Source organism: Dendrobates tinctorius, unplaced genomic scaffold (assembly GCF_039654945.1).
Source record: "Dendrobates tinctorius isolate UK_male_01 unplaced genomic scaffold, ASM3965494v1 ptg000165l, whole genome shotgun sequence".
Lineage (NCBI taxonomy): Eukaryota > Metazoa > Chordata > Amphibia > Anura > Dendrobatidae > Dendrobates > Dendrobates tinctorius.
In genome coordinates, this window is record NW_027361832.1 from 3,183,523 (window position 1) to 3,255,611 (window position 72,089).

The 72,089-nt window shown below is 44.2% G+C and overlaps 1 protein-coding gene across 1 annotated transcript; it reads right to left on the minus strand.

Annotated features, from left to right (window-relative positions):
* Window positions 1-20,066: 20,066 nt before the first annotated feature.
* GDF6 (growth differentiation factor 6) lies at window positions 20,067-35,479 on the minus strand. Its single transcript, XM_073550382.1, has 2 exons — window positions 35,097-35,479; window positions 20,067-21,090 (listed from the first exon to the last, which is right to left on the minus strand). Exons 1-2 carry the CDS (start codon window positions 35,389-35,391, stop codon window positions 20,216-20,218), a joined length of 1,170 nt encoding a protein of 389 aa, XP_073406483.1. The 5' UTR covers window positions 35,392-35,479; the 3' UTR covers window positions 20,067-20,215.
* Window positions 35,480-72,089: the final 36,610 nt, after the last annotated feature.

Genomic DNA, 72,089 nt, shown 5'->3' on the forward strand with positions numbered 1-72,089 from the left:
CATTTTAATGTCCATATTACAGCTGCCACAACCGGACCCTCACAGCTCTTGTGTATTGCACTAGATCCTCATACAGTACAACACTATAGACATCCAAGTTTGTTTCAGTTGGGTCCATGTCTTGTTGCTGAAGTAATTTGTGCCTGTAAAATGGCTGTCTGAATGTAGCCTTAGGCCTGTTTCAGACATCAGTTTTTTCTGTCAGTCTAAATCCGCCAAAATAGCGGAAAACAGATCCGCAGGCGGACTGACAGAAACGGGGGTCAGCGGATTGGCGGATGTACGGATCCGCCGATGGTAAAAATTTAAAGGAACCGCGCCTGGGGAAAAAAGCAAAAAAATAAAAAATTAATACCGCCGGATGTAGTGGTATCCGGAAGAGCATCTGCGGTGAGCGATCATCTCACGGGATGTGGGTGATCGCGCGATGAGAGACAGACCATGAGGGAGGAGATCGCGCGATGAGAGACAGACCATGAGGGAGGAGATCGCGCGATGAGAGACAGACCATGAGGGAGGAGATCGCGCGATGAGAGACAGACCATGAGGGAGGAGATCGCGCGATGAGAGACAGACCATGAGGGAGGAGATCGCGTGATGAGAGACAGACCATGAGGGAGGAGATCGCGCGATGAGAGACAGACCATGAGGGCGGAGATCGCGCGATGAGAGACAGACCATGAGGGCGGAGATCGCGCGATGAGAGACAGACCATGAGGGCGGAGATCGCGCGATGAGAGACAGACCATGAGGGCGGAGATCGCGCGATGAGAGACAGACCATGAGGGCGGAGATCGCGCGATGAGAGACAGACCATGAGGGCGGAGATCGCGCGATGAGAGACAGACCATGAGGGCGGAGATCGCGCGATGAGAGACAGACCATGAGGGCGGAGATCGCGCGATGAGAGACAGACCATGAGGGCGGAGATCGCGCGATGAGAGACAGACCATGAGGGCGGAGATCGCGCGATGAGAGACAGACCATGAGGGCGGAGATCGCGCGATGAGAGACAGACCATGAGGGCGGAGATCGCGCGATGAGAGACAGACCATGAGGGCGGAGATCGCGCGATGAGAGACAGACCATGAGGGCGGAGATCGCGCGATGAGAGACAGACCATGAGGGAGGAGATCGCGCGATGAGAGACAGACCATGAGGGAGGAGATCGCGCGATGAGAGACGGTGTGAGAGATGTGGCTGGAGATCGGGCGACGGGTAGGCGGAGAGAGAGAGAATTCATCCAGCAGCCAGACAGAATTGTGGGTTAAACCTGTACACAAACACAAAATAGCGGATCCGGGTGCAGAAAAAACGTTGCAGGGTCCGTCCGATCAGGTCAGCGGACGCCAAAATGTTGACAGATCCGCAGACATGCGGATGCTATGGACGGCCATCAGTCAAAATCCGCCGATAATGAAAGTGAATGGGGAAAAAACGGATCCGCCAAGAAAAATAGTGGATCCGTTTTTTTTTCAAAACGGCGGATTTTGACTGATGGTGACAAACGGATGTGTGAAACAGGCCTTAGGCTACCTATGCTAATGATCCATATACAAGTTCTTTAAATATTTTTTTCTTAAGATAAATTGAAACAGATCATAGAAATCACAAGTAGGAGAAAAGACTTCTCAGACTTGCATCTATTGATTGCTAGCTACTCCTTGCTAAGTTTGTTTTACATACTCTGATGGGCAAAGACTGCAGGGATCAAAGGGAACAACTTAAAGAGGTTGTTCACTACTTTAACATTGATGACCTTTTCCTTAGATCGGTCATCAATGTCTGTGTTAGCGTGGCTGGTCTGGAGCCGGAATCTCCAGGAGAGGAGCCTCTGGGCCGTGGCACTGAGGGGCCCCGGGCGAGCTGCCAGGTGGAACCAACCCCTATACAGGGACCGTTAGGAGCAGGCCCAGGGGTTCGAGTACCACGGTAGCCGTTACCGAGAGGGGCAGCTCAGGATGGACTGGAGTAGGAGTGTGGGACTGAAGTGTAGATGACAGGACAGAGCTGGAACACAGGAGTCAGGAGTGGAGTAAGACTGTAGACTGGAACGTGGAGGGATGGTTGGAGCAGGAACACAGGAGACAGGATTGGAACAGGAACACCGGAGGCAGGACTGGAGTAGGATGGAAGGACTGGAGCAGGATGGAACAGGAACTCCGGAGGCAGGACTGGAGTAGGATGAAAGGACTGGAGCTGGATGGAACATGAACACCGGAGGCAGGACTGGAGTAGGACGGAAGGACTGGAGCAGGATGGAACAGGAACACTGGAGGCAGGACTGGAGTCAGACTGCGGAGTACAGCAGGGGACACGGATAGCAGGACTGCGAGGCTGCTGCAGGAAGCACACAAGAGCGGGACTGTAAGACTGCAGAGAGCACATGAAGAAGCAAGGCCCAGTGTGCTAGGAAACACAATGATCAGGCGCCTCCCTCAGGGGGAAGCAGCCTGATATGCCCCTGTCTGGTCTGCCATTGGTCAGGGGGTGCTTCCGGGTCAGGGCATAGCTGGAGCACAAGAAGCAGAAGGGAGACGCAGCTGCAGCCTATGGCGCATGGGCATTGCATGCAAAGACGCCGACAGCCGTGCGCCTGTCAGAGGTGACCGCCATGGCTGTCAGGTGGTGAGGGGCTGCGGCGTGGGAGCGATGGCCGGGTGAGTATGCAGAGACGGCGTGGGAACGGAGGCCAGGTGAGTATGTCGGAACGGCGTGGCAGTCTGATTGGTGGGGCTGTGACACCCATAACCCTCGCCGATCTGCCACAGCTGAAAACAGGAACATCTGCTTGCCGATCTGCCACAGCTGAAAACAGGAACATCTGAAACTACTCAGTTATGGAGCATCTAAGTCAACTGCATAGTGGCCACGGCCGGGTACTGCACATCTGCCCCCTATTCAAATCAATAGGGGGTGGATGTGCAGTACCCGACTTCGGCCACTCTAGAGTTGACAGAGCTGTGCTGTACAGCTCCGTAACGGAGCAGTTCTGGAGGCCGAGGTCACCAAGAACAGCTGATTAGCAGGGGTGCCCTGTGTCAATGACCTATCGTAAGGAGAGGCCATCAATGTTAAAGTAGTAGGCAATCTCTTTAAAGGTCTGCCAAAGTCTGGGTGCTAGAATCTTCTCAAGTTTAGACTGCTGATGAAGTCTCACTGTTCTGAACTCTGGGGGTTAGGCAAAATTTCTGGGTACTGAACATGTGGTAGAGTGTATAGCTGATGTGTTAGGCGTTGGGTTCCTATCGCTGCACAGCAGGAATCCCGAGCCTTGCATTGAGCAGTCTCCCATTCCTCTCCGGCCGCAGAGGAGGCTGCTCAGCAGACTCGTCGATCCCGGCGCTCTACTCAGACCAGCTCTGTGGGTTTGGTTGCTGCTGACACCTCTGGTCCAGCTATAGCAACGTATGCTGGTCAGCAGCGAGCTACTCCAGGGACTAAGTCCTCCATGCCCGTGGGATGATCTCTCATTGGAGATCGGAGGTCACATGCTGAGGTCCTTCTCTAGCTCGGATTGGACCATCAGGAAAGTCAGGAAGGTCCCGGAAGGACGCTGCTATAAAAGGTTTGCATGGCCACTCGGCCATGCGCTAATATAGAAAAAGAGTAGACCATGTGGAGTGAGTGTTGTAGGCATGTATGAATGTCTCTGGTGAGGGATTCATTATGAAACCCCTACCCTTGGTATGCATGTGTTGATTAGCCTAGCCTGCTAGCGTCCAGGTAGAGGCCGAGTCAGAGACTGCCATCAGCATTCACCTGTGACTTTGTCTGTTCACCACGGTGCACTTAGTCTGCACTCCTCGGTGGTCAGCGTCCATTAGAGGCATCCGCAGGTGCGATGCCGCATGCTCAGTAGGTCTAGAGGGACTCAGACCTCGTGTCCTTGGGGCTGAGTTCTGTGACCATTTACTGAGTGCTCTCTTGCCGAGTGCTGTATGTTTTAACAGGCTCCGGCATTAATGTTCCACGGTACTGCGGCTCTGTGACGTAGCAGAGTCTGCTCCAGTTCACATCGGGTGACGTTATCCCGCGTGTGACCTATTGTATACCGCTATATACATCCGCCATTGCTAAGCAACAGTTTACCACCTCTGCACAGTGGACCCCGGGCTGCGAACGCACCTTATTATTTTTATTATTTGGTGCGTTCCGCCAGCCCTAACATGATGAACTCTTGTTGTCTGGTAGAGTCCAAGGGTGCTGAATTCTGGGGGGTTTGATAAAGTCTCTGAATGTTGGACTTGGAGTTCTTGTAAAGTCTATGGGTGCTAAACTTTAGAGGTTTGATAAAATGAATGCTGGACTTGGAGATCTGGTGAAGTCTATTGCTGCTGAGCTCTAGGGATTTGATAACTATTTTGCTAAAATCTGGTAAAATCTCCAGGTGCTGAACACTGGGGGTCTGGTACAGTATGGTGCCTTAGGGTCTGGCATCTTAGGATTTGCAGCATGTATAAAAACAATATTGTCCAGATCTGTCAGAGCAAAAACATGTGTCATTTTCCCCATTACATCTCCCTAAAAAAAGAAAACTCAACTTTAGTTGACTATGAGTATGCATCAATGTCTCTTGAGAAATTCAGAGCTATGGCGTGTCCTTACAGTTTATATTCTTTGTTGTTTCTAGCAGGGCGGACTCTTCCTCCTTGAGTGACAGCTCTGGTGAATAGCAGAACTGAAGTATTAGTAGAGCTATGAAGCTCAGCAAAAGTTCTGCTGTGACAAACAATGGTTTGTTCTGGAATGACACTTTTATCAATGTATTTACACATGGAGATAACGGGCATTTGAACAAGCACACAGCTCAGGACAACAGGAGCAGAGATGGCAGACCTTCAGTGAAAGCTGCCAATCCGGGGATTTATAACAGTGTAGCTTTAAACTAGAACAATGTGGGAAGGGAAGCAAATGGCCAAAAAAGCCATACACCTGACAAATATTATTGAGAACTCTGCTATTAGAAGTGGAAAGGAAGAACAAAGACAAAAAAAATCTAAATAATAAAAATATTGAAATGAGAAACCAATCACAAACTAAAATGTTTCTGTACAAATGCACAAAGCATGGGCTAAAAACAAGGACAACTGGAACTACTAACTCCGGAAAAGAAATGATGTCATTGGAATCACTGAAACTTGGTGGGATGATACACATGATTGGAATACAAGGCTAGAAGGATACAACTTATTTGCGAGAAACAGACTTGATAAACGAAGAGGAGGTGTCACATTGTATGTTAGAAAAGCGTAAATCTGCACAGAAATCCAAGCTTCAGAGACTGGGAGTTCTGTGGAAACTGTTTGGGTAAGAATACAAGGAGAGAACAACAGAAAGGACACCATTGTAGGCATTTACTACAGGCCGCCTGTGTAAGCTGAAGATATGGATGAACTCCTTATGCATCAAATGGCCAAGTTCTCCAAAAAATATGACATAGTTATCATGGGAGATTTCAACTATCCAGACATTTGTTGGGAATCTCTCTCAGGCAAAACTAACAGGTCAAGGAAATTCTTATCCTCTCTTGCTGACAACTTTATCTTCCAAAAGGGGATCTGCTACCTTGGATCTAATCCTTATAAAGAAGGAGGATATGGTTGAGGAGGTAAGAGTGGATGGGACCCTAGGAGGTAGCGACCATGCTATTTTAGAATTTTGGATAACTAGAGGAGGAAGACCTGTGAAGACTCAAACTTCAAGGTTAACTTTCAGAAAGGCAGATTTTAAGGGACTTAAGGTACCGTCACACCTAGTGACGCTATAACGATCCCGACAGCGATACGACACGACAGGGATCGTTGCCGCATCGCTATGTGATCGCTATTGAGATGTCAGACAGTCCAATCTACCCAACGACGGAGCAACGATCTAGCGGGTCATAGCAACCTTTGTAACGATGTCGGTGGTCGTTGGGACCGCTAATCCACACCTTGTCTTGCTTCTGAGTCGCTAACAAGGTCGTTAGGCTAGGTGTTAAACGTGACGATACAAGCGGCTCAGCGGGACATGAGCGACCAAAAATATGTCCAGACATTTCGGGCACGATCAGCAATACCCGGCAGGGGGGCTGGTTGCTGGTCACTGTCAAACACAGCGATCTCGCTGGTAAGATCGCTATAACGTCACAGTTCTAGTGACTCAGCAGCGATCTCGCTAGCGATCTCGCTTAGTGTGACAGGGCCTTTAGAAAAAGAATTGGACGAATCCAAAGACTGGCTATCCTTAAGGACAAAAATGTCCAGGAAGGATGGGAAATTTTGAAAAATTAGATTCTCAAAACACAATCGTAAACAATTCCAAAAAGAGGGAAGAATAGGAAACATTTAAGGAAACCAGGATGGATGAACACAGTGCTAAAAAGAAAGAAAGAAGTGTTTATCATATGGAAAGAGGGAGGTATATCTAAAGAAGAATATAATGCTGTCTGCAGGACCTCCAGGGGACGCATCAGATTAGCAAAAGCTGACAATGAGTTAAGGCTTGCAAGAGACGTCAAAAGCAATAAAAAAGGATTTTGGGGATATGTCAAAAGTAAAAGAAAAGTCAAAGATGCTATAGGATTTTTACAAGATGAAATGATGAAATGGTAAGCAAGGATGTTGAGAAGGACGAACTTTTAAATTCCTATTTTGCATCTGTTTTCTCTCAGAAAGGAAATGTAACATCAACTGATCTTTACTGTCCTATTAAAGGAATATAAGAATCCAGGCTATCTGTAAACAGAAAGATAGTGAGAGAATACTTAGCTAACATAAATTAATTCAAGTCTCCAGGTCCAGATAAATTACACCAGAGTACTGAAGGAGATAGCAGAAGAAATTTTTGAACCACTCTCCATAATCTTTGAAAATTCTTGGAGATCAGGAGAAGTCTTAGAAGACTGGAGAAGAGCAAATGTTGTTCCTATCTTCAAAAAGGGGAAGAAGGTGGACCTAGGGAACTACTGTATAGGCCAGTGAGTCTGACCTCTATACCAGGAAAGATCTTTGAACAAATTATTAAACAACATGTATGTACGTACCTGGATAAGAATGAAGTGATTGACCAGAGTCAGCATGGGTTTATAACTAATGTCAGACTAACTTAATTTCCTTCTATGACAGAATCACTGACTGGGTGGATCAGGGAAATGCTGTAGATATAGTATATCTTGACTTCATTAAAGCATTTAACAAAGTATCTCACACCATCCTTACTGAAAAAATGACTAAGTATGGAATGGACAAGGCAACTGTTAGATGGATTCATAACTTAGTGATCTGACCCAAAGAGTGGTCATAAATGGCTGCACATTCAGTTGGAAGAATGTCTCAAGTGGGGTACCACAGGGCTCTGTCCTGGGCCCTGTATTGTTCAACATTTTTATCAATGATTTATATGAAGGAATTGAGGGTACACTGGTTAAATTTGCTGATGACACAAAGCTAGGAAAGATAGCTAATACTAGAGAAGAGAGAGAGAGAGGATTCAAAAAGATAGAAATAAACTGGAGCAGTAGCAGAATGGTTTTTAACAGGGTAAAATGCAAAGTACTACATCTGGGCAATAAAAATGAAAAAAGCATATACAAAATGGGAGGAATAGGGCTAAGCAACAGCATATGTGAAAAAGACTTGGGTATACTAATAGATCATAAACTAAACATGAGTCAACAGTGTGATGCAGCAGCAAAAATGTCAAATACAATTCTGGGATGTATTAACAGAAGCATACAGTCTAGATCACGTGAAGTCCTTATCCCCCTCTATTCCTCTTTGGTCAGACCTCATCTGGAACACTGTGTCCAGTTTTGGGCACCACATTTTAAAAAAGACATCAACAAACTGGAGCAAGTTCAGAAAAGAGCGACCAGAATGGTGACTGGTCTGCAAACTATGTCCTATGAGGAACAGTTACAGGATTTGGGAATGTTTAGCTTGCAAAAAAGAAGACTTAGAGGAGACTTAATAGCTGTCTACAAATATCTCAAGGGCTGCCACATTGTAGAAGGATCATCTTTATTCTCATTTGCACAAGGCAAGACTAGAAGCAACGGGATGAAACTGAATGGGAGAAGACACAGATTAGATATTAGAAAAAACTTTTCGACAGTGAGGGTGATCAATGAGTGGAATAGGCTGCCACGATAAGTGGTGAGTTCTCCTTCAATGGAAGTCTTCAAACAGAGGCTGGACAGACATCTGTCTGGGATGACTTAGTGAATCCTGCTTTGAGCAGGGGGTTGGACCAGATGACCCAGGAGGTCCCTTCCAACTCTACCATTCTATGCTCTTCAAAAGATGAAAGGGAAAGGATGGAGGTGAGCAGCTAACTGCTGTATAGTAATCAGTGGGCTGTAGAGGTGGTTGATATATTAGGAGTTAACCCTTCTCCTGAAATGTAACTACTGCCCACTCTCGGCAAGGGTCTGGGCAGGCACTAGAGGCCAGGCTCCATAGAAACAAGCTGTACACTATAAAAGACAAAATCTCTCATTGCAAAAGAATGACCGCAGATAGAAAAAGTAAGTCAATTGAAAATTTGCTTATTTTCATGCTGTCTAACTAATGAAACCAATTTAAGAACTTGAGAACACCCCTTTAATGTATTTATTTTCAAAGTCAGTTGTTGTTTTTTTTAAATCAAAATAAAAAACAAATGACCCACTCCATGCAGTAAAACAGCAGTACATTTATTAATATTCCAGCATTTATTATTCATCACTGGAGTAACGCTTCTAATCTTAGGTCATTGGCCATAGTCTTATACTTACCCACCAGTGTTTTTACCTTTTATCGGCGCCGCTCTGATCCCACGGTGCCATCTTGTGACTGCAACTTCTGACCGGCCAGAAGTCAGAGGTAACAGTCACAAGCGCTCAATGCAAGTCTATAAGAACCAGAACACAGCTGTCATAGACTTGTATTGAAAAGTCACCTCCGATTCGTCCAGCAAATACTGGAGCAATCAGTCAGGTCACAAACTGCTGAAGACCGACTGGATACAACGTCAAGAATTCGGCGGGTAAGTATAAGACTAGGGGTAGGGAACTTAGATTAGAAGCACAAATCCAGGGGTAGAATTAATAAAAGAATGAAATGCTGGAATGGTGTTTTAAGACTGCTCAATTATTACATCAATATTAAGGTCCCCTTATGTATTAATGTTAGCTGACCATCTAGTGTGCATAGGGGACCTATCTACACTCTCTTGACATGTGATGATTTTTGTCACCCCATCCTTTTGTTCCCATGGGAGACAAACTATCACCAGAGGGGTTTGACAGAGACATACTCTCCATGAGCATTAGTCCAAATGGGGGGTGGCTTGTGAAATATCTATTAGTTTGGTCACCTGCGAATGTGTATGCTCTTAACTTCGGGAGCTTTAGCTTACCACATACAGGAGACCATCCTTCCAGACCAGGGCAGATCTAAAAATCTCTTCCATCTGCTCCATCTTTATAGTAACATACATTTAATAAGTGAGCATGAGGTAGGAGACAAAAGTTAGGTAGTATAACAGCAGGTTCAGACTACCCAGGGCCTGATTGTAGTCTGTATCAATGGATACACATGGGTCTGCACAAGAGCTGGAGAATATTTGCAAAACTGCTTCACTTTTTATTTTAGAATTTTATACGTATTGGAACACGTAAAATAAAAAATGAAGTTTACATTTAGTCATTTAACCACTCGAGAAAAAAAGCATTCCTCGGGTTTGATACGCCTTCTTCATTATAGGAAACACATGAGGTGATCACATCTGATGGCTATGTGAAGTAGAAAAGACTCCAGAGGACAAAGATTGAGTCAAATAATCGAAAAACTCTTTTACATAAAAAAAAAGACTTTAATAATATGGTAATATTTTTGAGTAAATCCAGTAAAATGTATCGTAAAAATGGTTTTGAATATGACTTCACCTTGGAAAACCTTTCATCTTGAAGTTATACTTGACATACAGAATATTGAGGTAGACAGTTACACTTGAATCCCAAAGTGGCACAGGAAACATAAAAGTTATATTATTTACTGAAAACGTAACGCTAAGAAATAATGCTTAACCCTGTACAATTCAAATATAATTTTGCAAAAAAACAAACATATTACAAATTTTTTAACAGTTTGAGTGCATATTAATAATATCATTTAACCATTTATAACTATTATACATTTACAATAGCCCTTTAGCAGACATGGACCCTGTCGGGTTGAACAGAGGCCGTCACTATGGTATTTCTTACAATGGAACATCGTTGTTCATTTCCACTTTGCCTAAAGGAATTTAGTTAATTAAATAAAGAAATATTTACAGCTTTGTAAAGAACAACAGTGCATTAATAGAAAATATGTGCATTTACATTATTGCCTTTACCATTCTATTTTATAGCATATTTACCAACGTTTGCGACCAGGTTTTAATTGGCCGACAGTCATGACAGACATGTTAGTTGCCGGTTATGGGACAGTTGACCCTTCAGTTGACCGACAATCCTATTAATATTTGATATATAGACATGTGACCTGGCAAAACCGGGGAGAGAGCAGGATGGAACTTGGCTATGACATAGTAACAGGTGCTTCATGGATCCATTACCCCTTTCACCCTCAATAATGAAGACCATATATTTGTAGACAACAATGGTCAACGTATGGCCTCACAAATCCATTCTTCTAAATTCTTTTTTATTTTCTAGCTATATTTTAGGTTTTTTGCACTTATGGATAGTAATTTTTGTTAAAATATATATAAATTTCATGTTTACCTTTATTTGGCTGAATCTAACTAAATTGGTTTCGGCGGTCAACTAAACCATAATGTCTATAATCAGCTTTTTCTTTTTACAAGTGCACGTCATGGGGCATCAGGGAGGGTTACAGATCGAGCTGACAATATTTTATGGTTTATTAACTTAATTTTAATGAAAATTTAAGGGGAAAATGTCAACAATTATATCGCTCCTAAACTGCCCTAGAGCATAAAACCGGGATCACACATGCGAGGATTACGGACGAGTCTCGCATGTTAATACCCAGCACTGCCGCCAGCACTCGGATTAGAGCGTGCGGCCGTATAGCAATACATGCAGCTGCACGCTCCGCTCCTGAGTGTCGGCGGCAGTGCCGGGTATTAACATGCGAGACTCGTCTGTAATCCTCCCATGTGTGATCCCGCTCTAAAAGTAAAAATTTGGGAGCGCTAATTTTAAAGAGATAGGGCTTGTGCAGACGACAGTATGACTCGGACAAGTGTTATCCATCGTTTTGACGAATGGCCCTCATCCCCATGTTATTCTATTGTGCCGTGTGAATGTCCAATTTTTCCTTGGACCAACTGGTCTGAGGAAAAAAATTGCAACATACATGATAATCAAATGGCACTCGGCCATTTAAGTCTATGGGTCCGTGGAAAACATTGGACCGCACACGGAAGACATCTGAGTGTGGTCTGATTTTAATGGACAGACTGAATGAAGAAAGTAGAGAAACTTTTTGTTTTCTTTCTCTCCACCTCCTAGAAAATCAGATCACACTATGGTCACACTCTGATCAGAGTCTGATCAGAGTGTGATTAACATAACTGGACAAATTTTCTCACATGAGAGAAAAACGGTCCCGTGACCCTAGCCATACAGAGTAATCCTGAGCTCCTCTGGAGTCCTAGTATTACAACGTAGCTCCAGCTGCGATTGGTCCATCTTGCTTTACGGCATATGCCCTGGATGGCACTGCCTCCGAGTGCTAGGACTGTATGACTCCAGTGGAGACCAACACCACCCTCTCGAAACATTACAGGTAGCGGTAACTTTATAGTAACACTATTTCAGTGATTTAGGGAAAATATATTTGATGCCAAGTTTTGAATAAAGGAAGAAAAACCATCATACAAAGTATAATATTTTAAGCCTTGTACCATTAATTGTTCCTGGAGTGTTTCTTTATCTAATGTTTCGTTCCTGTGTATAAATTCATAAAGTGATCCTCCTAATTCCAAGTCAAGTTACTAACAATAGAAGCAACAATATCAAATAAATATATTATAGATGAAGGAGGTCCTACCACTATGGAGAAAGGCAGGATTGAAAGGTTAGCAGTATAGATATAACGTTTTTGACTTCCGAAGTCTCCAGACTTGGCAGATCTGTTCATAGCCACTGTCCTAACGTATTTAAAAAAAAAAAAAGGGAAAAAAAACATAAAAACTTTCTTTACTTTTGGTATGTGAACTTCGATGATCTAAGCCCCAATTGATCAGCTCTAATACTGATATACATGCCCTGCTATTGATCACATTCATTTGGATAAATATTTACAGGTCAAGCGTAACAAATGGCTGAAGAGTTGAATCAATCCAGCCCAATCAATCCAACCCCACAAGGTTCTCCCGGTTGGCCATAGCAAAGATTCGGCATGGCAGTCATGAAGTACTGCTGTTTGTTTATAAGAGATAATACCAGCTTAAAGGGGTTGTCCAAGACCTTAAAATTGATAGCTTATCATTAGGATCGGTCATCAATGTCTGATCGGTGAGGATGCGACACCCGGCATCCCTGCCGATCGGCTGTTCCCGATGTCGGACAGAACTGCTCAGTTATGGAGTTGCACAGTTCCGTCAACTGTACACTGACTGCGACCGGGTACTGCACATCCACCCTGTATACAAATCAATAGGGGGTAGATGTGCAGTACCAGACTTCTTCCACTTGTCCATCGACAAAGTTGTACTGTACAGCTCCATAGCTGAGAAAATCTGGACACTGCTTATACTGGAAACAGCCAATGAGTGGGGGTGCCGGGTGTCAGACCCTCACTGATCAGACATTGATGACCGGTCCTAAGGATAGGCCGTAAATGTTAACCACTTTAAGAAGGGCTTTAGAAAAACGTGCAGAAATATTCCATTGTGGGTCATGACAATTGCAATCAACCCACATATAGAAAAAAGAATCAAGATATGGAGAACTAGACCACTAGCATTCCATTCTAAGTTAATGTAGTGAGCAGAAGTCAGTTGAAGTCAAATTGATTGAATATATCAATGGAGTATTGGCTGGAACCAACAATCAAATCATCATAATGGGCTTCATTGATTTTTTTTTAGGCCTCATTCATGTGTTTGTTTTTCACACATCCATTAGAGTCTATGGGGCTTTTCACATGTTTGTGTTTTTTCGCCGACCAGAGACAAGTCATAGATCGAGATCACCCATACAAGTCTATGGGTCCATAAAAATCATGAACAGACTGGGGTGGGAAAGGCACGCCAGTAACATTGATTCTTGTGGTCCACTGTGCATTTACATGCAATAATAACTGGATCCTAGTACCCAAATTAACTTTTGCTCTACATAATTTTAATTTGCATAGCTTGATTAATGAATAATTAGATTATACCTTTTCTGCAAATTGTGAATCAAGTGTAATAGCACTCTTTCCTAGAGGCCTACCAGAGGATTCTCCGGTTCCCCTGTGGGCCAGTCCAAGCCTGAGTACACGTGTGCTAGGACTTTTTTTTTACATTGAAAGGGATAGAAGAAGTTTAGTATTTTTTGGTTTGATAATCACTGATGAAACAACGATGGTAAAAATTGACACACTGACCAAGCACTTCTGAAAATCGGATCCCAAACACTGATGAAAATCGGTCCATTTTGTACAGACAAATAAAAAATTCACTGTCGTCTGATCATGTCCTAAGCAGCTGCCAGGCCCATATTGCAGACAGACCACATCTCTCTTTGCTTTACGTAGATGCTACTCTGAAAAGAAATGTTCTGCGGTATTTACGGCTTAATCTATGTGATACATTGCTTTGTTTGAAGATTTTTTTTTTTAGACTAACACTTAGGATCTCGTTAACTGGTAATTACGATCTTCTCGGTGCCCAGGGCTGTTTCAGACTGATAATCTTACAGGAATGTTGGGAAAGCTACAGACTCATTTTATTATCCATAAGAAAACCTATTATGGTTCATCTCCCACCATTTTCTTTCTCACTTTAGCTTTGGTTTCTTTATTGCATCCTTCACCGTCTTTGGTCACACACTTCAGATCATGTTGGGAAGGGTCCAGATGGTTTTCTACTAATCCAGTCTCATTATGGAACAGATATTTGAAGTTCTCGTGGTATGGAATTATTTTATCCACATATGCATGTTCTCTTGGGGTCAGATGTGTGGTGGCTTATGGCCAATAATAGCCGTCTTATGTCTATGCCTGGATCAGTGGAGGCCACCAAAGACGTTAAGATCTGATGACTAGGATCTGATGATATGATTAGCATGAAAAGTGCTATAAACCTTGCCATTTATCCTAATGATAAAAAATAACATCTATGGCGGCAACATGTGTAGACCCTAATAATAACATGATAAAATGGAGTTCAAGGAATTACCAGACTTCTCATCTGACATGTCTGTTTTAGTACATTTCTGCATTCTCTCCAAAAAAAACAATTCTGGATTTATTTTTACATTGCTCCGTTCCCCTGTTATTCCTAGAAATTCATGAATAAATTGACAACAGGGTGTTAAGAGTTGGACATGTGTCCCCAACACAGCCTGACACCGTCCAATCAGTGCTGACGATGCCATACTGGGTTCATATCCAAATTGTCTCTTCAGAGAGGACGAGGACAAGAACTCTAGTGCCACCTACTGGAAATAGCAATCCTGAAAGTCAATATCGACCCTTTAATGAGCCTTTCCATATGACTTAGGATAAAAGTCAAACCAGAATCTCAATTTGCGGACACGCTTCGAGGTGTTTTCCCCCTCCTCAGTGCAAAACATGAGATCTAATTTGGCTGTACGAGAGGTTCTGACTGGGGTCTAAGTGATAACCTTTATCCTTTTAGAGAGTGACATGCCATTCCTGGCATTCCAGTGTGTGGAGGCTTATAAGCCCTTCAATGCTCCTCCTCAAGTTTCCTTTGAGATCCCAGTCAGAGTGTTCCATACAGCCAAATCAGATTTGATATTTTGCACTGAGGAGGGGCAGTACCCTGAAACATGTGTCTGCAAATTGAGATTCTTGCTTGGCTTTTATCCTGTCATATGGCAAGGCTCATTAAAGGGTTGTTATTGACTTTTAGGATTTCTACTTCCTATAAGTGGCGCTAGCGTTTTAGTCCTCTTCCTCTCTGAAAAGACAATTTGCATATTTAATTTCCCAGGGAGCATTGCACAGATTATAAGCCTCCTCCCACTGACATGCCAAGCCTGGAATGTCACTCTCCAGAAGAAGAAACGTCAACCCTTCTACTGTGTACAAACACATCACTTTCATAAGGCGAATGGTAACACCCAGTTGTCAATTTACTGATAAATATTCAGAAGAAATAAGAGGAATGCACAATGCAAAATGCTAAGAAAGGATGCGCCATAAGTTATATTTCGCAGGGAATACAGTCATTTCGTGTCAGGACTGGTGGTGACACGTCCTCTTTATAAATTTACACGTGATTGAAACATATGAGACGTATGAAACGTACAAAGAAATCTTTTTTTGAGAGAATTAGCTGAAATTGCAGCAAAAAATGATCTTGTAAAAGAAGACATGACGATAATTACAGGCTAGATGAAGATCTATAACAGATTAGAGGTGGTCTTCTTAGAGAGGTGATCTTTTTAGGGGGGATACATGGTAACCTGTCATTTGTGTATAGCTCACTAGGAGACACACGGAACCTACTGGGGAGGTTTTCTGCATGTGATGACATGAGCACAGAATGGTTCATGGAGTTCCACGCGAACAGGTAGATAGTGGAAACCTCATTTGAAATCCTTTCTGTTACTAGCACACCTGGTAAAGGTGAATTACACTAGCGAGGTTTTGAGCTGTATGTTTCCAGGAGTGTAGCTATAAGGGATTCAGGTTCAGCTGGAGTAGACCCCGAACATAATGTGCAGACAGAGACCCTGATTTCAGCGATGTGTCACTTACTGGGCTGTGAATTTGCTTCATTAAAATCAGTGTTTTCTCCACAGGAGATTATCACTGCAGGACTAGGCGCCTGGTGTCTTCTGATCCAACCACTGATTAGTAGCTCTTTGTCAAGATACAGTGTACACAGAAAGCAGCCAATCAGTGGTGTGGGCGGGGTTATGCAAAGCTTAGCATTCTGAGCTCTGCTAGTTTTGCAGCAGAGAAAACTGTTTCTATCATAACTGCTGCATCCTGTAAACTAAGTGATACATCACTGGTATCAGGGTCTCAGCCCCTTATCTTGCTGCTGTTAAGATTACATAGCAAAAATCTGCTCACAGATTCCCTTTAAGCAGCTCATACATTATGGCATCAGTTGTGATCCAGCGGAGCTGAATCAGGCTTAAAAAGCTAAGCTTGATAGAACTAATATATGTGAACCCATCTGTACAGATTTTCCATCAGAGAGCTTTACGTTACTCCATAGACGTAGCAATGTGCCATGTGGTGGCCAGGCACATAATGGTGGCCAAATATGATTGTTTCGCTAAGGCCTTGTGCACACGACTGCATCTGTCATATGTGAGCACACAATGTTTTTTTCAGAAACAAAGGCTAAATAACGCTAAAACGAGTGAGTATACAGTATATATTGCAATGAAAAATGACTTGCTGTGCTACATTCAGTCTCCTGAGCATTTAGATGCTTCAGATTTCCAAAGACACGAAGCTGTTAAAAAAAAACGTGACTTGACCATTCTTCAGGCGGCTTCTGCTCGGAGGACGCTAACTAGTTTTCTCATTACAAGTTTATAAAAAAGGTCCAGAGACCAAAGGTGTCGCAAAAAAAAAAAACCAAGCGAAAAAATGCTAAAAATGACTTCAGGACAAAAGACACAAAAGACTGAAAAACTTGCAGGGTTCCCACAGGTCTAAAATATTTTGGCCTCAATTCATCAACGCTGACTTTTTTCCCACTGGTCTCCATAAGGGGCATGCTGGAGCCAGACGCTCCTTATTAAGAGGCCCACTTTGTCGGAACTTGGCTAAAATGGCGTGAGAAGGCCAAAAGTCACAAAATTTGAACGCAGTCTCACATTACGCTCAAATTTTGTGACTTTTCAAAGCTTTTTACTCGTTTTTTTAAAAGCTTTGATCAATCGGACCAATTGTGTGAGCTTCTGGTGACTTTTTGACGTTGTGTATTTTTCCTGCTTCTTAAACGCAGCGTCTTATGGTTCCAGCAAAGTGGATGGGATCTATAGAAATCTCCTGACCGCTGCGCTTCTTTCTTAGGGTGTGTGCATACGTTGCGGATTCTGCTGCGAAATTTTCAGCGCGGATTTGTGTAAATCCACAGGTCAAAAGACCTGCAGTTTATCTGCGGATGTATTGCTGATTAGCCTGCGGTTTGACGCCTGTCATGGAGCAGGTGCCAAACCGCTGTGGAATCCCCACAAAGAATTGACATGCTATGGATTTAAATCCACAGCAAATCCGTGTGGAAAATTCCACACCGTGGGCACTGCGGTTTTCAATTTGCATTGACTTAAATTGTACTGTACAGCGCAGCAGAAATTGCTGCAGATCCGCAGGGCCAAATCCGCTGCGGATCCACAGCAGAATCCACAACGTGTGCACACACCATTACTCGGTGTAACCTGACCTGCAGTGCGGGTTTCACATTCGAAACATGTCAATTTCGCTTACTGGTATGCTGAGTTTTCCATGCAGATTCTCTTCATACACTTTCATTAGATGCAGAAAACCACAGGTAAAAAACACCCGTGCGTTTTAGGTGCATTCTACAGCGGAAACACATCAAAACCACGTAATCTGCAGCAGAAACACATTAAAAATGCATGTAATCCACAGCACAAAGACATAAAAATGCATGTAATCAGCAGCAGAAACACATCAAAAATGCATGTAATCCACAGCAGAAACACATAAAACATGAATGTAATCCACAGCAGAAACATATAGAAATGCATGTAACCTGCAGTAGAAACACATAAAAAATGCATGTAATCCACAGCAGAAACACATAAAACATGAATGTAATCCACAGCAGAAACATATAGAAATGCATGTAACCTGCAGTAGAAACACATAAAAAATGCATGTAATCCACAGCAGAAACATATCAAAAATGCATGTAATCCACAGCAGAAACATATAAAAAATTCATGTAATCCACAGCAGAAGCACAAAAAATTCATGTAATTCGCAGCAGAAACACAAAAAAAATGAATGCAATCCACAGCAAAAACACATAATTAATGCATGTAATCTGCAGTGGAAACGCATCAAAAACACATGTAATCTGCAACTAAATATGCCAATAATATTTTTCTCAAATCCAAATACCTGGAAGAATAGAAAAGCACATTTATTTAATTCAAGACACGCCAACAGGAGACAAAAACCGCAGTCAAAAAATGCAATAAAAATGCATCTTTAAAAAAAACGCACACAAAAATGCAGTGAAAAAAAATGTAAGTAACCTAATTTAAATAGGTGCAGAAATTCTGCAGCGTCAAAAACTCACCAAAAGTTTATTGTGGGAAGGTAGCCTTATAGGATGTGTCAAAGTAGGTTTTGTAAACCAGAAAGTCCAATAGAATAAGCAAAAAAAAAAGTTTTTTTACCATGTAGTTATTGTTGCAGTAAAGAATAATATAATACAGGCTGACCTTTTATTATCATTTAGTATCCGAATCTAGTTAATTATCCTATTCTACGACCAGTGTCCATGCTGTGTACTGTGCATACAATGAAGATCCGCTCCTGTCCAGGCTCATACATTGTGGGATTCTCATGGCTCCTATTACACTACATAGGAAATAAGCCACACATGCCCCATAGATCATATAGGAGCAGGTTACTGATGCCGCACAGCATGGAGGACACTGCTCTATACACTGCAATGTATCAGCCCTAAAATGTGAAATATTATAGGCTGAGGTTATCCCTGTAACAGATCACTTTTTACTTGTTAGTTGCCTCTTAGGACTGAACTCCAGAACTCATGATTATAAAATTAGGTAATTGCAATAATGTAATTAGGTGATCATCACATTAAATAAAAGTGCAAAATCACAAATAATGTTTTGTATGAAAGCAATATTTATACTGCAAAAAAAAAATCTACCAATGTTGGATATTTTGCATCCACATAGGGTAAAGTCAGATGCCAGCTTCTGTGGATTTTATGCAATGTAATGATAATATTGTGATTGTTGTGATGTCTCTAAATCACTAAAATAAAACTGCATGGTGTTTTATGTAATGAATGTGAAGCCTGTTATATAAGCAGAGCTGATAAAATCCATTACTTCGTTGGATTTTTCATTGACCACCTTCCATCCTCTCTCATCACCTTCACCTCTCTCTTTCTTTAGGGTTTTTTTTTTGTTCTTTTCTTTGGGTGTTGTTATTGTGCAATGTTATTGGAGCAATTCAGATAGCTCAAGGTGATAAGACAGGTAGTTAAAGTTTTGTTTTTTTCCCTCTTTTAATTTTATGAGCCTCCTACTTCTATTACTCTTCGCATGCCAGCCCATGAAAAGAACAGACTATTGCTTTCCTGTAATCTTAAATGGACTCAGTTTGAACAGGTGCCTGTCACAGCAACTTGTGTACACTCCAAAAACCAACAGCAACATAATCCCCTGCTATCCAGACATGACTCCCCCCCTCCATTGGGTCTGGATGGCGCTAGTTCCATCAGATTTGAAGCAAAAAAAAAAAAGGAGGGGGAAGGGGGTTAACAAAGTGCCACCATAATACACCCTTCCTCCACCACCTCCTCCTCTTGTGCAGTCTCCTCATCACCAGCTATGGAACTTTTGTACATGAATCTGGATTTGAGCTCTAACCACACAAGTTATACTGTAGGCACTGGCCAAGTTCTTTTCTGTTTGATGTCAAAAATGCTTCCTCTGTCCAATCCAATCCAATGTAGAGGGTCCACCTACTACCACAATCATTTCAGTGGAACTCTAAAGATATCACCCACCATAAGATGAATGGAGTTTTTACTGCTGACCCAGTTGGCACATTGGTATGGCTTTGCTTCTAATTTGTCCACATAAAGCCATCGCTGATCTGCACCTGTTTTGTGTTTTTTTTTTAGGGGGGGGGGGGTGGTGGTGCAAGAATAAAGGTTGCACCAGACACTGGAAACCACAAGTAGTATAGACAGAACTCCGACCTGGGCCAACCCTTGCTTGTCCATGAGTTTTCTTTATCTCCCTTCATATCAGCTTTGATGATACTGAGAACATCCAAAGCAACTGCTACCTGCAGCCACAAGACTCTACCACCATGTCTTCATACTGTTTGTACACCACATTATTACCTGCATCAATGTACAAAATACTGATAGGAGTCAATTTTGTTGGGACACAACAGCTTGGAGGAGTAGACCCTGGATCCATAGAGTTCATCAAGGTCTGGATAATGGCATGATTGGTTGGCTCCAGATGAGACCTCAGAGGGAAGTCACATACTCCTTCACAATGATAGGCTTCATATTCTAAGGGAGCAATTATCCAGTCATCCCAGCCTAGCTCCTTAAAGTTCACATGAAGAGGCTTTTTGCTGCACCTTAGACGTGACTTCCTACCATGCCGCTTCCCATGTCGACTATTAAACGTTGTCCTTCTCTTTCTCTTAGTTTTAAATTGTAACCTGGCTTCTTTCTCCAGGCCTTTGGCTGAGTGAACCTGTTCCTTCAACTCATTGTAGAGGTTCTTCTTCTTAGATTTGGTAAAAGCCACTAGGAGGGCCTTCTCCTGTTGAGATTTGGGTTTCCTGGACAAGCCTAGACTTCTTAGACTCACCTCCAAACCAGATGTGGCCGAGGTGGCTCTTAACTCCAAGCAAACTTGCTTTCTGAGCTTACCCACAGCATTCAGACTTTTCCATACATCAAAAACTTCCCATCCTGGCACTATAGTGTCCCTCAGGTCCAGAGTCCTTGAATCCAGCAGAGTCTGGGACGTGCAGGATGACACCTGCAGGTGGTACAACCCCGAAGGGGCTTTCGAGAACTCCATAGGAGAATTCCTAAAGATCCTCAGCTCAGCTCCCACCAGCTCCTCTTTGTCAGACAGGGTGGACACATCAAACAAATACCTCTGTCTTCTAGAAGGAGCGTGAGCGAGATCGTCTGCAAGATAAAAGAAAAATTGCTGTCAATTCCACTTATACTGTAGCAGACTGGAAACTATCCTGTCTACCTGATGTGAAGGAGGAGAACTGCAGATCACACAGTCCTCTAATCTTGCTACAATATGCTATTTAATATATATATGTGTGCAGCTGTGTATATTTGCGTGTATATATATATATATATATATATGTGTGTGTGTATTTATGTATATATGTGTATATATATGTGTGTGTGTATATGTGTGTATATATATATATATGTATGTGTATTTATGCATGTATGTGTATATATCTGTGTGTGTGTGTATATATATATTTCTGTATATATGTGTGTTTATTTATGTATGTGAATATTTGTGTGTATATATGTATACATATGTTTGTGTGTTTATGTGTGTATATATGTGTGTTTATGTATATACGTGTGTGTTTATGTGTATTTATGTATGCTTATATATATGTGTGTGTGTGTGTGTATATACTGCTCAAAAAATTAATGGGAACACTAAACAATACAATGTATTGTTCAGTGTTCCCTTTATTTTTTTAGCAGTATATATATATTAGTACATTTGGGACGTTCTTGTTTATTATAACTATTTACCTTTACACATTCCATATAACTCTGTTTATTCAATGTATAACTGCGAATATTTAACATTTGCAGAACAACAACAAAAACAGGAAAACCAAAATGGACAAAAAAAGCCACAAAAATAAATATTTTCTTATTAACTGACAATAAAAATGGCTTCATTTTTTGTACTTCAACACAAACCAGTTCATGCTGGTAGTTGTAGTCCGGCAGAGCTGTATGAAACCTGACTACTAAAGGCTGACGAGCAAGTCCTCCGCAGGCTGCGCCATAAACCCTGCGCTAGCTCTTCACCTTTAGGGACTTTGTCAGCCTCTTATCAGAGGACACATTCCCTTTGTGTCATTAAATATTTAGGGCAAATAAAATGGACTCTGCCTTGTGGCCAGAGAGCTGCTCGGTCGCACACACTATTCCCAATGGGGGGCAATGGAGGGGGTCTATAGGAGGGGGGGTCTCCCAGTACTGAGAGGTATATATCCCCAGATATACAAGTGACAGCAAAGTGAAGTATATACCAGCAGCAGAATCCTCACAGAGTCCGAGTCTATGGAAGATGAGACAGCGAACACTGAGCACAATCCTGCATCCAAGAATCTGGCAAAGTCCACAGGATGTCAGCTAAGATTAATGCACAGAAGAAAACTGAGATTCAACCAGTCCTGGAGTAATAGCAGCAGCAGCAGTGTCCTCTGGTAGACAAAGGGTTAAGAGAAGCTTGCATGTAATGTCACCATAGAGAGTAATGGATTACAGGAGTGAGATGGGGAAATGACCATGTAGGAAAAATAACATTCCTTACATACATATACACACACACATATATTCCAAATATATAAATATATATATATATTGCTCAAAAAAATAAAGGGAACACTAAACAATACAATGCATTATTTATTTTTTTAGCAGTATATATATATACATAGTAAGTGGTTGTCTAGGGTGCTAAACAGAATTGTTTATTACTTATATTTTTTATAATAATTAATGTTGTGTGATAATATACTGTAATAATTGTGCTGTAGTAGTATAAGTGCTTAATAAATAGATAATTATTAATGATCTTATATATGAACATGTAATATAATTTTGTATTGGGAGTAATACTAATATTCAAACGATAATAATAATTATCATCGCTGGCATTGATGATGATTATAAATCAATATTGTAACAATATTCATACTTTGCATTCATAATTCGATCTGGAAACATTATTATTATTGATTGTAATAATGATAACAGGAATTAAATTAGTAATCATAATGAGAGTGAGAATAATGACAGCAATTTTAATGACTCTAGGTTAATTTATAATTGTTATTGCTGTTATTACTGTTAATAATTGTTTTATATTGTATTATTTTTATTTATTTTAATAATAATAAAACATTGATTATTATTATTATTATCGTTAATACATTTTATTATTTGCATACTTATTCTGGTTATTTTCATTTACTTTTAATACTGTTTTTATTATTAATCCTGCCAGCTTTTCAGTTTATTGGCTTGTGTTATACCCAAAGAGCAATATAGCATTTCAGACTGTACATGGATTGTAACAAGTGATTCCAAAGCACGTGACAAAAAAAAAAGCTAAAATTTCAATTAAAAAATGAAGGAAAAAAAAACCTTGGCAAATATTCACCTCTTTTACTTCTGTTCCCCTAGTTCTCCTTAAATTTACGTGTATTCAATGTAAACTAAGATCTTGAAAAGAAAAAAAACTGTAAAAATTTTTCGAGAGGGAAATCATAAAAGAAACTTTACAGTTTTTTATTGCTTTGACCTATTTTTGCTACAGGAAACTCTTAATAAACTGTCACGCTTGAATAATTGTATTTAAAAGTTTTTTTAATTATGTACAATAGACAGTGAGGAATCTCAAGGTCAAATCATAAATGAAATACATAAAAATATACATAGGAATGGAAAAAAAGAATAATAGCATAAATGAATAGAATAGTAAATAAAAAAATAAAAACAAATAAATAAATCTATTAACACACGTCTAAATAAATAGCAAAGAAGTAAGAGACAAAGCAAAAAAAAAGCTACAAAATTATATTTTAACTTGAAATAAAAGTCATTTTTAGACAAAATGTTGTACAACTGCATCCAGATGCAAAGTGTTTCACCAGCCTCATCAAAATGCTCAATGTACCAATATTTGTAAAAGAGAGAGAATTTGTATTCTGTTCCTTCATAGTCATTCTGCAGAATTGGCTGAATATTGTGTTAGTCGGGGCAGCATGCTGAGCTTTGTAGTTCCATCTGCTATAGTGGCACAAATTAAGAGCATATATTGCCTCTGCTACAAAAAAAAATAAATTAAATAAAACGATGATGATAATAAGAAGAAGAATGTATTAATATTGATTATAAAATGTTGTTATTGTTGTTCTTCTTCTTATTATTTATTTTATTATTATTTAATTATTGCCATTATAATTTAATTTGGATTATTATTATTAGTAGTAGTAGTAGTAGTAGTAGCATCATCACCATTATATTTTTTCCATACTATTATTATTCTATTTCATTTTTTACATAATTTTATTATTGTTTGCTATTAACAATAATACTTTTGTGTTCTATGTTATTACTATAACTATTATTATTATTATTAATAATTATAATTATCATTATTAGTGGAAGTAGTTGGAGTAGTAGTAGCAGCAGAAATAGTATCATCACCTTTATATTCTTTCTGTATTATTATTATTTGATTTTTTGTTTATCAATATAATTTTAACGTTTGAGTTATTACAATAATTTGTTTTGGTTTTTCTATCGTTACAAAAAATATTTAATTATTATGTATTATTATTGCTACCATGTATTATTATTAATTATTATTATTAATATTGTCATATATTATTATTTTACTATTATTATTATTATGTATTACTATTAGTTATTACTATGAATTATTATTGATTAGTATTTATTATTGTTGTCGTTTATTATTATTTATTATTATTTTACTATTATTATTATTTACCTCTTGTCCCAAAGGCACAATAATGACAGCTAAATTGCCAGCTACAGGTGCCAAATGGCCCCATCTGTCTGGCCTGTCTGTGCCTGTTGATGAGGGTGTTGTGCAGCCCTGAGGTTTCCTGCAGCAGTTGATGATGGTAGGGAGCAGCCCTTGTCCTGGGAGCAGCTCATCACTGGAGCCTTTCTTGTCCCTACAATGCCAGTAATCATGCCTGTGATCTGTGCCCCCAGTAACAGGCGACTTCTCTGCATCATATCACGAGAAAAAGGAACAACTGCATCTGTAATGTCCCGTCTGTCCGTCTGTGGCCGCAGCCCGATCACAGGAGTCAGCACTTGTGCACCTGCAGGACGAGAGGAGACCCAGGAGGAGAGGAGACCCAGGGGGAGACGAGACCCAGGAGGAGCAGAGACCCAGGAGCAGAGGAGACCCAGGAGGAGGAGAGGAGACCCAGGGGGAGACGAGACCCAGGAGCAGAGGAGACCCAGGGGGAGACGAGACCCAGGGGGAGAGGAGACCCAGGAGGAGGAGAGGAGACCCAGGAGGAGGAGAGGAGACCCAGGAGGAGGAGAGGAGACCCAGGAGGAGGAGAGGAGACCCAGGAGGAGGAGAGGAGACCCAGGAGGAGGAGAGGAGACCCAGGAGGAGGAGAGGAGACCCAGGAGGAGGAGAGGAGACCCAGGAGGAGCAGAGGAGACCCAGGAGGAGGAGAGGAGACCCAGGAGGAGGAGAGGAGACCCAGGAGGAGGAGAGGAGACCCAGGAGGAGGAGAGGAGACCCAGGAGGAGGAGAGGAGACCCAGGAGGAGCAGAGGAGACCCAGGAGGAGCAGAGGAGACCCAGGAGGAGGAGAGGAGACCCAGGAGGAGGAGAGGAGACCCAGGAGGAGGAGAGGAGACCCAGGGGGAGACAAGACCCAGGGAGTGACGAGACCCAGGGGGAGACGATACACAGGAGGAGCAGAGACCAAGGATGAGAGGAGACCAATGATGAGAGGAGACCCAGGAGGAGAGGAGACCAAGGATGAGAGGAGACCCAGGAGGAGAGGAGACCAAGGATGAGAGGAGACCCAGGAGGAGAGAAGATCCAGGATTGCTCCTCACTGCCTCCTTCCCTCTACGCCGGGCATGGCAGAAGGAAGCTCGCGTTGTGTCAGGCTTCTCCAGCTAAGAAAACCTTGGAGACAATGATAGGAGACGAGAAATGTTCCCTAAACGTGATCATCATTGGAGGCTCAATAATCCCCAGTGATCACAGAACCTGTAAGCATGTTATTATTACCAAACCGCTGCACGACCAGCTCTACCCTCCTCTACTGTATCCTCACCCATCCCTTGTAGCGGGCAGGGTCCTCTCTCCTCCTGTACCAGTTATGACTTGTATTGTTTAACATTATTGTACTTGTTTTTATTATGTATACTCCTCCTCACATGTAAAGCGCCATGGAATAAATGGCGCTATAACAATAAATAATAATATGCTGCAAGGTTTCATATCTCCAATATGGCATGGATACTCTGTATTCTGATCAGATTCTTATCATTGCTGCCCATTATACCATTATACAGCTCACCGTGTGTTATTAGGATCCGAGTGATATCAGTCCAGCTGCTGTCTGTCTAGCGACTTATGGAGTCTATGTAACCATTTATTTCATTCATTATTTGTCTATTTTCTATCTATCCATCCGATCACATATCTATCTATCTAACTTAAATCTAACTATCCATATATGGTTATATTTACAGTCTATTTAAACGTTATATATCCTTATCCTACCTTTATAAATTCTATATGACAAATATTTAGCACATGTCCCAATACATACGAAATATTTATGTTCCACCTATGTATCTAAAAATCGATCTAATATCTATATCATTTTACTCATAGTGTATTTAAACTTTATATCATTTATCCTATATTTATGACACATGTATCTATTATCTATCTATCTCATACCTAACAATCTAATATATGTTTATCTATCGATCTAATATCTACCTATATCTATCTGTGCATTTATCTATCTATCCCACATCGATCATTTATCCAATATTGTAATGCTGTCCTGTGATTACTGTTTCCTGTATGGAGGCTGCTGGATGTGGTGGATGGAGGCTGCTGGATGTGGTGGATGGAGGCTGCTGGGATGTGGTGGATGAAGGCTGCTGGATGTGGTGGATGGAGGCTGCAGGGATGTGTATATGGAGGTTGTAGGGATGTGGTGGATGGAGGCTGCTGGATGTGGTGGATGGAGGCTGCAGGGATGTGTATATGGAGGTTGTAGGGATGTGGTGGATGGAGGCTGATGGATGTGGTGGATGGAGGCTGCTGGATGTGGTGGATGGAGGCTGCTGGATGTGGTGGATGGAGGCTGCAGGGATGTGGTGGAGGAAGGCTGCAGGGATGTGCAGATGGAGGCTGCAGGGATGTGGTGGATGGAGGTTGCAGGGATGTGCAGATGGAGGCTGCAGTGATTTGGTGGATGGAGGTTGCAGGGATGTGGTGGATGGAGGCTGCAGGGATGTGGTAGATGGAGGCTGCAGGGATTTGGTGGATGGAGGTTGCAGGGATGTGCTGGATGGAGGCTGCAGGGATGTGGTGGAGGAAGGCTGCAGGGATGTGGTGGATGGAGGCTGTAGGGATGTGGTGGATGGAGGCTGCAGGGATGTGCAGATGGAGGCTGCAGGGATGTCGTGGATGGAGGCTGCAGGGATGTGGTGGATGGAGGCTGCAGGGATGTGGTGGATGGAGGCTGCAGGGATGTGGTGGATGGAAGCTGCAGGGATGTGGTGGAGGAAGGCTGCAGGGATGTGTAGATGGAGGCTGTAGGGATGTGGTGGATGGAGGCTGCAGGGATGTGCAGATGGAGGCTGTAGGGATGTGGTGGATGGAGGCTGCAGGGATGTGCAGATGGAGGCTGCAGGGATGTGCAGATGGAGGCTGCAGGGATGTGGTGGATGGAGGCTGCAGGGATGTGGTGGATGGAGGCTGCAGGGATGTTCAGATGGAGGCTGCAGGGATGTTCAGATGGAGGCTGCAGGGATGTGGTGGAGGAAGGCTGTAGGGATGTGGTGGAGGAAGGCTGCAGGGATGTGGTGGATGGAGGCTGTAGGGATGTGGTGGATGGAGGCTGCAGGGATGTGCAGATGGAGGCTGCAGGGATGTGCAGATGGAGGCTGCAGGGATGTGTAGATGGAGGATGCAGGGATGTGTAGATGGAGGCTGTAGGGATGTGGTGGATGGAGGCTGCAGACATGTGGTGGAGGAAGGCTGCAGGGATGTGCAGATGGAGGCTGCAGGGATGTGCAGATGGAGGCTGCAGGGATGTGTAGATGGAGGCTGCAGGGATGTGGTGGAGGAAGGCTGCAGGGATGTGGAGGATGGAGGCTGCAGGGATGTGGTGGATGGAGGCTGCAGGGATGTGGTGGAGGAAGGCTGCAGGGATGTGGAGGATGGAGGCTGCAGGGATGTGGTGGATGGAGGCTGCAGGGATGTGGTGGAGGAAGGCTGCAGGGATGTGGTGGATGGAGGTTGCAGGGATGTGCAGATGGAGGCTGCAGGGATGTGGTGGATGGAGGCTGCAGGGGTGTGTAGATGGAGGCTGCAGGGATGTGGTGGATGGAGGTTGCAGGGATGTGCAGATGGAGGTTGCAGGGATGTGGAGGATGGTGGCTGCAGAGATGTGGTGGATGGAGGCTACAGGGTTGTGTAGATGGAGGCTGCAGGGATGTGCAGATGGAGGTTGCAGGGATGTGCAGATGGAGGTTGCAGGGATGTGGAGGATGGTGGCTGCAGAGATGTGGTGGATGGAGGCTACAGGGTTGTGTAGATGGAGGCTGCAGGGATGTGCAGATGGAGGTTGCAGGGATGTGCAGATGGAGGCTGCAGGGATGTGGTGGATGGAGGCTGCAGGGATGTGCAGATGGAGGCTGCAGGGATGTGGTGGATGGAGGTTGCAGGGATGTGCAGATGGAGGTTGCAGGGATGTGGAGGATGGTGGCTGCAGAGATGTGGTGGATGGAGGCTACAGGGTTGTGTAGATGGAGGCTGCAGGGATGTGCAGATGGAGGTTGCAGGGATGTGCAGATGGAGGCTGCAGGGATGTGGTGGATGGAGGCTGCAGGGATGTGCAGATGGAGGCTGCAGGGATGTGGTGGATGGAGGTTGCAGGGATGTGGTGGATGGAGGCTGCAGGGATGTGGTGGATGGAGGTTGCAGGGATGTGGTGGATGGAGGTTGCAGGGATGTGGTGGATGGAGGTTGCAGGGATGTGGTGGATGGAGGTTGCAGGGATGTGGTGGATGGAGGCTGCAGGGATGTGGAGGATGGAGGCTGCAGGGATGTGGAGGATGGAGGCTGCAGGGATGTGGAGGATGGAGGCTGCAGGGATGTGGTGGATGGAGGCTGCAGGGATGTGGTGGATGGAGGTTGCAGGGATGTGGTGGATGGAGGTTGCAGGGATGTGGAGGATGGAGGCTGCAGGGATGTGGTGGATGGAGGCTGCAGGGATGTGGAGGATGGAAGCTGCAGGGATGTGGAGGATGGAGGCTGCAGGGATGTGGAGGATGGAGGCTGCAGGGATGTGGTGGAGGAAGGCTGCAGGGATGTGGAGGATGGAAGCTGCAGGGATGTGGAGGATGGAGGCTGCAGGGATGTGGAGGATGGAGGCTGCAGGGATGTGGAGGATGGAGGCTGCAGGGATGTGGAGGATGGAGGCTGCAGGGATGTGGTGGATGGAGGCTGCAGGGATGTGGTGGATGGAGGTTGCAGGGATGTGGTGGATGGAGGTTGCAGGGATGTGGAGGATGGAGGCTGCAGGGATGTGGTGGATGGAGGCTGCAGGGATGTGGAGGATGGAAGCTGCAGGGATGTGGAGGATGGAGGCTGCAGGGATGTGGAGGATGGAGGCTGCAGGGATGTGGTGGAGGAAGGCTGCAGGGATGTGGAGGATGGAGGCTGCAGGATTGAGGCTGCAGGGATGTGGAGGATGGTGGCTGCAGAGATGTGGTGGATGGAGGCTACAGGGTTGTGTAGATGGAGGCTGCAGTCACACCAAGTCCTGGGCTTTCTGCCAACTCATCAGTGTTCAAATCTTAAACTCACATTATTCCAAAACCGCAGTGTGAGGATGTGCCAAGAGAGGAAGCTGCTGCCGACCACATGTAAGGACCCTGGGCAGGAGCGCTGCTGCTCACAGACCATGGGAACCTTCCTGTCCTGCAGGGAGACCAGGGCGAGACTCATTAACCACCACAAGGAATCCGTGCGACCACCATCTCCATCAGGGGGTCTATCAGGATAATATTTCTCCTGTTCCTACTTCAGAGCATGTAAGGACACTGGAGAGAACCGTGACTGGCCATTAGCTGCTCTGGCACCACAAGTCCCAGGAGACCTAGTCACTCAGGGGTTGTTGCTGAGGGTTCTCAGTGAGAGAAACAACATAGGAATATTGTGGGTATGATACCTTTTAATGGCAATGAAGATGAAGAGCCCTAAGCAGTCCCGAAAGCTTGCCCTGTAACATCATTCACTATTGTTTGTTAGCCATTAAAAGTTGTCACACCCACAAGATTCCTATGTTGTTTCTCTCACTGAGAGCACTTTATACATTTTTTTTCTACTGGCTAACACGGTACCAAACCACTTTTTTCGTTTTGCTGAGGGTTGAAGTAGAATGGCTACAGGCTGACATCACTCTAATCTGGGGTGGGCTTGAAGTTGTAGTGCCCCCTAAGCTCCCTGGTATAAACATGCAGCTTATGTGGAAACCTTGATTTCCTGGGCACATAAACATCCAGGCAATGACCAGCTAATAAACCACAAGGTTTGCACTCTGCAGGGGTGACAGATTTTGGCAACAAGGTTGGAAGAAGTTGGATTTATAGCTGCATAATCCTAAAGTACAGGCTTGGGCAGAGCAGGGGCACTTGGCAGCTCCCAGGAATACGGATGTAGGGTTCAAGACAAAAGCCCTTCACTCCAAGTGTCCATCATCAGTCCTCGCTCACTACAGGGCTGCAGGAGAAAGCAATTACCTGAGGGGCTCTCCTGTACTGCTGTCAGTCACAGCTGTCAGTCACACTTCTAACACTGGTACTGAATGAGTTAATCAAATCTAGGGGCTCGCCCTTGTATATACAGTGCCAATATAGTGTCTTCATATCTATCTATAGATTTTTTTTTCCTTATTATTTTTTATTAATTTCGTTATTTGACTTTTTTTTATTTTGAACTTTAGAACTAAAACTGAAACAGTAAAGTAACAATTTCTATTCTCTCCCTCTTTGTCTCTGTCTCCAATCTAAGCATTAATAAAATGAACTATATAATCTCTAGGATGCACTAATATCTGGGTATCCAGGGCATTACATATATATATAGACATTAAAAGAAACCTTGCATATTTGTCCTCAAGCTGCAGCTCCATGCGAAGGAAACCTCCTGTGTATTCCCCTGCTCCATCCAGTCTGTTCTGCATTAGCCTTTTCTTATAAAGTCTCAAACAAGCTGAATACAAGGTCACCGAATAATTAACAGTAGACTATTCCCCTCTCGCCCATTAAAATAGTTTCCTCGCATATTTCATTTTCTCTCTGCCAACCACAACAATTCTGGGGGCACCACTCCTGTAACGTGCATGGTGCCTCGCTGCCCCTTGTGCACTCCTCCTCGCTGCCCCTTGTGCACTCCTCCTCCGCACATACATACACTGTCACTATATCTAATACAAAGGCATTACAATAATTATTTTTTTTTGTTAGAAAAATATGAAACCTCCCATCTAAAAATCATAAATAATTTTCGGAAAAGTAGCAAGAATAAAAAAAAAAGTAAGTAAAAAAAAAGAGTATTAGTTTCTGGCAAATGAAATAGAAAGTTACAGCTGCTATAGTGCTAATATTGTCACTATCATCATCATCATCATCATCTTCATCAAGGCATTGACTTCAAGAATATCAGGAAAATGCAATGTTTTATCTGTTTATTCCATATATTTAGATGAATTAACTCTAAATAATACTTTTGCAAGCTTTCTCCTGGCAGTCCCTAATTGTCCATTTCTTGCAGAGCAGTCCCATTGCTGGGGGTCCTGGGGCCAGCAAGCACCATCTGCGTTTTAATGAGTTCCTCCATGTGCCAACAGTAATTTTCCTACAATAAGCGAAGTCCTGTCTGATCTTGCGACTAGAAACACAAAACTAATGTACAAACATCACTGACCCTTCCCTTCTTTTGTCAAGGTTCTTAAAATCACCCAAAAAAAACCCCATGAACACAACATTTTTGTTTGCTTTTTTCCACCCCCTCTAAAATGTGCTCATGAACATCTACACAAAGTCACTTTCACAAAAGTCCAAACCTTGACTATTTGTTTTTAAGAAGTGGATAAATGATCTCTCAAGTTATGAATCCATGAGAAGAATGCTTTCCCATGTGGTCTCATGGATGGTCTGAAGAAGTCCAAGATAGAAAAATGAAATGTGTGGTCAAGGTAAGAGAAGAAGACTTTTCAAAGCTCAGGAGAACCTTAGGAGATACATTGAGGGGTTTTTTTTGTCAATTAGATAACTTTCACATTCAACTGACCCATTTCCATCCATACAGAAAAGAATGTTCTTTCAGGCAGTTAAGTCTTTTATCTCCTCCTGAAAAAAACGAAACATATCTAATTGAGTCATTTTTTTTTGGGAAGCTAATCTGTCTACAAACGGATTGACAGCAACCCTTTCTGTGTGAAGCTCCCATCTAGAGAGGAGGCACCAATTAGCTGGGAGGTAGGAGGACATCACAGGAGCGGAAGTCCTCTTGAAGTTCTTGGGGATGTGCCATAGGCTGGTCCACCCCCCCTTCATTATGGAAGACTAGACAATATTTGATATGTTATGACATGTACACTCAATTAGATCATGAGTTCAAATAGTCCAATCAGTGGCTTGATGCTAAGCAAAACTCAGAAGGTCCAGGACGAGGTCACAGCCTGTGACACATCAAATCAAAATCAAGTTGGAAAGTGAGGCTTTGGCTTAAGGGACCAGTAAGTCCAAAGAGGGGGGAGACTCCTTAAAAGCTAAAGCTGCCATGCAGTGCATGGAATGTCTGGCAATGTGGCTCCTAGGCAACACTGCAACAGTTCTAGAACGTTTCTCAAGGTCTTGAAGGTTCTCTAGCCCATTCCTCCACGAATATTGGCCAAGAGGCTGCAGAAAAGGCTAAGTCAAGATGTGGAGTCCAACATTCCCTTTGATTTCATCCTCATCACTGTAGTCCCTTAGCAAGATAATGGCTGTCAAGATCAGAAAACAAGCCCTATGGGCAAATAGGTTGGAAACTGAGACTAAATAACCAGCTCATATAACTACAAAGAGACCATGGGGCTTTTCAAGGGAGAGTTGTGTCCTAAAATCAACATAAAATATAGTGAGTTAATTTGCTCTCCTGAGCTTTCAGCAGCTAATGAACCCCAGTGACACAGCTCAGCTTGCTGCACCTTCCACAGGCAGGGTGGACAGGGGCAGCTCCCATGGTGGTGGTGGTGAAGGAAGGAAGGGGGGGGTTGTAGGGAGGGGGGGTGAAAGAATTTACAACAGGCTATTAATTAATCAGTCTATAATGAGGTACAAGAAAAAAAAGAAAATACACATAAATCAACCTACAGTATCACATTTTATGGCTGGGATTAGGTTCTAATAAAATGGAATCTCTGGCAGAATTAATTTCTGATACTCTATAAGCCCCCAGACTGCAATACTCAACCACTTTGGGAAGTTAGGTCTCACAAGGGGATGAAAAAAAAAAAATCTGGATGTGGTATAAAGCAACAGCCTGGGGGTGAATGAGAAAAGTGGTGGGATGGGGAGGTTTGTAATTGTGCCCATCCTTAACGTTATGCACCACAGAGGGTTAATCATTCAATCTGCAGCAGCGTGAGCCTGTAGCCACACAAGGCTCTGTGCACACAGTGCAGGCGGGTGCGGTTCTTTATCGGTTATTTGGGAGGGATACAGTGATGCAGCATTGCTTTTTAGGACCGGTCCTGTGGGAGCTGCACTGATAAGAGGCAGGGAGGTTGGTAAATGTTTGTCCTTATTCTGGGAACTGTCTGTTGACTTTAGAGCTGAGGAGATAAAAAGACCTAAAATGGGATAAGATAGAAAAACTGAACAAAGACCCCTGTGCCCCCTCCAAAAAAAGAGAAAACTCATTGTACTGTTATCTGTGCCCGAACTAAAGACATCGGAGGGTTCAACTGTATCACTGAATGTAGGGGCTGATAGAGGGACTGCACTGAATAATGGGTGGATGGGTATAGGGACAGATATATAGGTGATACTATAAGGATGAACGGATGGACGGACGGATGGTGGGAGATACAGGACTTACCGTGCACTTAAAGAGCAATCGGTCTATGGTGTATACATATATACTTTGAGATAAACAGACATGCCTGGCTGGGATTTGTTGTTCCTCTGACAGAAGAGATTCGGAAGTGTAGACGGATATTTCAGATAGGTAGATAGTTATTGGAATAATGCCACATAGAGATGAAAGATAGATGATAGAAGGATAAAGAGGTAGTATCACCTACACAGAAATCATTGATCGATTTGACATGTAAAAAAAGCTAGAAATAGATCATTATATATATATATATATACAGAGAAATGCGAGATCGATAGTAATTTGAAGTGACGGAGATAGTTATGAGAAAGACAGACAAATAGAGATAGGTGTGTATATATATTAGATAGATTTAGGTATATACAAACATGTGACAGCTATATGGACGATAGATATGACATAAGATAGATATGTGATAAGTAGATAGATGATAAATAATAGCTATGTAGATAGATATGGGATAGATAATAGATAATAAATAAATGGCAGATAGATAGTAAAAGATAGATAAATAACAGCTAGATGATAGATAGATAGATAGATAGATAGATAATAGTTAGACAAGTTATAGATAATAGAGATAAATAATAGATAGATATGTGATAGATGAATGAGATATATATGATAGATAAATAGATAGATAATAAATGATAGATGAATAATAGATAAAAAGTAGATAGACATGCTATAGATAATAGAGAGATAAATGATAGATAATAGATAGATATGTGATAGATGAATGATATATATATTAGATAGATAATAGACAGATAGATATGTGATAGATAATAGAGAGATATTAGATAGATAATAGATAGATATGTGATAGATGAATGATATATATATATATTAGATGGATAATAGATAGATAGATAATAGCTGGCAATGCAGTCGCTCTCTGCAGACCCCCGGGCCATCACTGGCCCCTTGCATGCCGCACACTTGCTGCTGCCCTCCGGGCCCCTGATGGCGCCGCTTAGGTGGTCGCTTACCCCAGTATCTGTCCACATAGCTGGTGATGGTGTTGGCAGACTTGGCAGCCTGGAAGAAGCTGGCATTGATCCCCAGTTTTTCCGCTGTAGAGAAAGTCTTGTAAATGGACAGCATGTATTCGTGGGGCACCGGCTGCTCCCGGGCGGCGGAGGATGCTTTGCCCTCCCGGGGCGCTCTCCTCTGTGCCCGCTCTGGCAGGTTGGCAGGGATGGACGCCTGCTGGGCACACGGTAGATCCCAGAGAAAGCAGAAGAGCAGCAGCGCGGCGGGCAGGGAGCCCCCGGGCGTATCCATGGCAGGAGCGGCGGGGCTGCGGCGGAGGTGAGTGACCGAGCACCGAGCTTCTCAGCGAGTCTCACTCGGGCTGTGGTGCGGGGAGGGCGCGGAGCCCGGAGCACGCCCCCTAGTGCACGCCCTGTGCTGGGTGCAGCGCAGCCGGGGGGTCAGGGGAGACATTGTGGGGGCATCAGTGCGCCCTGCTCTCCGCTCCCCCATCATTACACCCTCTACACTGACAGCGTCATCCCTGGAGCCCAGCCCGAGCTGTGGCCGCACTCTGCAGAGCCCGGTCCGGAGCACAGCGCCAGCCTCGCGGTACATGGCATTAACCAGTACGGTCGCGTTCACACAATGCATTTTTTTTTATATTTGCACGCGGAAAAATTGCTGCATTTTTGCCACATTTTAAAAAAAATCCTAAGGAATGCATGAAGTGAGCAGGGCTGTAGCCCAGGGCGCGGCTTGGCTGCTGTTCACACGTTGGGGTCTTGGAGCTTTTATATGATGTGCGTTTTTGAACATTTTGGCAAAACGGTGCGTTCTTGCCGCGACTTCATAAAAAAAAAAAAATGCAAATTGTGAAAGCAGCTTTTTCACTCGTAGATGATTGCCTAGACTGGAAGCGACTGGAGCAAATCCCCAGCAGTGAACGGGGGCCTAACTGCAATAGGTGCAGGGGTCGAAATCGCGCCCAGGCCCTGAACCCTCGGGGTCCCCAGAAGGTCCCATTGGCCATTACTATCCAAGACGTGTCATCACTGGGGGCCACATTGGAGCTTTGCGCCGGGCGCGCAGGATTCACGTTACACCGCGTTTCTGCCTCTGGAGACAAGAATTGTCCCATTCATTAACTGAAAGTAGAGATCATGAGAAAAAACCAAGCATGCTAACAAACCTTTGTATTGATTTATCTCACAGCGCCATTATTTCCCCAGCGCTGTGCAGCCATCATCTGCTCTGTCCCCATTGGGGCTCACAATCTATATTCCCCGTCACTATGTCTTTGGATTTCTATGAATTTGTAAGAATAATAATAAAAAAATTCCTAATTCCTTTATTTGATTGTTTTGCACCCACGGCACCAAATAAATAGCTCCGGGGCAGTCCCTATAGGTAAGGTGGCAGAACGATGGGGATTGTGTTGTGCGTGACCTTGGAAACTCGCAGAACATGTGAGAAGGTAACACATTCTTGTCATTCTGCTTCTGCAGGTCTTATGGAGCCATTCCTATCATTACAAAAGGATCGTGTGGATTGGTGACGGTCAGACCACTGGGATCGCCACCAGTCCAGAGAACAAGGTTTGGGAATGTCCTCCCCCTTTCTTTCATAGTATATAGCACTGTGTACTTACAATTGCTCATTTTGCCTTTCTACCCAGATAATTTTTCTCTTTTCCATTAGGTCTACGACATCATGATTAACAACTGACTGTCTCTAGGTAGAAACAGGAACATTTCTTTCCCTTACATGAGTCATCACTAGAACTACAATTCTACATCTCTGCAAAGTCCGTATAATTGATGCCTTTGCTATTACACACTTGTTTCCATTATACTCATTCATTTTGGATCGCCTCAACCTTTCTTGACTACCAATGAGCAGCTTTTGATTTACAAAGTATATTTAGTCACTCTATATTATTCTGGCATTTGAGCCATATGGGATGGAGCGAGGGGATGTTTGTGTCTCATTATAAAGACTTCTGATCCATTTTGGATTTATTAGTTATTTTTTAGTTTTACTTTTCCTGATGAGTTTAAAGTGTAAAGAAAGAAAGATAATCATGGAATGTTTTGTAAGCCAAAAAGAAACCCAATAAAATAGAAAAGGTTGCAAATGAAACCTATTGTGATTTTTACAATTTTATGTTCAAAATTATTACGTTATTGAATAAATCAAAAGTTCCACAAGTTTATATGATAATTTATATCTCACTTTTTTTCACCATTTTCAGGCATGTCTAGGTCATCAATGAATGAGGACACTCCGAGTAGGGGCTTGCGGTCTTTTTTTGGGCTGATGACGTCAGAGCTATCCTCATCACTCCTTGGTTGGAACCACTATGCCAAGACTGCAGCAGGGGGGATACACAAGGGGCAGACATAATGCCACATCGGCACATGCTCAGGGGAGGTGAGGTTCAGACTCATCACTGCACTTCTCATGTCACTGCACCGACCATGTTGGATTGAAGAAGAGCAGAATGTCTGGAGCAGAGGAAAAGACAGGGAGAGAAGAATAAGAGCCTGCGCACACATTGCAGATTTGTCACATTTTTGTTGCTTTATTTTCTGCTCAGATTTGCCGCAAAACTGGAAGAGTCTCCTGATGCCAGGAAAGTGAATGAGCAGTCTCATGGACATGTTGGCTTGCAGATTTAAATATACAACATGTCAATTTTTTCAGCGTTTTTTCTTCAAATTTCACTCATACTTATGAGTGGGGAAAAATCTGCACCAAAACGCATGTAAAAAAAAAAAATGCATAAAAATACAGCAAAAATGCACCTATTTCACTGAGGGTTCTTCCTGCCAATAGATGCTGAAATGATGAAGGAATTTCTGCACCAAATATTTATGGTGTGCACATAGCCTATCCACTACTAGGCCAACCCCTTCTCAATCGGAGTGTTTGCCCTCACTAAAATAAAAACACTTATACTCACCTCCAGTGCTGGCATCATTCCAGCAGTGTCGTCACTCACATTCCCGGGGCTCTCCTGATTGTTGTTATGTCATGTGAGCCCTGAGCCCAATCAGAGCTGGAGTCACTGTCCCGCCTTTGAATGAATAAGGAATGAAGATGATTCAGGGCTGTGGCTGCCGCTCACCTCCTGGTAATGACTGACACATCCGATGGCGTGGACAGTGAAGCCTGAGCTGATTGGGCACAGACTTAGGTGATGCCTCGGGGTAATCCATGACGCTGATCTCTCCTTCAAACCACATATCCAAGCCCTTTCCACTTCCTGCCGACTTCAACTCAAAAATATTTCACGAATCCGTTCATTCCTCAACCAAAAATCTGCAAAAACCCTAGTCCATGCCCTCATCATCTCTCGCCTTGACTACCGCAACCTCCTGCTCTGTGGCCTCCCCTTGAACACTATCGCACCCCTCCAATCTATTCTAAACTCTGTTGCCCGACTAATCCACCTGTCCCCCCGCTATTCCCAAGCTTCTCCCCTCTGTCAATCCCTTCACTGGCTCCCCATTGCCCAGAGACTCCAGTACAAAACCCTAACCATGACATACAAAGCCATCCACAACCTGTCTCCTCCATACATCTGTGACCTTGTCTCCCGGTACTTTCCTGCACGCAACCTCCGATCCTCACAAGATCTTCTTCTCTACTCCCCCGTTATCTCCTCTTCCCACAATCGCATACAAGATTTCTCTCGCGCATCACCCCTACTATGGAACTCTCTACCACAACATATCAGACTCTCACCTACCATCGAAACCTTCAAAAAGAGCCTGAAGACCTACCTCTTCCGACAAGCCTATGACCTGCAGTAACCACCGATCGACCAAACCGCTGCATGACCAGCTCTACCCTCGCCTACTGTATCCTCACCCATCCCTTGTAGATTGTGAGCCTTCGCGGGCAGGGTCCTCTCTCCTCCTGTACCAGTTATGACTTGTATTGTTTAACATTACTGTACTTGTTTTTATTATGTATACCCCTCCTCACATGTAAAGCGCCATGGAATAAATGGCACTAAAAAAATAAATAAATAATAATGTAACAAACTCACTGAGCCACGGGAGTTTGTTACACGGGAGGTGAGTATAAGAGTTATTATTTTAACGGGGGCAAACACTCAGCTTGAGAAGAGGTTATCCTAGAAGTGGACAACTCCTTTAAGGTCAGCAGGGAAAGTGACTATACAGTACATGAAAAATGGCTATACTTACATAATCAATCCTGTAACCAGATTCTTCAGAAATTTGTGTTGGGCATCATTGTCATGTTCTCCAGGTGCTCAACTACTAAGGGCATGGAGTGATGACAGCATCATCGCTTTTAATATAGAGCAGGACATCTGAGAAGTCATGACACCATCAGTGAAATGTCGCTCCCCGACACAAACAACACTCATGCAGTCTCACAAGAGGACACCAGGTTTCACTGAAGGCATCATACATTTTTCTTTTGACGCCATACAGTTTTGAAGCCATCAGTTCCAAAAACATTGATCTTGGTCTCCTCACTTCAGCACTTCAGAGAATAGAGTTCCAGGGGTGTTCATAGTCTTCGGCAAAGGCCCTGGTAAATTGAAGGCGAGTTATTTTCTGCATGGACTTTAAGAGAGGCTTCCTTCATGTACAACACCATGCATGCCATTCCTCTGCAGTGTAGGATGTATTGTGTCACTGGAAACACCTAACTCTCTACTTCTTTAGCTAACTGCAGTAAACTTTCATGCCGATTTTCTTTAACCATTCTCGTCAAAAGATGCGCTTGTTTAGGTGCTAACGTCCGTAGTCGCCCTGGATGTCTTTTTGACATGGTTGTAGTTCCATCTTTGCTACATTTTTGTATCACTATTTCCCCAGTATTCTGACTTGTAAGTAAAACTTGCTGATCATCTATTAGCCTTCAACTCTCTTGTATAAAGAAACTATTTTCTTTCCCAGGTCATTTATCTTCCATATGGTGCCATTACTGTCATCATGAAATAGCAAGAGGTTTTCTTCTTTAAGTAACGTCACCCTTTTATAGTCATCTGTTTAATGAATAATTAGACTTATCTGTTGTTGAATTCTTGTTAATAAGAATTTTGCAGTCTAAACATTGTTCTACTACTAAGACTATCGTCGAGGTGTAGTCATTTTTGCAATGTGATCTTGTACGAATTTGTTAGGAAACTTACTTTTTGTTGTTGTGTAATATAAGAAATCTTGTTTGCAGTCAATGGCTATGGGAATATTTTATAGTATGGTATGCCATAGAAAATGTTGATTCTGAATGGAAACTAAAGGTTTTCTGCCATATCTGTTGGCATGTACTTATTAACGTTGAGTACTGTATCTACATAATGACCAATATCTTGTTAGGCTCACTGTGTGAAGTGGATCTAGTAAGCCCCAGGTCCAGGTGGGTACATGGTCCCTGGGCATTGGTGCAACTGGCAGGATGGCACATGGGGAGTTGGGATGTGGCACTCTCAGGAATCTTAGAAGCAGCAGAATGGATGAAGTGGAAGTTAGCAGGAATTTCAGAAGCAAGTTAAGTACAGTGTGCAGAGTAGCTGGCGTACACCAGGCTAGCATCTCGAATCACAATCCTAAGACACCGGTTCTAATGGGTCTTAAAAGGCCTAGGGAGATGATGTCACTGAGCCATGCCGGGCAACCTGCAAAACCTGACTTGAAGCACAACAGAGGTCATCGGACCGAGGTGAAGGGAGCAGAGCCAAGGAAGCCAGGTAGAGTTGTGTAACGATTACCTTATTCACACTGTGCTGCAGTACTGTGAGACAAATCCCTTATCTTAGATTGGCTAGGGCTTAGACATTTCCTTTTGCTTTTGGATTGGCTGGCTTTACTGATTGAAAATTAACAAGAAAGCTTCCTCACCCCTCAAAACACTAGAGACCTGTTTACAGGTGGCTGACTTCATGGTGCAACACCGGGGCAGCTATCATAATGAAAGTCTATTGGTGACTTTTAGCAATTTGCATTTTAATTATTTAGGCTTCCTTCATGCATAGTTTTTATTTGTTTTTTTTTTTAATTGCTGGAGCTTTTATAATCTTTTTTGTGGCTTTTTTTAATTATTATTTTTTATTTATTTAACTAGTTTAATTTGATGGACCAAACACTTTTTTTTTAAACCTTTTTATGTCTCCACTACTTCCTTATAGATTATAGCTTGTGAGCAGGGCGTTTACTAATTTAATTGATGAATTATGTGTTACTCTGTAATGTCTGATATTGTTTGTAATTGCCCCCTCTGATTTCTAAAGAGCTGCGGAAAAAGGTGATGCTATACAAATAAAAATTATTATTATTATACCACATTTTGATAGAAAAGTTTCTAGGAAAACACCTACAAAAATAAAGAAAAAAACAAAAAAACTCCACCACGAACTCAAAAAATATGCATAAAATGAAGACAAAGCCCGCCAAAACGCATTGTTTACAGTGTGATTAACATTTCCTTATTAACTTATAGCTAATAACACAATGAAAAATCTAGGAAATACCAAATAGTTAGTTACATAGTCACATATTGACATAGCTTTTAAAAAAAGACACAGGTTTGCATTGGGAGGAAGGAATAACCTGCTGTCAAACACCTCTGGGGCCTACAGGTCACCCATGAGGACAAAAAGATTGAGAATGTTGAAACTGAACATGCTCAATCATTCTTTCCCAGACATCTGCCATCGGGAGAGTATTGGGAGGACTTCCTAAATTTTAGATGGTCAGCCAGTCTGTCTGATACCGGTGGGTTTTACTTATATTAATTAGACTTTTTCGATAATTGGGTGTAAGATTGCTCTGTATATGCCTTAGTTTTAGTATTATACTGCATTGTGCTTGGTCTTTTCTGTAACATCCATCGTGATTTCTTATGTTATCAGTAGTTCTATTGGCTTAATAAAATCTCATTTCTAGGTGAATTTCTCCCGTGAGTGCTTGTGCATGCAACCGTATTCTCAGTCTGAGTGTGATCCTACAAAACATCGCATTGCCCTCGGACCAATGTTATTCCATGGGGCCATGCACACGTCCAATTTTTTTTCTCGGACCCAGTTCATTCGAGGAAAGAAAATCGCAGCATGCACAAGTGTCATCCAATGATCGAATCCCACTCGGCCATGCAAGTCAATGAGTTCGTCAAAAAAATTGGACCTCACTTGGATGACGTCTGAGGACAGTCCTATCTCCATTGACTGAGACAATGGAAAAGGTGGAGAATCTTTTCTCTCCATCTTCTCACCTGAGAAAATCGCATCTCACTATTTTCACGTTCTGATCAGAGCGTCATTAGCTAATTGACCCGATTCTCTTGGATGAGAGAAAATACGGTCATGTCACCCTCACCCAATCCTGGGTTTTGAATGCTAGGGCATACTTTGAAAGTGCCAGCTAATTTAGAAACATGTATGGGTTCACCTGAATCTGTATTGTTGGACATGTAATTAGTTTTCTCTAGAAAAATTGTGATCAAACCTGAACGTGTGAGAAATCACCATTCTTTTACATGTCTGAAAATTCTGAGTTTTGTCTTCTACAGGCAGAAAGGGGAGAACGGGGTTTTGCTTTGGTATTTTCATTTGTTTGAGCAGTACAAGGTCTATAGTCTAAACCTTAATAGAAATGTCACAAATTTTTCGGCAGTAAGCCATAATGCCAGCTGTGTACTTAGAAATGTGCTAATGACTATCTACGTTATATTCATGGGTGGCATGTGAGAAATCCGTATGTAATGGACCATGATGGAAAAACAGGTTGGTAGACGTGACTGCAGCACGTACCCAAGTTCACAAGTGGCTTTTGTGTTGACGTATGCCGGTGCAAACCTTTCAGAAGGTAATGAATTTCTTCGCCTGTGATCCTGCCCTGCCAAGGATAGATTACAATGTCTCCCATCACCGTGAGATGCCGTTTTTGGCTTCTTTCTAACCACCATTAGTTGATCTGTCACAGAAGACCATGCTCTGGTTTTCTTTAAGATCTGCCACTATTGTTTTCTTTACACACAGCCACCGGTAAGTTAAAATGAGCACTAGATGGATTCTAAGTGAAGGAACCTTTCAAAACAAATTCTTTGGAGTTAAACCACTGTCCACAGGGGAAATAAGACATTTAAAGTATCAGAATGGAGCATAATTGAGTCTTGTGAGGTCTTCAGATGTCTGTTATACAGATGTCTGCTCCATAAAACATATTTACTACTAACACTATACTTCTAGTGCTTAACCCGGGAGTAAAACTTTATCTCAAGGGCAAATAATGATCAAAATAACAACAACTGTCATCTAAAACGATTTTCTACTGTTATCTATTCAAGTGTATTAGTGAAAAGTATATTTAGTTCTCAAGCTGCTCTCAAATTTAGTAACTAATAATATTATCTTATTTCACAGTGTAATTATTATGATTTGCACAAAACACATTCAAATAAGTAATATTAATATAAACTAAGAATCTAATATTCTTTTAGTGCTAATAATAAACATAATCGTAAAAGCAGCAATTTCTAAAAATTCTTGCAAAATATTTACCGGTGGTTATGCAATCGATCAGTGGCCGCTAATTGCCTGCGGCGGTCACGTGACACAACAACATTATATCAATCCATCAGTGAATAGGTATAAAGGGCTTGTTTTTTGTGTACTGAGGGTTTTATTGATATCATATGCATTTTTCTGAGGAGGTGCCATGACTGAAAAACAACAATGCGGGCGTTTTTGAGCTTTGCTTTCTTTTTACTTTACACTGTTTACTTTATGGGTATATTAATTTTAGATTTCATAGACTGGAATTTTACATAGGCAGCAATACTTACAACCCATGTTTATATGCTGGGTTCATGGGTGCCACCGCCATCACTTTGCAGTCTTTCAAACACAGCTGTCTGGGACTTACAGTAGCATCTAGATGGTTAACAACAGCAATCGGAGCTGCTGTTAGAGGCAGGTGACGGCTGTATAACACAGCCATGTATTTAGAAGGCTTAGCTTCAAATAAGTGGACCAAACCTATGCTGAAAATAAACATCACAATAAACATCATAGAGGCCACATACCACTATGTAGGTGCGGAAAAATATTATGGCTCTTGAGAAAAGTGGAGAAAAAAATAAAACAGGTTGGATCCTGAAGGTGTAAATTCAGATTTGCCTAATAGGGTATGTGGTGCCCCTGAGGGTTCAGTCGCCACAGAGGTACTGCACCTCCTCCTGAGGTGTGGTGCCTCACCATTCAGGTAAGGTGGAGACACCTGACCACACTCCAACACCTGCATCCCACATAACATAGTAGTGTAGCAAAGCACCTTTGGTGGCTCCCTGCTTGGAACACGAAGAGTGCTGGGAGGTGGGTGGAGCTTAGTCTGCACCAAAAGATTGGGAAGAGTTTAGGATTTAGTCAGTCTGACGGGATCAGAAGGAGAGAGAAGATCCCCGGAGAGGGATGGACGAGGGAAGTGCTGTAGCGGACCTCAGTGACCTAGGTCTGCTAGCACAGGAAAGAGACATTGATGGAAAGCCTGACTCTTTATAAGAAAGATAGATTTGAACAGAACGTAAGGAGAAGAGGAGGACTGAGGATTAGGGTTAGAGCAGAACCCTTCCCAAGTTCACAGCGCAAGGTCGGGGTCTGGTCCCAGAGGTTGTATGGATACTAATGGTCCTGCAGCAGACACCGGAGGAATAGAAGTTGTCACCACTTTATTCCCACACAAGACTTGGTGGCACAACAGCAATGTGAGTGAGCCGGGACTTAGTAGCAAGAAGTCCACCAAAGCAGGCTACAGCTGTCTGCCGTACAAGTTGAGTTCATAGGAACATCTGGCAGGAGGAAGTCCAGTGTAACTCAGTACTGAGAGTACTTCACTATAGGCGCAAAAGTGAGACGTTCAGAAAAGGCACATATGTTGGCGGAGTGTTGGAACGGAGTACTTCATCTGGCCTGGAAATTGGCTGAGCTCCTGACCCGGAGGACACGGCACGGATGCGGGCACCTGTATGCACAACAGACTGTGAGTAAAGCTTTGGAACTACATGCCCTGGTGTCTTCTGCTTTTTCCTGCGCCAGCACCCCCAGTACTGCTACATCTCTGTGCCTGACACTGCACCATCTACGTCTCTCCCCTATCTCTTCACCTACATTGCCCTGGGACTACTGCCCTACCTGTGGAGGGCCACGACATCATTGCTGCACTACACCATTTGTCCCAGAGGATCTGTCTGCAGCATCGGCTTAACACCATTCTTGCCGAACACCACAGGTGGCGTCACAAATAATTCAATGAACATTTCTGCTATTTACAATGGGCGCCCAGGGCCATGGACCGGGTCATAGCTGCCGTGACAACAACCTCACTCGTGGAGATCTGCGGGCCCGGTACCGAGTGCCCCGCCGCCCTGGGTGTGAGGGCGACCCAAACTTGCCGTCACAAACAGGATAACAAAGCCCGGTACCACTGAGTTCTCTGTGCAGAAGATTTATTGGACTTAATTGCTGAGAATGTGCAAAATAACCAAATTGATAGACTGTAAAATGGACTCTCAAAATGGCCACCGGCGCGGTGAAGAAGGGAGTGATAACATGGGTGGTCCTAAGAAAAGAGCGCGGACTGTCCTGGGCCTCCCCTGCCTTAACTTCTATGCTACAGCAACATGGTCCACCCCCAGAGGGGTTCGTATACTGGCTTGGTATGGAGGAGAAGGAAGAAGACACCGCCCCCAGAAGGAGGAGCGAGGCCCGGTGGCGGGAAAGAAGCCCGGGAAGGAAGAAGAACGGCAGGACGCCATTATGGAAGAAGGAAGGAGGCACGAAGAGTGCGAGGAGGTCGAGCAGAACTTCCCCGGCGGAGAAGCTGAAGGATCCGACCCTTCTTCCAAAGTGGACCGCCAGCAATTGGAGGATGAGATTGCCCAGCTGACACACCGCCTGCGGCTGAGACAAGAGGCTCTCTGGGCCCTGAACCTGCGGCGCCCCCATGAGGGGCCTATATCTCCGGTACCCCCACCACCGGTACCCACCGTCACTGCTACAGTTCTTCCTCAGGCAGCACCTGTGGAGCCCGCGGCTGTTGAGACATCACCGGCCGCATCTGTCACCACCTCCACGCTGCCACCGCCGCTGGGCGCTGCCTGTCTAGAGGAGTTATCGGAGGGCCCGGGAGCTGAAGCTACGCTCCTGCCTGGACCTAGCGTGGCTGCGCAGGTCCCACCGGAGACCCCTAAGGACCCGGAGCCGCCATGTGCTCTACTGTTATGATGAGTCACCGAAGGAGGAAAAAACAAAATACCAGCTAAGTCCAGAAAAACCAGAGAGGTTGGCAGCTATCGGATTGCAGACCCCTGAACCTATCCACAACAACTAGCAGTAGCCGTGGGGGGTACCTACGGTGCCCTAGACCCCTCGATCACAGCCGGAGAACTATATAGCCTAAAGACAGAAAGGGGAAAAACTAAACTGCCCCAGAGCAGACCCCAAAGCAATATGCAGCCCCCAACATATAATGACGGTGAAGCAAGATGAAAACACTAACACAGATAGAAAGATAGGTTGAGCAAATGATGGGGCCCAAGCTAACTACATAGGACAGGATAGGAAAGCTGCTGTCTGCCATCCGCAAAAACCCTATAAAAATGAGCCAACCGACTGATAGGAAAAACAGGCCCTGAAGTCACTAGGCTTCAAAAGACTATATCAGCACTCAGGTATATTCTGAAGACAGAGCAAAAGATCAACAGATCAGAGACAAAAATGGAATTCAGCTCACCCCCGGCCGGGGATGGCAGAACTCCCAAAAAACAAGGCAAAACAAAAACAAAACTGAAAAGTACAAAGCAGAGCAGAAAAAATTAGCTTTGAGACGCAGGAATCAGACTGGTCTCCAAGAATCCAGCAGGAAAATCACCAGCCAGGAAGAAGGGCGTCGGCAGCCTTATATCCAGTCCTCAACTCCAGCCACCCAGTCATCATCTAGCTGCCCAGGTGTCTGATAATCAGCCTCACTACCTTCCTTCACCAGAGGAGGGAGTTCATCAGACCTCAATAGTGAAGGGAAAAATGAACTCACAACAGTACCTCCCCCTTGAGGAGGGGTCACCAAACCCTCATCCATGCCACCAGGGCGATCCGGGTGAGCCCGATGAAAGGCATGCACCAATCTTTCGGCATGAATATCAGAAGCAGAGACCCAGGAATTATCCTCCTGACCATAACCCTTCCACTTAACCAAATACTGGAGTCTCCGTCTAGCCAGATGGGAATCCAGTATCTTCTCTACCTCATATTCCATGTTACCTTCAACCAATATAGGGTCAGGAGGTGCCACCACAGGAACTACTGGTTCAACAAACCTCTTCAACAAGGACTTATGAAACACATTATGAATTTTAAATGTGACAGGAAGAGCCAACCGAAAAGAGACCGGATTAATAATCTCCAAAATCTTGTAAGGTCCAATAAATCTAGGCTTAAACTTAGGAGAAGCCACCTTCATAGCGATATTTTTTGATGACAACCAAACCAGATCACCCACCTTAAACTGGGGACCAACGGTCCTACGCCGGTTGGAAAACCGCTGGGCCTTTTCCTGGGAGAGAGACAACTTATCCACTACTTGGTCCCAGATCTGGTGCATTCTCTCCACCACAGTGTCAACACCTGGGCAGGCAGAAGGCTCCACCTGCCCTGAAGAAAATCGAGGGTGAAAACCAAAGTTACAAAAAAAAGGTGACATCAAAGTGGCAGAACTAGCTCTATTATTTAAAGCAAATTCGGCCAAGGGCAAAAAATGAAACCCAATCATCCTGATCAGCAGAAATAAAACATCTCAAATACGACTCCAAAGTCTGGTTTGTTCTCTCCGTCTGCCCATTGGTCTGAGGGTGAAACGCAGAGGAGAAGGACAACTGAATTCCCAGCTTGGAACAGAAAGTCCTCCAAAATCTAGACACAAACTGAACTCCTCTGTCAGATACAATGTTCTCAGGAATCCCGTGCAAGCGAACCACCTGTTGCAAAAACAAGGGCACCAACTCAGAGGAAGATGGCAACTTAGGGAGTGGTACAAGATGGACCATCTTAGAGAATCTATCACAAATCACCCAAATAACAGTCATTCTCTGAGAGACAGGCATATCAGAGATAAAATCCATTGAAATATGGGTCCATGGCCTCCTGGGCACCGGCAAAGGCATCAACAAGCCACTAGAGCGAGAACAAGGTTTAGACCGGGAGCAAGTCCCACAGGACTGCACAAAATTCCTGACATCATGAGACAAGGCGGGCCACCAAAAAGACCGACTCACCACATCTCTAGTACCAAAAATACCTGGATGACCAGATAAAGCAGAGCAATGAACTTCAGACATCAATTTCTTCCTCCACTGGTCAGGAACATACAACTTTCCACTGGGACAACGCTCAGGTCTGTCCTCCTGAAACTCTTCCAGAGCACGTCTCAAATCGGGCAGAAAGAACTACCCCCTCGCCTAAGATGGTAGCAGGCTTAGTCACAACAGGAGAATCAGCAAGGAAACTCCTAGAGAGGGCGTCTGCCTTGACATTCTTAGTGCCCGGAAGAAAAGAGACCACAAAATCAAAACGTGTGAAAAACAAGGCCCACCTAGCCTGTCTAGGATTCAAGCGCTTGTCCGACTCCAGGTAAATCAAATTCTTGTGGTCAGTAAGGACCACGACTTGGCGTTTGGCTCCCTCCAACCAATGTCTCCACTCCTCAAATGCCCATTTCATGGCCAACAGTTCCCGATTCCCCACATCATAGTTACGTTCGGATGGAGAGAACTTTCGGGAAAAGAAAGCACAAGGATTCATTTTAGATGTCACAGGATCTTTTTGGGACAACACCGCTCCTGCACCAATCTCAGAAGCGTCCACCTACACCTGAAACGGGAGTGAGACATCAGGTTGCCGCAAAACCGGAGCAGAAGTGAATCTTCGCTTCAGCTCCTGAAAGGAAGAAACAGCCTCCGGAGACCAATTCAGCACATCAGCACCCTTCCTAGTCAAATCCGTCAATGGCTTGGCAATACCAGAAAAATTAGCTATAAATTTCCGATAAAAATTAGCAAAACCCAAAAACTTCTGGAGGGCCTTCAAAGAAGTGGGCTGAACCCAATCATAAATGGCCTGTACCTTGGCCGGGTCCATTTCAGTAGCTGACGGAGACAAAATAAATCCCAAAAATGAAATCCTCTGTACCCCAAAAAGGCAGTTCGATGCCTTGACATACAGGGAATTCTCCCTCAAAATCTGGAACACAGTCCGAACATGTTCCACATGAGTGTCCCAATTCTTGGAGAAGATCAAAATATCATCCAGATAGATAATCAAAAATGTATCCACAAAGTCTCGGAATATATCGTTCATGAAGCACTGGAAGACAGAAGGGGCATTAGTGAGCCCAAAAGGCATCACCAGGTTCTCAAAATGTCCCTCCGGAGTATTAAACGCCGTCTTCCATTCATCCCCATGCTTAATGCGAATAAGATTATACGCCCCCCTGAGGTCAAGCTTGGTAAACCAGCAAGCACCTTTAACTCTGGAGAATAGATCAGAAATCAGGGGTAACGGATACTGATATTTAACAGTAATTTTGTTGAGGGCACGATAGTCAATACAAGGCCTTAATGAACCATCCTTTTTAGCCACGAAAAAAACCCCAGCACCTAAGGGTGAAGAGGATGGTCTAATATGACCCTTCTCCAATGCCTCCTTAATATAGGATCGCATAGCCTCGTGCTCGGGTACAGATAAATTGAAAAGCCGACCCTTGGGGAATTTACACCCCGGGTTCAGCTCAATTGCACAGTCATAACTCCTATGAGGAGGCAAAGACGCAGACTCATTCTCACTAAATACATCATAAAAGTCAGCCAAATAGTCAGGAACATCATGCGACTGGGGAGAGGTGGAGAAAACAGGAGCATCACTAAGGGCACACCGACAACCCCAACTCACCACAGACAAAGATTTCCAATCCAGAACTGGATTATGGATTTGCAACCAGGGAAACCCCAGAACAATGGTATCATGCAAATTAAGCAACACCAAAAATCTGCAATTTTCTTGATGGTCTGGGGCGACCCGCATTACCACCTGGGTCCAAAACTGAGGTTTATTCTTTGCCAAAGGAGTAGCATCAATACCCCTCAAAGGGATAGGCGTCCGCAGAGGTGTCATAGGAAATCCACAACGTTTAGCAAAATCCAAGTCCATCAGGTTCAGAGCTGCTCCTGAATCCACAAAAGCCTTGGCGGAAAATGTGGACAGGGAGCAGATCAGTGTAATTGCCAGAAGAAACTTAGGTTGAACACCACCCACAGAAAACGTGTGTGCACAACGTTTCTCTCGTTTAGGGCAGACAGAAATAATATGCGAGGCATCTCCACAAAAAAAACACAGCTTATTACGCCTTCTGAACTCCTGACGTTGCGCCCTAGACAAAACTCTATCACATTGCATAGGTTCAGACATTTGTTCAACAGGTGGCAACATCTCTCGTGTAGTTTTGCGTTCACGTAAACGCCGATCCACCTGAATGGCTAATGACATAGAATCGTCAAGACCAGAGGGAACAGGAAATCCCACCATAGTATCTTTTACAGTTTCTGACAAACCCTTCCGAAAGAGGGCTGCCAAGGCACCATCATTCCAGGTAGTAAGGACCGCCCACTTTTTGACAGTACAACTCTGCCGAATCCCGACCCTGGCTTAATGCCAACAGGGTCTTTTCAGCCTGATCAATAGCATTAGGTTCATCATACAACAACCCCAAGGCCTGAAAAAATGCGTTCACATTATTCAGAATAGGATCATCAGGTTTCAAAGAAAACACCCAATCCTGGGGATCGCCGCGCAACAAAGAGATGACAATTTTAACCTGCTGCGCAGAGTTCCCCGACGAGTTAGGCTTCAAGGCAAAAAATAATTTACAATTATTCTTGAAATTCAAGAATTTAGACCGATCCCCAAAAAACACATCCGGAGTGGGAATCTTTGGTTCAGCAGCATGTGAATGAGCAAGATAGGCGGAAATTCCCCGCACTTCAGCAGCGAGCTGCTCCACACGATCAGACAATTGCTTCATCTCCATTGAGAGAAAAATTCCCCCTACGGCCTCAGAGATATAGAGGAAAAAATATGCACACAGAAAAAAAAAAAATTCTGACACTTCTTTTTATTTTTTTTTTTTACAATTCTCTCCTGCTATTGAGTACCCTAGGATCTGCGGTATGGCTGGTGATTCTGTTATGATGAGTCTCTGAAGGAGGAAAAAACAAAATACCAGCTAAATCCAGAAAAACCAGAGAGGTTGGCAGCTATCGGATTGCAGACCCCTGAACCTATCCACAACAACTAGCAGTAGCCGTGGGGGGTTCCTACGGTGCCCTAGACCCCTCGATCACAGACGGAGAGCTATATAGCCTAAAGACAGAAAGGGGAAAAACTAAACTGCCCCAGAGCAGACCCCAAAGCAATATGCAGCCCCCAACATATAATGACGGTGAAGAAAGATGAAAACACTAACACAGATAGAAAGATAGGTTGAGCAAATGATGGGGCCCAAGCTAACTACATAGGACAGGATAGGAAAGCTGCTGTCTGCCATCCGCAAAAACCCTATAAAAATGAGCCAACCGACTGATAGGAAAAACAGGCCCTGAAGTCGCTAGGCTTCAAAAGACTATATCAGCACTCAGGTATATTCTGAAGACAGAGCAAAAGATCAACAGATCAGAGACAAAAATGGAATTCAGCTCACCCCCGGCCGGGGATGGCAGAACTCCCAAAAAACAAGGCAAAACAAAAACAAAACTGAAGAGTACAAAGCAGAGCAGAAAAAATTAGCTTTGAGATGCAGGAATCAGACTGGTCTCCAAGAATCCAGCAGGAAAATCACCAGCCAGGAAGAAGGGCGTCAGCAGCCTTATATCCAGTCCTCAACTCCAGTCACCCAGTAATCATCTAGCTGCCCAGGTGTCTGATAATCAGCCTCACTACCTTCCTTCACCAGAGGAGGGAGTTCATCAGACTTCAATAGTGAAGGGAAAAATGAACTCACAACACTCCACCACCATCTCCAACCTTGGACAGGGCAGCCTCCGTCACCACCACTGCCACCGGTAGCCATCCGGGCCCTGCACCGGAGCCGATATCGACATGCCAGGAGGCTCCAGGTATGACCGCCACCCCTGCACCCGGGAAGGCCTTGGGGCGCACAGCTGTTGCAGCATCTGGGCAGGTCGTGCTAGACCTGGTCTGGGACCGGGACTCGAGTCCTTGGGGGAAAACACCTGCATCCCTAGCAGTGGTGCCCCTGTCCACGGTGGGTAGAGGCCGATCCCAGGAGGAGGAAGAGACAGAGGCCAGATGCCAAGCGACCATCTGCCAGCCGAGCAGAGAGAACGGGAACAGCGGAGACTGGCAGTGCTAGGCCCTGACATGGACCGGAACTAAAGGGTCCGTGCCGGTCACTATGGTCCCCGGGACTCAGGAGGATGGGGTCAGGTCCTGAATGTCAACCATGAGTGGGGGTTTCATCTCAGACACCCAGAGGATATCTGATCTTTTCCTCAGCAGGAGGGATGTGGAATCTCACCTCCGGAGGGGACACCCTGCTCGTGATCTGCAACTGGGAGAATATGTCAATTTCACCCGGGCTGGTATGCGATGAACGTGCACTGTATTCCTGAGGATTTTATATTGGCTAATAAGAAAGAAAAAGCCTATGTTCCCCTGGCAAGAATACCTCCCACAGTGGTAATCGTACCTGCCAAAGCACAGCAAACCACCTCCACTCCAGTGCAGCACCCCATGGTTCAGGTTGTTACCCCTGCTGCACCACAGGCAGCAGTTACCCCAGTTGCCACTTCATTGTATGTTAACCGACAAGCAGGAAGAGGATGTCCACAAGTTCTCCCCTGGAAGCAGCTTAAGAAACCAGCTTACATCACCCCAGGAGGGAACCCACATTAAAGAACATGCCCAAACTAACTAACTGTTACACAGGAGGGTATTGGCACCGTTGTGCCCCATTGTTTACTATTATGTTCCAGTTTTTTGCCTAGTTGCGTTGGCAGCATTTTTACTGAACTGCAGTGATCATGAACTTGGAGTGAATCACAAACTTTCTTGTATATAGTTGCGCCTCTTTAGGTCCCCTTTATTGGTTTTACGTAGGCTTTCTAAGAGTGAAGACTACCTCAACCTGGAGCATTGCTCCAACCTAAGGACACTGCAAGAAATCCCGGCTGGGTGCGGTGTCCAGCACTTACAAGAATTGCGATGCATTAATGTGAAGTTATATAATGTGTCTTATGAGAGTATTCATAGTTATAGAATAGCTTTTATATAAAGTTTAAACTGATAGTAATGACTAGGTATCTGATTAGGAGTAAAGAGATGAAAATTTAAATAAAGAATATTCAGGTGACGAACCAGGTACCAGCGGTTGTCACTTATGGTTAAGAAGAAGTGGAAATGAGAAATGTGATAAAGGGTATTGAATAGCACTTTAAAATAAGGTAATGCAATAAATCATAGTTAGTTAAGTTGTATGCAACGTTCAAGAGTGAGTGCCTCCCACATTGGGAAGTTTAGATAAGAATTGTTTATTAGCATTCAAAATTTTTTGAATGTTCCTTTGTTTGTCTAACTTTGTTCACTTGCAGCCCGCGGACGTGCTGTGTTTAACGGGGGGGTATGTGGCGCCCCTGAGGGTTCAGTCGCCACAGAGGTACTGCACCTCCTCCTGAGGTGTGGTGCCCCACCATTCAGGTAAGGTGGAGACACCTGACCACACTCCAACACCTGCATCCCACACAACATAGTAGTGCTTGGAACACGAAGAGTGCTGGGAGGTGGGTGGAGCTTAGTCTGCACCAAAAGATTGGGAAGAGTTTAGGATTTAGTCAGTCTGACGGGGTCAGAAGGAGAGAGAAGATCCCCGGAGAGGGATGGACGAGGGAAGTGCTGCAGCGGACCTCAGTGACCTGGGTCTGCTAGCACAGGAAAGAGACAGTGATGGAAAGCCTGACGCTTTATAGGAAAGATAGATTTGAAAGGAATGTAAGGAGAAAAGGAGGACTGAGGATTAGGGTTAGAGCAGAACCCTTCCCAAGTTCATAGCGCAAGGCCGGGGTCTGGTCCCCGAGGTTGTATGGATACTAATGGTCCTGCAGCAGACACCGGAGGAATAGAAGTTGTCACCACTTTATTCCCACACAAGAGTTGGGGGCACAACAGCAACGTGAGTGAGCCAGGACTTAGTAGCAAGGAGTCCCCGAAGCAGGCTACAGCTGTCTGCCGTACAAGTAGAGTTCATAGGAACATCTGACAGGAGGAACTCCAGTGTAACTCAGTACTGAGAGTGCTTCACTATAGGCGCAAAAGGGAGACGTTCAGAAAAGGCACATATATTGGCGGAGTGTTGGAACGGAGAACTTCATCTGGCCTGGAAGTTGGCTGAGCTCCTGACTCGGAGGACACGGCACGGATGCGGGCACCTGTATGCACAACAGACTGTGAGAAAAGCTTTGGAACTACATGCCCTGGTGTCCTCCGCTTATTCCTGCGCCAACACCCCAGCACTGCTACATCTCTGTGCCTGACACTGCACCATCTACGTCTCTCCCCTATCTCTTCACCTACACTGCCCTGGGACTACTGCCCTACCTTTGGAGGGCCACAACATCATTGCTGCACCACACCATCTGTCCCAGAGGATCTGTCTGCAGCGTCGGCTTAACACCTTTCTTGCCGAACACTACAGGTGGCGTCACAAATCATTCAATGAACATTTCTGCTATTTACAATGGGTGCCCAGGGCCACGGACCCGGTCATAGCTGCGTGACAACAACCCCACTCGTGGAGATCCGCAGGCCCGGTACAGAGTGCCCCACCGCCCTGGGTGTGAGGGCGACCCAGGTATGTGACTATAAGCCCGCTATCCCAGTCTGTCATTGTTAGCTTGTTCATTTTCATTTATTTGTATTTTGTATGTAACCTCTTCTCATTTACAGCACAATGGAATCAATTGTGCTGTAAAAGAAAATAATAATAATAATAATAATAATAATAATATGAAACTGAGCTTTTTTTAAACTGGACAATCTTTAATCAGAGTTTTGCATCATAGATAAAACCCATTAATGTTGCAAGCTAAGGTTTGAGGAGGTCTGTAAAATATGAATAGACCAATCATAACACAGGTCAACGAAAAAAATTTTTTTTTCTGGTGTCCAAAATATTTTAATGAATTTGGGGTATTTTTGGGGTGCTGATTCTGAATATGTCATCAGTTTTGCCAGATTGGCTCAAGTTTTTGAGATTTTTGGTATCTTATTTATAGCACTTGTTGGTAAATGCGACGCATCATCTCATTAATTTCTTTGGATTAGTACTTGAACTGAGCAGTTCTCAATATAGTTTTGTGTTAATTAGTGTTCTAAAAGTTTGTTCATAGCTTGATTTTTGCACTAACTTTATGTTGTTGTCTGTTTTCCAGTGAAAAGCATGAACTCATCATGAAGAAGTTGTCTTAACGATCCAGACTCATTCTGTTACATTTGTGGTGAATATACACTGCCAAAACATAGAAGAAACATAACAGACTTCGTAAAAAAAGTGTATTTTGCCTATTTTGGGGTTATGCTTGGGGACCAAGACAAGTTTTGGGCACCACACATAGTGTGCAAAGCATGTATCGAATTATTACGAAAATGGAGCAAAGGACAAAGAAAAAGCTTCAAATTTGGTGTTCCAATGGTGTGGAGAGAGCCAAAAAATCATCATGATGACTGTTATTTCTGTGCAGTGCAAGTGCAAGGATTCAATAAGCATAAGAAACGAAAATGGGAGTAACATGGAATCTGCAAGAAGGCCTGTCCCTCATTGTGAAGATGTGCCTGTACCTGTGTTTACCATAAATAACAGTCATCATGATGATTTTTTGGCTCTCTCCACACCATTGGAACACCAAATTTGAAGCTTTTTCTTTGTCCTTTGCTCCATTTTCGTAATAATTCGATACATGCTTTGCACACTATGTGTGGTGCCCAAAACTTGTCTTGGTCCCCAAGCATAACCCCAAAATAGGCAAAATACACTTTTTTTACGAAGTCTGTTATGTTTCTTCTATGTTTTGGCAGTGTGTATTCACCACAAATGTAACAGAATGAGTCTGGATCGTTAAGACAACTTCTTCTTGATGAGTTCATGCTTTTCACTGGAAAACAGACAACAACATAAAGTTAGTGCAAAAATCAAGCTATGAACAAACTTTTAGAACACTAATTAACACAAAACTATATTGAGAACTGCTCAGTTCAAGTACTAATCCAAAGAAATTAATGAGATGATGCGTCGCATTTACCAACAAGTGCTATAAATAAGATACCAAAAATCTCAAAAACTTGAGCCAATCTGGCAAAACTGATGACATATTCAGAATCAGCACCCCAAAAATACCCTAAATTCGATGAAATATCTTTGGCACCAAAAATGCTGTTGACCAGTGTAATTTTAAAATCTCATTCTCATAAAACCCTTTTTTAAAATATTTATTTAATTTACTTGTTTAAATAGCGCCATCATATTCCACAGCGCTTTACAAACATTATCATCACTGTCCCTATTGGGGCTCACAATCCTATGTCCCTATCTTTGCAGCGGGGGGAGGAAACCGTAGCACCCGGAGAAAACCATGCAAACACAGGAAGAACATACAAACTCCTTGCAGATGATTCTGTATCCCTTATGTATGGATGGTAGAGATCATGCATGCTGTTTCTCCTTGCTGTGTGAAATGCCTGGTTCTTCATGAAAACAGTTCTAATACGTCCAATAATTCCACACCACTTTTCCGTATGTGAAACCAACCTCTCTAACCCTGTTATTTGCCAATATAATGCAGCTTTCTCCCTTCTATATTGTAAGTTAGTGACATAAGCCTGGTGTCAGTGACATTCTGTATCTCTTTTCACCTTATCAGCAGCTTTGTTTGCTTTCCTGACCACTTAAGGCCCCATTACATTTAGCGATGCACCAACGACCCCGACCACGATAAGACCCGGTCAGGATCGTTGGTGCATTGCTAAATGGTCGCTAGTGAGCTGCCAAACAGGCAGATCTCACCAGCGATGCAGTAGCTGTTGGCGGTCGATACTCACCTGTCAGAAGTGGCGATGGTGACCGTCTTCCGCCTGTGTCAATGGCTCGCTCGTCAGCCCCTGCAGGAAGCTGACGACGAGAAATGGACCAGGCCGATCTCACGCGATCAGCGATAGCCAGCGGGGGAGCCGGTCGGAGGTGAGAATCACATGTAGCGATATCGCTAATGATATCGCTGCTGCGTCCCAAAATCAGTGACGCTTTAGTGATATCGCTTGCGATATCGCTATGTGTAAAGGGCCCTTTACACAGCTGGCTTTCTGACACTGTTAACGGTTTGAGGAGCTGCAATTAATATTGGTTTTCCTTAACAGTTCCATAATTTATATGATTTAGCATTGTGTGCTACCATTGTGCAGTCAGATAGATGAACAGTCCAGGGGTGGACATATATTGGTGCAACCTGTGCAGCCGCACAGGGACCAGTGACAAAGTCACTGATAAAGTACTATAGGGGAGATATATTTCACTGAGGTTGTTAGCTTCAGTGATATGAACCTAGAGAAATGCTCCAGCACATTAAGTGCTGAGAGGATTTAATCAGCCACCCTTAGGACTAGGTTTAATGAACATCCAAAGTGTGGGTGGGAGGCTGTTCACCATATCTCCACCCTAGGGTGGAGTCTAGAGGATAATTCCACAGCCTTCTCGCTTTGGCTTATTCAGTGTTGAGTGTGCCTGGAGATGAAAGCTCCAGAGAGTTGTTTATGTGAAGGAAAGCTGAACCTTGTTGTTTACCCTGAGCGGGTGGATCTCTGCAGCCACATGGACTATGCTATTTGTTATCTTTTGTTTTCCCATTAAGCCAGAAAGGTTGTTTTTATTTTGCTGAGCTGTGCACTGGTTTATGCCATACCTTTTAAATAAACCAGTGGAAGACGTGAAGCATTCCTTTGTCTACCTCTGTGGGCAGCCGAGTAAGCTAAACTACCACAGTTGGTGGAGAATGCAGGCAAGATCCACAGGAAGCAAATGTGACAGCTGTGGACAAACTGCATGTCCTGGGTGAAAGCGGCTATAGGGATGGAACAGCCGTCAGATAAAATGAAGGAGCTGATCAAGCACCTGATCCTAAGTCAGCAGCACCACCAACAGCAGCATCAGAAAGCCCAGCAAGAGACAACTAAACTCATGATGCAGCAGATCCCGCTGCAGCAACGGCAGTAAATGTACACAGCAGAGAAACTGCTCCTCCCCTAAGTCCAGGTGATGACTCATGTGTACAGAACGCAGTAAGATGAGCCATGCAAAAGATGACTCCAGGTGATGATATTGAGGCATTTTTTATTGTGTATGAAAGTGTAGCAGAGCGGGAGAAGCTGCTGCCATAACAGTGTGTGGAGGTGCTGGTCCCGTATCTAACTGGTGAGCCTCAAAAGGTTTATTATGACCTGGCCTTACAAGATGCTCAGAAGTATGCCAAATTAAAAACTGAGATATTGGCACACTCAGGAGTGACTGTCTAGTTAAAGCTCAAAGGGTCCACCGCTGGGCATATTGCCATGACAAACCCCCTCGCTCCCAAGTGTTTGACCAAGTGTTACTACATCTGGTACAAAAGTGGTACAGTCAGAGTTCTCCACCCCAGCGCAGATGGTAGAGCGAGTCGTTATGGACAGATTTTTCAAGTCCCTTCCTAGGCCTGTGCAGACCTGGGTTGCCCAGGGAGACCTCTGGAATGCGAACAACCTGGGTGGCCTAGTGGAAAGGTACCAGGTGGTTGAAAAGTCCTTAAGGAAAGCAGGCAGTATTTCATCCCCATACTGGGGTACCCAGAAGGAGTTTGGCTCTCAAGAGAAGGGTAATAAAGCCACAACTGAGTGGAGTCTGAGGTCCCAAGGTGTCGCTGAGGGGTTGCCAAAGGCTGTTGGAAATGATGTAATTTGCTGGAGATGTCACGATCTTGGGCATATAGCTGTCCGTTGTCTTATATCCATCAAACAGATGGACTGCAGCATAGGGAGGCACTGTTCGCATTATGCCTATCCGACCTGCAGTGTGGACAATCAGCCTGGTGTGGGGCCACAGGTGTGTAGCAATGAATGGGGTACTGGTGTCTGGACTCTTGGACTCGGTGAGTTTGGTGACCCTAGTAATGGCCACACCCCTCACCAGTTGATTCCCATAAAATCCACTGTATTCACAGGGATGCCAAGGACTTCCCCATTGCTAGATCTAATATATAAAGCTCAAAGTGTGTATGTATGTGTGTATGTATGTGTGTGTGTGTGTGTGTGTGGTGTGTGTATGTGTGTATGTCCGGGATAGGCATCCGCACCGTCGCAGCTGCAGCCACAAAATTTGGCACAGTCACACGTCTGGACCCCGAGAGCGTCCTAAGATATGTTGTGAGGCGAAATTTTAACCCCGCACGTTCCAATTCACCAAACAATTTTGCCCCTATCTACATACTGGGGGAAAAAGTGTGTGCACGTCAAGCCCCGCCCCTCATTATGATGTCATAATGCCCCTATTTGCATACTGGGGAAACAGTGTGTGCGTATCAAGCCCCGCCCCTCATTATGATGTCACTATGGTTGCCATGGCGACGCTGATGTCATCATAGTTTGCAAGCCCTGCCGCCGCTCATTATGATGTCAAAATGGTTGACTATGGCAGGGGTCCCCAACCGCCGGTCCGCGGCCCAGCACCGGGCCGTTGCAGTGCCCTTGCCGGTCCGCGGACACAAGGGGAGCCAGGGGCGGTCAGTGGCGTAGCGGGGGCTTGGGCGGCGCGCAGCAGTTCTTAGCGGCGGCCAGGGAGCGATCCAAGCAGCTCCGCTGCCTGCAAGAGGGAATAGCAGGAGCGGAGCTGCAAGGACCCGTCCACTGCGTCCAGCTTCCTGCCCGCCGCCCGCGCTTCCTGTCTCTGACTGACACAGAGAGGAACGCGGCCGCTGTGTCAGAGCGAGGTAGCGCGGGCGGCGGGCAGGTGAGTGGAGAGAGGTGGTGTCTGTGTGTGTATGTGTATGTGTGTGTGTGTGTGTGTGTGTGTGTGTTGGTCTGTGTTTGTGTAGCCTGGCCCTGGAGGAGATGGGGACATGAGGAGAAGGCCATGAGGGGAGTGATGGAGAGACAGCAGTGATGGGGTGAAGGCAATGATGGGGAGAGGGGAGTGATGGGGTGAAGGCAATGATGGGGAGAGGGGAGTGATGGGGTGAAGGCAATGATGGGGAGACAGCAGTGATGGGGTGCAGGCAATGATGGGGAGAGGGGAGTGATGGGGTGAAGGCAATGATGCATTGATGGGGTGAAGGCAATGATGGGGAGAAGGGAGTGATGGGGTGCAGGCAATGATGGGGAGAGGGGAGTGATGGGGTGAAGGCAATGATGCATTGATGGGGTGAAGGCAACGATGGGGAGAAGGGAGTGATGGGGTGAAGGCAATGATGCATTGATGGGGTGAAGGCAACGATGGGGAGAAGGGAGTGATGGGGTGAAGGCAATGATGGGGAGACAGCAGTGATGGGGTGAAGGCAACGATGGGGAGAAGGGAGTGATGGGGAGAAGGGAGTGATGGGGTGAAGGCAATGATGGGGAGATGGCAGTGATGGGGTGAAGGCAATGATGGGGAGACAGCAGTGATGGGGTGAAGGTAACGATGGGGAGAAGGAAGTGATGGGGTGAAGGCAACGATGGGGAGAAGGGAGTGATGGGGTGAAGGCAAAGATGGGGAGAAGGGAGTGATGGGGTGAAGGCAATGATGGGGAGACAGCAGTGATGGGGTGAAGGCAATGATGGAGAGAAGGGAGTGATGGGGTGAAGGCAATGATGGGGAGAAGGGAGTGATGGGGTGAAGGCAATGATGGGGAGAAGGAAGTGATGGGGTGAAGGCAATGATGAAGAGAAGGGAGTGATGGGGTGAAGGCAATGATGAGGAGAAGGGAGTGATGGGGTGAAGGCAATGATGGGGAGAAGGGAGTGATGGGGTGAAGGCAATGATGGAGAGATGGCAGTGATGGGGTGAAGGCAATGATGGGGAGAAGGGAGTGATGGGGTGAAGGCAATGATGGGGAGAAGGGGGTGATGGGGTGAAGGCAATGATGGGGAGAAAAGGGTGATGGAGCACTTATTCAAAACCTATGGTGAGTTGAGTCACATTATAAATGTTATTTAATTATAAGTATGCACTGCTACACTACAACCGTGCCCATCCACTATCCGACAGGCCATTGTCCCTTGTTGAGAGGGTCAAAAAATGTGTGTACAATACACGAGGTGCAAGGCATATAAAGCAGTTCAGGACAGAATTTATGCAGAATTCTGGCACTTTTAGGTTAGTGAATCAGCTCTAATGTAGACTGTGAAAATAAACTGGCAGCGCATAGACAGCAAACCATGAAGTGTGAATAAAGCCGATGGTCTCTTTTCCATGGTAGTATCTTGGTCAGTGCATTTCATCAGTATTTATAAACCAAAGCCAGACCCCAAGTCTACAGAGAGAAAAATTATAATGGAAAACGTGTACCTCTTCTGTGCTTATGTGGTGTTTGCAGGTACGCAGGATGCAGTGACAAGTCGCGAGACAATTAGGTGCTTTCTATATTAACGTTTATAAGACTAGAGGGAACTTTCCTCAGTCCTGGCCTGATCACCAAAAGAGGTAACACGGGTTGCCCTCGCAGGGGTTCTATACAAACACACACAAAACGGGTATAATACGACTACTTCCGGCAACAGCTGGTCACTATAGGGCCGCGGTATGGCCGACTACGGGTCCTTAATTATAAAGTCAACTGGGCCCAGTTGCTGAGGCGATGACGAAGTCTTCACGCACTCCGGCGCGCTGATGACACTGGAGCCCCACAAGCTCCGGCGAAGTCCTTTGAAGTTGGGGCTGCAGCCCCTGACCTGGGGCAAGTGGCAGCAATGTGTGGTGGCGAATGACAGGCCACCTGCTCAGCTAACGGCTGAGATGGGGGGTCCGCGCTCAGCAGAGGCCCTGCCCCTGCTGCGGACCGGAGCGGGACAGTGGTGGCCGCCGGCGGTGCTGTACTTGCCGCGGCCACTGGTGAGAACAGGGCGGCTGCAGGTGGCGGGGAACAGGCTGCAGCCGCGGGCTGGGGTGAGACGGCAGCGGCCACGGGTGACCGCGGGTAGGCAGCAGCCACTGGCTGAGGGGAGGCGGCAGCGGCCGCGGGTTGAACTGGGGCCACAGTGGCTGCGGGCTGGAGCGGGGCAGCAAGTCTTGGATAATCGCCTTGGTACGTCCTTCTGGAGTCCTCGGTGACCGTCCTCCCTGGCACTGGTGAGTCGCTCTCGCTTTCAGCTGCTCCCACGGTCTCCTGCTGTCTCTGTGTCGGTCTGCTGACTCATCGTCCCGGGAATTCCCCGTCCCTTTTGTACTGGTCCCTCCCACAGCCCATCTTTCTGTCACAATGCTCCGTCCCTGAATTCTGCCCCCCGGGGACAGTTTCCCCCGGAACCCAGATGACGGCTCCCTTGGTTCCGGCCCGGACACTCAACGGGGGCCGTTCCTCCCACACTCCCCCGCCCTGTATGCTCGCCAATCCTCGGGCGAGGGTTTTTGTAGATTCGGGTTAGCTTTTTGTAACGACAGTCCTTGTCACCATACGAACTGGTCCTGTTCGTAATGTTCAGGGGGTTTGCCAGCTGTTGACCGCTCGGAGCGTCGAAGCTCGGGTGTAGTGGAGTCTTTTGGGGTGGTGGATGGTGGTCGAATAGTTGGTTCTGGTGGGATGACCGGGTCTACTGTAGTGCCACTATTAGGGTGACCCGCAGATGCAACGGGAAAGTCGTCTTCATCATCCAGGTCCCAGACTGGGGGCAGGCGGTCGGGGACCTGGAGGGTCGGTTCCAGCAGCGGGGGATCGGTAGACGTACAAGGTCGTAACATGTTACGGTGCACAATCCGAGTGAGAGGCGCGTTGTTTCCTTCGGATTGTATTTCGTACACTGGCCCGTCGGGGCTTATTCGGCACAACATTTGGCCGTTCCTCCCACACTTTGGACCAACTTCTGGTTCTGACAAATACTAAAGCATATTGACCCATATAGTGTAATGCAGTGTGAAAGTGCAGCAAGTGCTTAGAGTCAGCCACTTTGGCTTGATTTCTTTGCCTGTGTGGATTGGATGGGTTGTTAGTAACAAGTAATAACTTGTTACCAACATCTGGTGAGAATTTCATATCCATAGCACTTTTAGAAATATATTTACATAGAAAATCGATGAAGTGTTAAATACTTATTTCATCTGATGTACATGGCTTAGTTCACACAGCTTGTGCATGATACATGTTGTCTGTGGATCTGCAGCATGTATCATTGCAGGTTCCCTTTAACCCCTTTAAATCCCAAGACTGTTTTCACCTTCATGACCGGGTCAAATTTTACAATTCTGACCAGTGTCATTTTATGAGGTAATAACTGTCTGTCACCACTCTGTTGTTGGGTGTCCCAGGACCAGGGGCTCATTTATTGTCCCTAGCACTATGGTTGCCCTAGCTCACTCTGTTCCCCCCCGTTACTTCTGATGGTGATGGCGCCAGTGCCGTGTACCTTGACTTAGCTATTGAATATGCCCTCAGTCTATACCCTTCCCTCACCCAGGGAAGAGGGGAGTAGCAGTGTATCATAATACACCAACCAGAATAACAAGGTAATACCAACAGGGATAGAGGAAAATACCACTCATACAAATATACTCAGACAAACAACAGAAGTAAACACCAGGGAATGGAGGATGGGGTAAAACCAAAGTAGGAGAATGAGGGGAATTTAGCACAACCAAAATCTAGCAAAAGTCTCAGATAAATCAACCGAATGCCTTCTCAAACAACAACAAACCACCATCTCTTTATCATGCAGCATGAAGCTAGCTCGGGCAATGAGTGCTTGCCAGGGCCCAGAATAGATAGCAGAGGGGAGTGGCCAACAGTGAACAGGTGAAAGCCTTAATGCAGGTGTAAGGGGGTGAGATAGAATTACCTCCTTGCTCTCCTTCCTCTAATTGTTCTCAGTGTGTTGATGTTTATATATGCTAATGTTGGTAATGTCTATGTTAATATTTGCGGTACTGCTACATAGTAAGATGTAATATCGCTCATATTTATGGTACTTCCACATTCGTATATGTGTTACCTTTCTTTAGAGAACTGAATTTTATTGTGTTGTGTTCCTTTAGTATAATATTGTATATAACATATGTCATGTGTACTAATGTTCATGTACAGTTTAGGGAAAGTAAGGTGCAATCTTTTGGGGACATTAGAGGAGGGCACTTTAGTATATAGTTCTTGTACACAGGGTAAGTGTAGTTCTGTTGTGCGCCACTAGGTGGGGCATACTACTGGGCTTGTAGGTATAGTTTATAGGATGTTTATAGAGGGTTAATTGTAGGAGGGGCTGCCGGGTAGTAAGAGAGAAGTTTCTATGAAGTTAGGTCAGAGGGGGCCAGGGTGCCCTAGGGTCCACATGGGCTATAAACCCGGATAGCTCAGCAGCCATGCAACATTAAAGTGCTGCAGCCCATGTTACCCACGGCCACTGTATGTCATAGCAGTGGGCCAGTACAGGAAAGGAAAGATGTGGTGACTTTTCACCTAGGCAGATGCTTTTAGCGTAGTAGTCGGTTGGACTGAGGAAATTAAGGAAGTTGAAGCTTCGATGAGATCGGTACAGACGGGCCGGATGTTTTACCAGAGGCAACCAAACCTGGTGACTGATAACTTGAAGTCTGGGACAAAACAGGCAGAAGGAATTGTCATCATGGTGAGGTTAGGCAAGGAAGGAACTGGGGAGCAGTCTAGGATGGTCTTGTCCAGGCGTGTACTGCACAGAAGTGACAACCAGGAAGGGAAAGATGAGGAACCAAGTGAATATCATGATGTGCCAACTGTGGATGTAACGTGTGAAGTATTAAGTAAAGAGAATGTTCAAGTTAACCTGGACTGTGTCTCCATTACTGAGGATCACCTGAAGGAGGGACGGTCGTCGCCTGGGAAGTGCCCAGGGGAGTCTGGATGTGGAGATACAGGTATGCTGATGTGAAGAATACAGTTTTCTGTAGGGGAATGACTGGACATCGATGTTACAGTGTCTCAGGTCATGACTACAGTCCTGTCCCTCCCTTACACAGGAAGGATTCCAAGAGCTCTCAACTGAGCAGATTAACCCCTGCACTAAAAGAAACCACCACTAGAGTTGAGCGAAACAGGTCCTTCAGATTCAAAAGTCGCCGACTTTCGCCAAAGTCGGGTTTCATGAAACGAAACCTGACCACAGTGTGAAGTTGGCCATGTGGTCGGCGATCCAAGCGTCAAAGTCGGGTTTCGCTGAATGCTTGCACGTGACTTTTTTCAGCCAATGAGAGAAGCGGAGCGGAGCGGGAGCATAGCGGGAGCGTAGCAGGAGCGTAGCTGGAGTGGGAGTGGGAGAGGGAGAGAGAGAGAGAGAGAGAGAGAGATTAGAGAGAGATTTTGCCGCCTCTGGGGTTAAAATTCATGCTAGGTGTGTTTACAATCCTCCACTCACTGCTGACTTTTCTCACCATTGACTTGCATTGGGTTTCGTGTTTCACGACTTTTCCCTATAGTCGGCCGATTTCGTTCGACTCGACTTTTGAGAAAGTCGGGTTTCATGAAACCCGACTCGACCCTAAAAAAGCAAAATCGCTCATCTCTAACCACCACCATTAATATGAAGGTGAAGTGCTTCTAAACAGTTCAGGAGTAGGAGAAATAACACAGTTTTCTTGTGACATACTATACTTCATGATAGTGGTTAAAATTGCTTAATTTGACTTCCATTTATTTGTGAAAATATAGGAAATTTGGCAAAAAAAAAAATCACAATTTTCAAGTTTTTAATTATTATGCCCTTAAACCAGGGAGTTACAGTGCCTTGCGAAAGTATTCGGCCCCCTGGAACTGTACAACCTTTTCCCACATATCATGCTTCAAACATAAAGATACCAAATGTAAATTTTTGGTTAAGAATCAACAACAATTGGGACACAATTGTGAAGTTGAACGAAATTTTTTGGTTATTTTAACTTTTTGTGGAAAGTCAAAAACTGAAAAGTGGGGTGTGCAATTTTATTCGGCCCCTTTACTTTCAGTGCAGCAAACTCACTCCAGAAGTTCAGTGTGGATCTCTGAATGATCTAATGTCCTAAATGACTAATGATGATAAATATAATCCACCTGTGTGTAATCAAGTCTCTGTATAAATGCACCTGCACTGTGATAGTCTCAGGCTTCACTTTGAAGCACGGAGAGCATCATGAAGACCAAGGAACACAACAGGCAGGTCCATGATACTGTTGTGGAGAAGTTTAAAGCTGGATTTGGATACAAAATGATTTCCAAAACTTTAAACATCCCAAGGAGCACTGTGCAAGTGATCATATTGAAATGGAAGGAGTATCATACCACTGCAAATCTACCAAGACCCGGCCGTCCCTCTAAACTTTCATCTCAAACAAGGAGAAGACTGATCAGAGATGCAGCCAAGAGGCCCATGATCACCCTGGATGAACTGCAGAGATCTACAGCTGAGATGGGACAGTCTGTCCATAGGACAACAATCAGTCGTACAATACACTAATCTGGCTTATATGGAAGAGTGGCAAGAAGAAAGCCATTTCTCAAAGATATCCATAAAAAGTGTTGTTTAAAGTTTGCAACAAGCCACCTGGGAGACACACCAAACATGTGGAAGAAGGTGCTCTGGTCAGATGAAACCAAAATCGAACTTTTTGGCAACAATGCCAAACGTATGTTTGGCGCAAAGGAAACACAGCTCATCACCCTGAACACACCATCCCCACTGTCAAACATGGTGGTGGCAGCATCATGGTTTGGGCCTGCTTTTCATCAGCAGGGACAGGGAAGATGGTTAAAATTGATGGGAAGATGGATGGAGCCAAATACAGGACCATTCTTGAAGAAAACCTGTTGGAGTCTGCAAAAGACCTGAGACTGGGACGGAGATTTGTCTTCCAACAAGACAATGATCCCAAACATAAAGCAAAATCTACAATGGAATGGTTCACAAATAAACTTATCTAGGTGTTAGAATGGCCAAGTCAAAGTCAAGACCTGAATCCAATCGAGAATCTGTGGAAAGAGCTGAAAACTGCTGTTCACAAACGATCTCCATCCAACCTCACTGAGCTCGAACTGTTTGCCAAGGAAGAATGGGCAAGAATTTCAGTCTCTCGATGTACAAAACTGATAGAGACATATCCCAAGCGACTTGCAGCTGTAATCGCAGCAAAAGGTGGCACAACAAAGTATTAAGTTAAAGGGGCCGAATAATATTGCACGCCCCACTTTTCAGTTTTTGAATTTCCACAAAAATTTAAAATAACCAATACATTTCGTTCAACTTCACAATTGTGTCCTACTTGTTGATTCTTCACCAAAAATTTACATTTGGTATCTTTAGGTTTGAAGCATGATATGTGGGAAAAGGTTGAAAAGTTCCAGTGGGGCCGAATACTTTCTCAAGGCACTGTATATCACACAAATTGGTTAATAAATAACACTAATTTATCACAGGTCTACTTTACATCTCAAACATATTTTTTTGGTGGGGGGAGATTAAAACTTGATCAGCAATTTCTCATTTTTGCCAACAAAATTTGAAAAAACATTTTTTTTAGGGACCATGTCACATTTGAAGTGACTTTGTTGGGCCTATATGACAGAAAATACCCAGAAGTAACACCATTCTAAAAACTGCACCCTTTAAAGTCCTCAAAACCAGTTTCAGGAAGTTTATTAACTCTTCAGATGCTTCTCAAGAATTAATGCAATGTGGAAAGGAAAAATGAACATTTTACTTATTTTACTTATTTTGCATAAAAAAAGTTACTTTAGCTCTAATTTTTTTTTTTTCACAAGGGTAACAGAAAAAATAGACTCCTGATTATGTCGATACACAATATGTTGAGTAAAACTACTGTTTTACACATGGTAGGGCTCGGAAGGGAAGCAGCACTGTTTGACTTTTTGAATGCAAAATTGGCTGGAATTGAGAGCGGATGCCATGTCGCGTTTGGAGAGCCCCTGATGTTCCTAAACAATGAAACCCCTGCCACAAGTGACCCCATTTTGGAAACTAGACCCCTCCAGTAACTAATTTATATGTGTGGTGAGCACCAGGAACCCCCAGTTGCTAAACAGAAGTTTATAACGTAGAGCTGTGAAAATAAAAATGTTCTTTTAGACTCCAATTTTTCATTTTCACAAGGGTAACATGAGAAAATGGACTCCAAATATTCTTTTGAAAATTCTCCTGAGTACATAGATACCCCATGTTTGTGGTAAAACTACTGTTTGATTGCATGGCAGGACTCAGAAGGGAAGCAGCACAGTTTGACTATTTGAACACAAAAATGTCTGGAATCGAGACAAATGCCATGTCCCATTTGGAGAACCCTGATGTGCCTAAACAGTAGAAATTCCCCCACAAGTGACCCCATTTTGGAAACTAGTCCCCTCAAGGAATGTATCTAGATGTGTGGTGAGCACCTTAAACCCCAAGGTGCTTCACGGAAGTTTAAATCATAGAGCAATGAAAATAAAAAATCACATGTTTTTTACAAAAAGGTTCTTTTAGCACCAAATTTTTTATTTTTACAAGGGTAGCAGGAGAAAATGGACCCCAAAAATTTGTTGTACAATTCATTTTGAGTATCAAAGTCTACGTTCCAAAACATATCTCCTTCCTTTCTGAGCCCTACCGTGCACCGAAAGGAAGGAGTGACGTTTTGGAACGTAGACTTTTATGGAATGGTGTCTGCAGGTGTCATGTCGTGTCTGGAGAGTACCTGATGTGCTGAAAAAGTGGAAACTCCCCAAAAGTGACCCAATTTTGAAAACTAGACCCCTCAAGAAATGTGTCTAGATGTGTGGTGAGCACCTTGCTCCCACAGGTGATTCACAGAATTTTATGTTTCACTGTAAAAATGAAAAAAAAAGGATTTCGCCCACAAAAATGTTGTTTTAGTCCCAATTTTTATCATTTTCACAAGGATAGCAGAAGAAAATGGTCCACAAAATTTGTTGTGCAATTTCTTTTGAATACACAGGTTGAAAACTACTTTTGAGGCACAGTGCAAAGCTCAGAAGGGAAGAAGTGCCATATTGGAGTTCAGACTTTGCTGGAATGGTTTGAGAGTGCCACGTCATATTGGCATATTCAATATGCTGCGTGCACATACCTAATACATACACCTGTATATTACTATTCACTGGTGTACACTTTTTTGACCCAAATGGATAAAGACATACATGCCTTTTAATTTTTGGCAGCAATTTATAAATGTCTCTATCTATCTGAGTAGATTTCTCTATACAGCTTGGGCAAAAATTAAAAGACCACTGTACAGTTTTATAAATATCAGCTTCTCTACATGTCTGACAGCCATTCCATTCCAGTGTCAGTTGAATTCCAACCAGAGTACACCTCCTTCTACTTAATGTGCTTCTGATTAGGTGATCACCTGAACCAAATCTTATTTAACCAAGGAAAGTATAAAAAACCCTGCTGTGGTGTTCAGAATCCTCTTGCAATAGGACAGAGGGATACACTGAGCGTCATGTTGCCTCCATCCTTAAAATTTCTAAGACAGCAGTCCATTACAACAAGGTCAAGCAGCAGACATTGGGAACAACAAAGCTACAGACCAGCTGAGGGCAAAAATGACTCTCCACTGAACGGGATAACCATTATCTTATTTGAATGTCACTCAGCAACCGCAGGATGATATCAAGTGACCTACAAAAGGAATGGCAAATGGCAGCTGGGGTGAAGTGCACGGCAAGAACAGAATGTAACAGGCTCCTAGAGGAAGGGCTCAAGTCATGTAAAGCTAGAAAAAAGCCTTTCATCAATGAGAAGCAAAGGAGAGCCAGGCTGAAGTTTTCCAAAGACCATAAGGATTGGACCATAGAGGACTGGAGTAAGGTAATCTTCTCTGATGAGTCAAATTTTCAGCTTTTCCCAACACCTGGTCATCTAATGGTTAGACGAAGACCTGGAGAGGTGTACAAGCCACAGTGTCTTGCACCCACTGTGAAATTTGGTAGAGGATCGGTGATGTTATGGCGCTGCTTCAGCAAGGCTGGAATTGGGCAAGTTAATCTTTGCAAATGACGTATGAATCAAGCCGCATACAAGGCTATCCTGGAAAAATAGTTGATTCCTTATGCTCAGGCAATGTTCCCCAACTCTGAGGACTGTTTTTTTCCAGCAGGACAATGCGCCATGCCACACAGCTACAGTAGGTCAATCAATGTGTGGATGAAGGACCACCACATCAAATCCCTGTCATGGCCAGCCCAATCTCCAGACCTGAACCCCATTGAAAACCTCTGGAATGTAATCAAGAGGAAAATGGATAGTCACAAGCCATCAAACAAAGAAGAACTGCTTAAAGTTTTGTACCAGGAGTGGCATAAGGTCACCCAAAAGCAGTGTGAAAGACTAGTGACAAGCATGCCAAGACGCATGAAAGCTGTGATTAAAAGAATGGTTATTCCACAAAATATTGATTTCTGAAATCTTCCTGAGATAAAACATTAGTATTGTTGTTTCTAAATGATTATGAACTTGTTTTCTTAGCATTATTTGAGGTCTGCAAGCACTGCATTTTTTTGTTATTTTGACCTTTTCTCATTTTCTGAAAATAAACACAAAATTTAGTGCTGGGAAATTCGAAGACATGTTGTCAGTAGTTTATAGAACAAAAGAGTAATTTACATTTTACTCAAAAATATACCTATAAAGAGAAAAATTAGACAAACTGAAAATTTTGCTGTGGTCTCTTAATTTTTGCCAGAGCTGTATATTGGTTTGTCACTCGGAATAGTGCCTGCTTTTCATCTGGCTGTTTCTCCCACCCCTAAATACCAAATCCTTGATCAATACAATTTGCATATTTTTTCACTATCAACATTGACCTGGTTGTCATTTTCTCTTCTAGTTTGATTTTTCGTGATTTCTCAGATGGGTCAGTATATAGTCCGTCGCACACGTGCACTTATAATGGAAGACTTCTCCTCACATTTGGTTCATTATTAGTCAGCATTTATGTTCTCTGAATGTGTATTACATTTTAGTTTTTTTTTTAATCATTATGGTGCCCAGTACGTGGTAGTAGGCAGTGCTTTATGCACTTCTAGACACATACACCAGGAAATTAGGCAAGCTTTCATAGCTACAGAAAAGTCAAACATGTAAACGCTACAGTGGTATGTAGAACGTAGGGCACTCCTGGTCAAAATTAATGTTATTGTGAAAAGTTAAGCAAGTTGAAGATGAGATGATCTCTAAAAGGCCAAAAGTTTAAGATGACACAATTCCTTTGTATTTTAGGCAAAATATATATGTATTTTCATCTTTTAAATTTTACAAATTACAAAAAGGAATGTGTAAACTTGGTTTAGACACACTGGGGCTCAGAAGGGAGGGAAACATTTGGATTGGGAGCACAGAAGTTGCTGAATTTCTTTTGGGGGGTGTAATAACCTGCAGGAATGCGGGATGCAGTCACGCAGGTAGAGACAGAGCAAGGGTTAAACAGGTTTATTTACAGGGAAAAGTGCTCCACGCAGGGAGTGAGGGATTGTAGGGTGGCGGCGAGGAATGGGGCAGAACTGGAAAGTTGGCAGGGTAGGTGAGGGACGAGCGAGAGTTCAGTAATAAAGAGGTTAAACTTATCGGACTGTAGTCTTCTGTTGTGAGGGAGTACAGGGTTCCAACGGTGGCACCGGCAACTGCGGCGCGAGTCATCTCGTCGCAGTGTCTGACAGGCAGGAATCCAACAGTGGCACCGACAACAGCAGCACAT

What these genes read in the sequence shown, in the direction of transcription:
- GDF6 (XM_073550382.1), bottom strand. Translation starts at nt 35,391, where the DNA reads ATGGATACGCCCGGGGGCTCCCTGCCCGCCGCGCTGCTGCTCTTCTGC. An exon ending in CTATGTGGACAGATACTGGG is followed by an intron (nt 21,091 to 35,096) that starts GTAAGCGACCAC and finishes TTTATCTTGCAG; the next exon opens with ACGATCTCGCTCACGCTCCT.